The sequence below is a fragment of the Quercus robur genome, chromosome 4, assembly GCF_932294415.1.
Source record: "Quercus robur chromosome 4, dhQueRobu3.1, whole genome shotgun sequence".
Lineage (NCBI taxonomy): Eukaryota > Viridiplantae > Streptophyta > Magnoliopsida > Fagales > Fagaceae > Quercus > Quercus robur.
This window is the reverse complement of record NC_065537.1, coordinates 28104687-28176775: the sequence shown is the minus strand read 5'-3', so window position 1 is coordinate 28176775 and position 72089 is coordinate 28104687. Positions and strand designations below refer to the sequence as shown.

The following is a 72089-nucleotide window of genomic DNA, read 5'->3' as shown; positions in this document are numbered from 1 at the left end:
CGCCTTTCACTGGCACTTTCATCTGGTTAACCAGGTTGATTTGGAGACTGTTCTTCAAGCAGCGGTTTTTGTAAATGACGAGGATGGTCAAGTCAGAGCCGCTCACAAAATCTTAGGATATGATCCAATCCAGAAGTCATTTGCCGACCCGAAGCACGTGATCAGTGCTAACAATCCTCGGCTTCCGAAAATCACCGTAGTCGAACAAGGGTTTTTGATCTCCAAAGGATCTCCTGTCCCCGAAGGCATCCCATTGGTGGACTCCTCCCTGTCCCATCAGGTAGCGGAGGACGAAGGTGATTTGGGTCTGTCCGATGAGGGATTTGGGGCATTTGACCGAGCCGACCCTTCCGAGGATCCTTCTAGTGATCTGGGTGATCCTGACTTGTCCGAAGCGGAACTGTTGTCAGTGGGAACATCCTCCCGAGCCGAGATGGGTCTTAAGAGAAAGCCCCCGACCAGCTTGTTCGACCTCATTGAGGGTCAGCCGGGGAAGGGTGCACAAGGAAAACCGCAATCCAGTGCTCCAACTCCCCCACCTCAGCCCTAGCTCGTCCAGACTAGGTCCTCCTCTACTAAGTCGCAGCCATAATCTCCCCGTCCCAAACTTCCTGCTTCTCCTCAATCAGCTCTGCCTCCTCGGCCGGAGCCCACTGACTTAAAGAGAAAAAGGAGTCCCAAGGGTAAGGAACCCATGGATGGGGGCAAATCCCAATCCTCTCAGGAGAGGGACGAAGCCCCGCGAGCTCATAAACAGTTAAAGATCGGGCACCAAAGCCAGGAGAAAGGGATCGAAGCCCAATCCGCGCTGAGTGCTTGGCTTCCCGCCCCAATGCTCCACGGAGAGCCATTGCTGGAGAACGCGTCCATAAGGAACCTTGGAGACGGCGAAGGCGGTTATGTGGCCGACGCGTTAGGGAGGACCATGCTGCTTCCTACCGATATGAAGGAGTTGAAGAATATGAGAATGCAGGAGGTTTTCCTCAACGCGAGGAGGTACCTGGGTATGGTAAGACTCTTAAAACTTATAACTCCATCGATTCTTGCTCCTAGATTCTCGTTCATAATGTGTTCATTTCAATTGGCAGGCTATCTAGGCTACCTATAGGATGGAGGAAGAAGTTAAGGGGCAGAGTAAGACCGCCGAGGTTGAGCGCACCAAACGCATAGATGCTGCACGGACCCTCAAAGCTTCTGAGATTGACCTCGCGAAGGCCAGGGAGGACTTAAAGGAGGCTGCCCAAGACAGGGATAGTGCCTTGGCAGGTTTAACTGGTGCCCAAAAACAGGCCGAGGAACAGACAAAGCGCCTACTTGCTGCCGAGGAGCAATTGCAGATAGCTAAGGAGCAAATCAGTGATTTGAAGAAGAAACTGATTATGGCAGACAATGCTAAGGGCGTGGCGAAATTTGCCAGGGATGAAGCCGTGAGGGCCAAGCAGGAGGCTGAGTTTGCCAGAACTGAGGCCGAAACCGCTAAGGACAAGGCCGAGGAGGAGGGTTATGAGGCGGGGGTGGCTGAAACCCAGGCCTCCCTTAAAGCTCAAATCCCAAGAGTATGCAGGCTATACTGCTCCCAAGTTTGGGAAGGGGCCCTCAAACGAGCTGGAGTGGAAGCTTCGTCTGACTTATGGAAGGCGGAGAGCATATTTTATCCTCCAGCCATCCGTGAGACCGCCTTCACCAGCTCCGAGGCTATGAGCGCTCCATAGGAGGCTGAGGCTGCTCAGTTAGAAGCTGCTCAGATCATCGTCACTCCTGGCGAATCGACTGAAGGAGGAGAGCCTCATGCTACGACAGAAGCACCTGGAGGTTTGAATCCCAAGATGCCTCAGGAGGTCGCCCCATCTACAGTCAGTGCCCAGATCTCCTGTGCCGAGAAGCCAGCCTTTTTTGTTCAGCCCTTTCAGGTCATTCCCCTTACTGATGTCCCCCAGGGCACCGAGGCTGATCCTGCCAAGCCTTCCCAAGAAGGGGATGTTTCCCAGGGCTCCGAGGCTAGTCCTGCTCAGCCTTCCCAAGATGTGGCCCAAACGAAATCGAAGAAGTAAAAGCCCCGGCCAACTTTTGCATTTGTTTTTAATTTAACTGTTAACTAGTTTCCATTTTGTTTTGAAGACTTTAAAGTTTGCTTGTAGTTGAACTCCTTGACCACACATATATGAAATTATTTTTCTCCTTTTTCCTTTAAATTACATGTTGGTTATCCTTGTCGATATTTACTGTTGTTGCGAATCTCATGGTTTTTGAACTAGTTATTTTAGCATGTATGAATGTCTGTGCATATGATTTATTTGGGATTATATCCCGGAATTCCATCTTACCCATGCCCATGGGACGTCGAACTTGTATCTAGACGCATTTCTGGGGAGCCAAAGGTATCATCCGAGGTGCCGAGTGTGTTGTTAGGCCGAGCCTGGTACTTAGATTTCCTTTAAGTAGTTGGTTTTCCCATAGGTTTGAGTCCGAGGACCATGCAATACTTTGGTTCTGTCCAAAACTTAGAATCTTCTTTAAGTAGTTGGTTTCCCCATAGGTTTGAGTCCGAGGACCATGCAATACCTTGGTTCTATCCAAAACTTAGAATTTTCTGTAAGTAGTTGGTTTCCCCATAGGTTTGAGTCCAAGGACCATGCAATACCTTGGTTCTGTCCAAACTTAGAATTTTCTGTAAGTAGTTGGTTTCCCCATAGGTTTGAGTCCGAGGACCATGCAATACCTTGGTTCTGTCCAAATCTTATCTTTTCTTGGAAGTAGTTGGTTTCCCCATAGGTTTGAGTCTGAAGACCATGCAATACCTTGGTTCTGTCCAAAACTTATCTTTTCTTGGAAGTAGTTGGTTTCCCCATAGGTTTGAGTCCGAGGACCATGCAAGACCTTGGTTCTGTCCAAAACTTATAGGAATTCGGCACATCGGGCTACTGGACCTGAGGAGATTAGCCCCTTGACAAAGGTGTGGGGGACGTAAGTCTGATGTTGGAAGCCCTTAGAACTGCCCGCGCCACTGGCACTTCGAAGTGCAGCCTCGAGTGGGAGATGAGTTAGGACGACAACCCCAGGCTACCGGAAATGATGGGGGACCTTCCACAAACCCTTGTTTGACAGGAGCTCGATCCTACCACGACTAACCGCTGCCTGTGCCAACGCACAAGCCTTTTCCACAGACGGCGCCAATTGTAAAGACTCAATTTGTAACGACCCCAAAATGGTATTGGGTTTGCACGTTAAGCGCCCAAACAATAAAATTTGTAGAGCGTGGGTTTGAAAGGCTAGGCCTTGGTCACCGTACGGTGGGTGATCATGGTACTCATGGTGGACGCATAGAGATGAGCTAAGATTGTCCGTGGATCTTGTCCATGAAGTTTCATGTTCTTATTCCTCCTTTCCCTTTTCTGGGTACCCTGGTTTTAGGGCCCCCTTTTTTTTGGCGCATAGAGTTTACATTATATAGCCCTTCTCGATTGATCCTGACCCTCCATCTGTTAATCAGGCAGGTACTTACTCGAGTACTTATTCCATCAGCTGCCTCCACCCACTTTCTGTTAGTTGCAATAACCGAAGCCACACTGTTCAGGAGTCTTTTCCCATCAATACGGCTTGGACGTTTGTTGGCGCATTCAATGCGGAGGTGACGTCTTTTCCTTGAACCACCCCCACTCCGTATCCCCATGCGAGTCCCATTCTACTCGCCTTTTCTTCTGGGAGTGCTTGGGAGGCTGCCTTCGATGACATGTCATTCTTCCCTTTTAAGCCTCGGGATGCCGAGGACATGGTTATCCTCGGCTGCATCTCTAGGCTATTTGGTCTTTCATTACTTGTCCTCAGCAACTACTCTCCTCGGCACGGGCCCTGGGCCCTACTGGGAAGTGGGCCGGGACCACAAATTCTCTGGCCTCACAATAATAATTGACTCTCTTAATAAAAGATTTTGTAATAAAATATTTGGCTTCAGCATTTCTCTTTTCAAGAATGGTTACATTCACAACATTTTCGCTACACTTTCATAATAAATCATATGTGGTAAGTTGGTTTTAATTTAAACTTATCACTTAAATTACTTTTTTACTCATCCATAGCAACCAATAACAACCTGTTATTTAGATTTTATTATAAAATTGTTGTGAAAATGTTGCTTTATATTTTCTTCCACGTTGCTTTATATCACAGTTGTAAACAAAAAAAAAAAAAAAAAAAAAAAATTGTGAAATAATTTGTGCTCCTGCTGCTTATATTTTCTTCCATGTTGCTTTAATTACCCAAACCCAAACCCAAAACCTTTATTTTTCCTTTTTTTCTCTTTTTTCTCATCCACTTGTTCATTTCTTCCTTGTCTTCTTATTTTCCTTTTCTTTAACTTTCCTCCACATAAAGCCACAAGCAGTCTCATTTTCTTATGGAAAAAATGCACTTTTGGTCCCAATATTTTGGATCAATTTCCATTTTGGTTCCAAAATTGATTTCGTTATTAATGCCATCTCTAAAAAAAGAAAATAGTTTTTAAAATAGTCCCTACCGTCAACCCGTTAATAGAAAAATCATACGTGGCAAATGGAATGCAATGTTGGCATGTTAGATGCTAACGTGTCCATTAAAATAATATTTAAAAAATTATTTGGCATTTTAAAATGCCACATCAGCATTTTAATTTTTTTTAAATCATATCAGAAAATTTAAACAAAAAATTAAAATTAAAATTAAAAAATTAAATTAAATCTAATAATTTAATTAAAAACATTTTTTACTTTTCATTTTTTTTTTTTGGCAAGTAACTTGTTCTTCATTTTCTTCATGAATTTTTGAAGCACTTGTGGCGATTGAAGTGAGAAATCAGAGTTGTGACTCAAACTGAATTAGTTCTAGTTTTCCATTTGGTGGGAAATTTTTAAAGCAACCAAAGGAACTCCCAAAAAAAAATTAAAAATTAAAATTAAAATCCCAGAAACCATACTGTAAACAGAGCCTAAACCCCCCACCCCCCCCCCCCCCCCCAAAAAAAAAAAAAAAACTCTCATTTTCCACTCACCCAAAACCCCGTCACAACAAACAACAATTATCACAAGAAACTTCAACAAATAAGAACACCCAACAACTACCATTGGTAGAAAGAAAATAACCTTAATCTGTACCAAATTTCCAAAACCCACATACATAGTCGAAGCCCACATCCAAGTTGGTTTTGAGATAAACCCAAATCTGAACCATTTTGAAGCCAATCAACCATTATTCCCTTGAAACCCCAAAAATCAAAATCAAAATAATTTGTAGACCAGAGAGCTTCAATCTTCAGCTCTACGCCCTCCACTGCCGCATCATCTTTCTCATCCCTCTGGCTAGTCCTCCACCTCCGTCATGAGGCAGATCGGCCTTTTATTGATTTGGATCTTGACTCTTAACTTGCAGATCGGCCTTGTATTGATTCGGTTGCTGTCACGGCATGGCTGGAGGCGGCCCAACGCGAAACCAATGAAGTTGAAATGGGTTCGAGGTGGCGCTTTGGTTGAAGATTAACCGAATTAGGGTGGTGATTTAAGAAGCGTGGTGGTCGGGTTCTGGGTTTCAATGTGAGTTTGGTGACTGAAGAAGTGTGGCTTGTGGCTTCTGGGATTTGATGATTTTCTGGTTTTGAACTTTCTGGGCTTGTAGCTTTGGGATTTGATGATTTTTCTGGGATTTGAGAAAATGAGGACTTTGAGATTTATGATTTCGTTTTTGAGCTGAATTTTTTGGGTTTTTTGTGTGTTTGTTTCTAAAGAAAATTTATGGGTTCGCTGGTTTGTTTGAGGGGAAGAACATGAAGTTCATGTTCTGGGGAAAGAAGAAATGAATTTTCTTACAGAAAAAAAAAAATAAAAAGTAAAAAGAAAAACTAATTAGATTAATGTTTATTTTTAATTTTTGTTTAAATTTTCTGGGGTCATGGGAGGTCTAGGAGGCGGGAAGCTGAGGTGTCACTCATGTTGTGGCATGTGAGTTTTGGCTGAGTGGGCTGGATACGCAGGATTATTATATTATTATTTTAATAAGTAGGCTTGACACGTGGAGTTTCGTAAGACACATCGGATTTTTCCGTTGGTTGGTTAATGGTAAGAACCATTTTAAAAATGATTTTCTTTTTTTAGAGATGACATTAGTAACGAAATCAATTTTAAAACCAAAATAAAAATTGACCCAAAATATAGTGACCAAAAATACATTTTCGCCTTTTCTTATATATGTTACTTTTCTTTTACTTTCCTCCACGCAAAGCCCCACACAGACAGGTCTCTCCTGCTCCCTCTCTCTACTCCATATTTTCCTTTAATAAAAACTCTACCAAATTCAAAAAGTTTTCTGAGACCAAATATATAGAAGAAAGGACCCAGCAGCAGCACAAAGGAGCAGAAAAAACTAAGAAGAAGGAGCAACACAGAGGAAAGGACCTAGCAGTAGCACAAAGGAGTAGAAAAAACTATTGTAGATTTGTGAGATTTGGTGATTTGGGGCTGCACTGTGTAGTAATCTGCCTTTTAAACAAAAGGGTTAAAATTGGGTTTTTAAGGAAAGCAGTAGACAATTTGAGAAATTAGCTAACCTTCCAACGGTAATATTGCAAACGCACTTGTGGCTTTTTGCAATTGCAACTGACCAGTTGCCACATGATCTTGTGCGTCTCCTTTGTATTTGGAAAAGTGATTTTTCTTCAAAGCGCGTTTGCAATGCCTTACCAAACACGATGTTTGGATTTTCAGAAAGAAAATGCGTGTTTTGGCTCAAGAAAGTGGAACCAAATGCACACTAAAGGTGAGTTTGGTTGGACTTTTTGAAAAAGTGTTTTTTGATAAAAGTGGAGTTTTCAAAAAATGCATAATGAGTTTTTTCAAAAGCTGAGTGTTTGGTAAAAACTGTTAAAAAATGTTTTTTGAAAAAACTGAGTGTTTGGCTAGAACTTATAAAAGTAACGGTTTGAGTTGTAAATTACCAAAAATGACAATGTATATATAAGAGCATCTCCAGCAAGTTAAGCAAATTTTTGTACTGTTTGACATTTACCTTTTGCCTACCCACTTTTTTAATCTTTATTTTTTAATCAAATTATATTTTTTCCTTTTCTATTCATTCTCAAAAATTATATTTTTCAACAAAAAGTATTACATCCACAATATTTTTTGCAATACTTTCACAAGAATCATAACAAAATCTTATATGGAGAGTTTTTACTAGTTCTAATTTGAACCCACCACTGAAATTATATTTTTACCCACCAATATTAGCTAATTACTTAAAATTTATTGTAAAAATATTGTGAAAATATTGTGGTATTATTTTTAAATTGTGATTTCTTATTCTTTGCCTTTTCTTTCGTCCATACGTTTGCTTTTTTTTTTTTTTTTCTCTTGCATTTTGTCCACCACACACGTGTACCCATCATTAGTACATCCTCTTTTTTTTTTTTTTTTTTTTTTTTTTTCTTTACTTCCACTTGATTCTAGAAACTCCCTCACTCTTTCTCTAGCTCTCTCATTTTCTTCTCTCTCTCTCTTTTTTTTTTTTTTTTTCTACTTGATTCCATAAATTCTCTAGCTCTCTCTGTGATACGTCTCACATAATTTTGCTTGCCTTTTGGTGTCATTATCTTCAAACACACACAGACACGTATGGAGAGAAAGGAGAAATCGCCTTTGCTCCACCACACCGCCACCGCTGCTCCTCCCCCTCACTGCAGAGTGCATGCAACCAAGGGTCATATCGGCTTCTACTTTTTTTTCCTTGTTCTTGATTAGTTGTTATTTCTGATTTTAGATTTGTCAGATCGGTTTCTATATTTTTTTCTTGATCATTTATTGTTGTTCTAATTTTTTTTTTCTTCTGTTCTTGATCTGCTGTTGTTGTTGTTTTGATTTTAGATTTGTTGTTTAAATTATATCAATTTTATGAGAGAGATTTTTTTTGCTTTTATTGTTGTGGTTTGATTAAAATGTGAAGGTTAATTTGGTAATTGAAGGAAGAGCCCAACGGATAGTTCAGAACACGCATGGACTTTTTGTTTTATGGACCTCCAGAGCTCCATAATGTTTTGCGCGTTCTCAGCCTTGGTCCAAAACGCAACTTTTTTCAAAAAGCTGCATTTTGGGCTGAACCAAACGCACTTTGGGCTCTAACTTTCTTCAAAACGTGCGTTTCAGCTCCTAAAAGCTGAAACAAACGGACACTAAGAAAGATTGATACGTACACATGTTGACACATGTTTGAATTGTAGCGTATTTAGTGTAAAAAAGTTCACTTAAAAAAGATTAGAAGCACCATAAAAGTTCACAATAATAATATTTTTATAAAAGAAAAAATTATTGGATACTCTAACAACATTTATTAGTGAATAATTTTAAGAAAGTTTTCATGAGAAAATAAAAATGCAATTTATTTTTTTATAGTTTTTTTTATTTCCCATAAAAGGTGGTATAAAATATTTCCTAAAATTGTTTATTAATAAATACCCTAAGGACACTCATTAATTGGATCCCTTTGTAAAGTAGTGATTATCACACATTTGTGCACACAATCAGTGTACATTCCTTTGAAATCATGTTTGAAAATATGATTTTAATTAATTACACGATTTCATAATTTGAGTGATGATTACAATTTGTAAACACTTCTTGAATTTCTTTTCCTTTCAAAAACACGATTTCAATGAATGTGCTGGATTGTATGCACTGATGACTATATAACAAGATTTAATAATTTTTATAACATATTTATTTTAACTTACCGTGAATTTCAGTATATTTTTTTATTATTATTTCATTTTATTCCAATTCGACTTACTGGGAAAATGTTTTAAAATTCTGGTATCACCTACAGGGCCAGCTCTTTTATAGAAGCGAGTGAAACAGTAGCCTAAGGCCTCCAAGTAGAAAAAAGGCCCCCAAACTTTAACCAATAGAGTAATTTTTTTATAATAAAATTATTTATTAAGCCCAAATATTAACTAATAAATAAAATAATATTTTTTTATCAAATGAAAAAAAAAAAAAAAAGAGAAAAATGCTATGTTCACAACATTTTTCACAACAAGGCCTAAGTGGTAAGTTGTTATCAGCTATTATTGACAGGAAAAAAAGTAATTTCAAATGTGAGTTCAAATTAAAACTAGCAATAACTTAATACTTAGGATCTTTTGTGAAAATATTGTGAATGTAGTACATTTCAAAAAAAAAAAAAAAAAAAAATAGCAATACATGAAGAATTTTACAATATTTTTTACAATAGTTGAGTTGACAAACTTTTAGTTTTCATCTAGGTCTACCACTAACGTAACTTTTTTACTTATCACTACCAATCTGCTACATCAACAAATTGGTTGTGACTTGAGATTAATGGATTTGCAGGTTTATTTTTTAATTTTTAATTTTTTTTATTTTTTTTAAAGTCAAAATCTAATGCTAGTCAAAATTTACATTTCGGCCGGAATTTAACAGAATAGTCAGAACTTGTTATATAATTAATGGAAACTTTGAGCTTGTTAAGAGTTGATGGAAGCCTGAAGTCCACTGGAGCTAAAACCTTATTTGTTCCTTTGGTTTCATCCCAAGCTACACAGTAAGGCCCAACTGGACCGACTCAAAAGACTAAATTAGATAATCAGCAGTTTATTTAATAAAAGTTATTAAATAAAATAACTACATAGGCAATTAAAAAGTACGTATGATTAAAAGAAAAGAAAAGAAAAGAAAACAACTTTCTCTATATCATCTCAAGAACAAACTTTTCCAAAAAGAAAGAGAACGTACGTAAAAACTTATTGAAAGACCACACATCTCGAGCATCATGTGAAATTTGGATGAAACTTGAACCATCTAATTCTTTTTTTTTGTAATTCACTACATAAAAGTACGTTTTCTATTCTTTATTAACTCTAGAATTCATGGTTGTGTGTTATTTCTTATGAATGAAGTAGATTATTACGTTGATTCTACTATGTTTTTTGACAATTCAAAACCCGTGCCAATTAATGCCACAAGAAATTAATGATAAAACCACCAACATATTCCCAAAACCCAAATGCATTCTTTTGATTTAACAAGTGCTTATATTTACATAATTCCGAACAAAGTAAAAGATATTGTGATTCAATTGAGTCTTCTTTTACTATATATAAAAATGTTTAAGTGATATCGAAATAGTAATGATATCTTTTTTATGATGTCTCGTTTATGTGGGTTGCACTCGTCTCTTCTGCTCAACTGCTCCACTGCACTATGTATATATACTAGCTTCATTTTCAGTCGCCTTCTTCTTCTTGGTGGTGTTCTTTCTTTTCAAGCTTTGCTTGATTGTCAAGCTAGAACCTATTCTATCTAGAAGAGAAAGGTCTATTTTTTGGCTCTCTGTTTTGGGACGGAAAGGGTCTTTATACAAACAGTTTCATGTACGTTGACACTGCATCTGCGCAATTCTAGGGGATGTTTGTTATTGTTATTTAAACAACAGATTTCAGTATTTAAACAATACTACATGTATTTTTACACATTTTTTCACTCACATGTATTTCCATAAAACAACAATAACGTTACTAGAAATCTCTTACCAAATGAGCCCCAAACGTGTGGACTGTGATTACAATTGATGAAGTGGTTTCTAATATTGTACTGTGACTATTGCGCACAACCTGATTTCTAGAATACTTTTATTGCCAAAAAGAAAATAGATGGCAAAGTTTGGATTTGGACCATGAAATTGCATTTACATTTGCTGTCTCTATTGTTAGTCAGTTTGTTTTTGCCTATGTGGCAGCTGTTTGTTTGATAAACCTTACTCGTTTTCCTAGGTCTTTGTCATCAGTGGCTTGTTGGCTTCCAATACTAACTCAGTCCATGAAATGGCATGACTCATGAATTTGATTTATTGGCAACTTTGCATACTCCAATTTTGGAATCTAACTCTTATCAATATATATATATATATATATATATATATATATATATAAACGCAGAGACCTCATGCGAGAGTATACGAGGTCTTGTCAAGTGGCGCTCGAACTTTGCATTTAGCCTTTTTTTACCTCTTTCATTAAGTTTTTCTATATTAATATATGCTGTGATGGTCCCAAGCATTTTCACTTTTTAGTTTTTTATTAAAAAGTGAGAATACACAATTTGATCGATTCACCAATATTTCATACTTTTTTTTTTCTTTTTTGATGAAGTTTCATACTTTTCTCACAACCCATAATTTTGAGAAAAGTTTGTGTTCTAAAATTTTTCTTAGCACAATCCTTTAGATGGTCCCATTATTTTTTCAAAGAAGACCTTTCTTTTGAAGAAATTGTTTAATGCAATCCTTCTATGTACAACTCTCTCTCCTTCCCTTTCCCTTCCCTTACTTTTTCCTCCCTTCTTTCCTTTTCATCTCCCTTACAACCAAACAGGATATTAGTTTCCAAATTCAGGTAATAAAAAAAAGTGTTTTGAGGATATTAATAAAAAGAATTTGAATTTGGTAAGAATGGGGTGTAAAATTCATGTTTTACACCATCCAATAAGAGATGTTACATCAACTTTTTACTTAAAGCTCAGTACATCATAACATCTTAATAAACTCCCAATTTGGTGGAATTTTCAGATGAGCATTATAATTGATTGAGTGTGGTTGTTCTTATTTTTTAATACATAATAAGATGATGTGACATGTTGAAATTGGAGAGTGTAAAACTTGGGTTTTAAACCACATCTTTATAGAATTTAAACTTTAATAAAAATATGTAAAAAACATGTTTAATTACCATTTTAGTCTTTAACACTTGTACTATGTTTTAAAATGGTTTTTAACATCTTAAACATGTCAATTTTTTTTCTAAACTTTTGGTATTGTGTAAAAATAATCCTTATTATTAAGCGGTACATGAAAATAATTGATGTATCTAACATTAATATCAAAATAATATTTTTATGCCATCTAAGCTATCCTTTGAATTATCATGTGTCCTTAATTAGAAAATAAAATAAAATATTTGAAAATATATTAATTTCATCTCCATAAGTAAATGAGATGTCATTTTATTAGCAAAAATTGAAAATTTCTTTTCTTTTCTTTTCCTTTGCTTTCTTGGCAAACAAATGGGGTCTAAGTCTTGACTTTTTAGTTAAAGTGCTCATGAACATCATCTAAAAAACATACTATTTACCTAATTTAAAAAAAAAAAAAAAAAAAAAAAAAAAAAAAAAACCAAAACAAAACAAAACAAAAACAAAAGCCAAATGTCAATTTTTTACATTATCATTTTTTTAAGAAGTTAAAGTTATTACCAATTATATTATAAAAATCTTGTAAACTAACATGGTAATGAATATAATTAGTGTCATGTCAACAAGGTAAGAAATCAATTTCCTAATTATTTTTCTATTTTGTGTTTAAAAATTGATACTTTCATTTAATAAAAGTAGTGTGTAACCCTGTGCATATGCACATGTATATATATATATATATATATTTTTAAATCACAATTATATATATATATATATATGATTTAGAATCTAATTGGATCTAGACTCTTCGGTTTTTGTACAAAATAATTCACTTGCTACAAAAATTAAAATATTAGATGGGATACATGGCATAAAATTGAACTCCAATTAAAATTCAATTTAGAATCTAATTGAATTTAGACTCTTTGATTTTTGCACCTAATAATTCACTTGACACACAAATTTAAAAATTAGATGAGACACATGGTGCAAAATTAGACTTCAATTTAGAATTTAATTAAATTTTCTCTCAGTTTTGGCTATGTGTGTGTGTGTGTGTGTGGCAACCTACCATCAGTCTATTTAAAATTACATGTCATTCATGAAATCATAGTCCCATATATGGCCCTTTTTTAGGAGCCACTATCTCATAATTTTTTTTCTTTAAAAGTTAGTATATTGCAATGTATTTGGAATGGTGAGTCCATTGGTATTTGGAATCAATTTAAAAAAATAAAATAAAATAAAATAAATAAACCTTAAATTGGACACATAACACAAAATTAGACAACAATTGGAATCTAATTTAGAATCTAATTGGATTTTCTCTCAGTTTTGGCTTTAATTATATATATAGACTGGTTATTGGCTTGTGCGTTGCACGATTTTTTTTGGTATGATCTTTTTTGGTAAATATTATGACTGGAGAACATTTTTTTGGGAAAAAACCTTCTTTTATTTTTATGTAGTGATTTTAAAAAATACAATGAAGGGTTTTATGATAAATTTTGTTAATTTTATGAAATACATTTATATAAAATAAAATTTGTAAAATGCATAAGATATAAGTAAAGGTATAATTCATGACTATGCATGAAAGTTATTTTTTTTTTAAAAAAATTTTTATTATTATTTTTTTTTCTATTAGCTAGATCACATTTCTTAAATAAACTGAACAACCATTTCATCTCCCTGTTATACACGTAATGACTGGAATGTTGTTAGTTAGTACATAATTGCTTGATAAACAATATTGAGTAAAAAATATTTTAATTCTATTTAAGAAATTTTTTGTGAAATTTTCATTTTCATGTCCATTTTTTTAATCTAATAGATTTAATTTTTCATGTTAGTTTAATTGAATAGTATTGTGTTTATACTTTTTTTTCTTAACTACAATTGATAATTCACAAAATGAGTAAACAACTTATTGAGTATTGCAAAAGATACTAATATGAACATCAACATGAGCATGAACATGAAGTGTGATTTCTATTCATTTTCTTGAAGAAAATATTTACTTACAGAAAATTCCAAACTTTATTAGGTAAAGAAGAATCAAAGTTATAGATAGCAAAATCAATAAAACCAAAAAATTTAGGAGCCTAAGAGGAGCCATTAGTCATTTGAAACAATCCAAAATACTCAAGGACTAGCTTCCATTGCAACTGCTTTAGCTCTAGGAAAACAATATATATCTCTATATCCTTTTTTTTTTTTTTTTTTTGAAATAATTACAATATGCTGCTAATCCCGCAACTTGAACCTTTTTTCCCTGACTCCTGCAATTTGAATATTTTCTCCCTTAAACCCCACACACTTTGTGTATGGGGAGGTTCCAATTCAGCATGGCCCTCGACACACACACACAGACACAGACACATATATATATATATATATATATATATATATCTCATTTAATATATATAAAACTTCTTTTAAAAAAAATTAATATGTTTATCATAATTAAGGGAAATCCTAATGGGTACTTCAGTTGAGGATATGTGAAAAAGGCATATACATACCTCGAATGGTAAAGGAGAAAGAAAAACTTGCTAATCCCTTTTAATATGGTTAATTGCTTTGCCTCAATCAGTTGCCCAAACAACGTACCGCTTATTCATACCACAACCACAAATGACAATGCAACATTAGCCATCTGTAATTGCTAATCTGAAAGTACAGATTTCTTTAATAGCTCTACCTTCGTTTCTTTTGGCTAATATGTCTTTACTGAATCAAAATCAAACCACAAAAATCATATAAAAATCACCAAATTGGAGTTTAAAATTATAATTAAATTTTTAAAAGAAATCTAGGCACATTTGCACAAAAATTCCATGTAACTAAGTCACCTAGGAATATTGGACCCTTTTTCCTTTGTATAAATAGGGGGGTCTCAATGGGATAAGGGGGCTAACAATTTTCTCTCCAAAACATTTATTGTATGAACACGAAAGTTTTCCATTGTAGACTTTTCATGATTAAAGAACATGACTTGCCAACTAATCAAACTAGAGCTTTTAGTACCTACAGCAATTTCACAACATTAAGAACAAACCCCAGTGTATAAAATGTCAAATTCCATAGTCTCCTGTTACATCAAATGAGTGTTTAATTTTTCTCGCAAAGTATTGAATAGTAAAGGTTCTGGGCCATAGTCTCAATTACAACTCTCAATCATGTTGGACTTGGATGACACCTATCAACAACATATCATTATGAGATGTAGAAAAAATTTAGAGTGCACACAATGTTTAGTGTGGATGGGAAGAAATTTCATCCTATTCCAATTGGTTAGGTTAGTAAGGGACCTATTCCAATTTAATGATCCTGGAATTTTGTATACAAGTAATAATCAAGGAAACTTCCACCTAAAATAAGTCGGACTTTTGGCAAGAGAGAAAATTGATGTCTAGACAAATCAAGCTAAGGCCGACCAAAATGGACCATATTCTTAATTTCTTATCTCTATTTGTTCCATGTACAAGACTTATAGTTAATGCTTGGCGTATAAAAGTTAAACATCTTATCTAAAGTCCATCCTCTGAAAGCTTGAGAAAAAATTCATTTAAACCAACACAATATATAAATTATAAAGGAATCAAAGAAAAATTGTCAAAAATAATGAAAATTTAATCCATGCTTAAATTCTTATAAGGATGAACACAATAGCAATATCTTTTTTTTTTCTTTTTTTAAATAAAGATAAAAAAAATCTATACTTATTTTGTACGTATGATAAAGTCCTATCACAAAGTTTTTTGAGACTCATGTTGATTAGTGATTAGAAGTTATAAAGGAATAATCATCAATATATGTTAGGTTCTAAGGAATTAGGAACTAATGTATTAGAACTCTATTTTGTAATGTTGGCAAACCATGATCAAAACATTTTAGTATTGTTTAGACTTGCTCAAAGTATATGATTTTTATGTAAAGTTGGAATCGAGTTGCTGCAAGATTTATTGTGTAAATCTGCCTGGCTCGATAGATCGATAATTAGACTCGATCGATCGAAGTCGTGCAGATTGTTTTTTCTGTAGAATTTCCAACTCAGTCCAAGCCCGTTTGACGTGTAGGGTTTTATGTTTTGCCCTAGGTATAAAAGGGAAAACCCTAGCCATGTTTTAGGTTGCTCCTTATGTTGTGTGTGTGAATCTTTTGTGAAATCAAGAGGTGGTTGCCTTCACACATACTTAGGGTTTCCAAGATTCAAGATTATGTCAAGAACTTGGTGATCGATTCAGTTGTTGTTTTAAGAGCTTAAGGATACACAAGCAGGAGTGCTTGTACTTGCTGTGAATCCAAGAAAGAAGTAATCTGTAGACTCGGAGCTGTCACGTGGTCATGGTAGTAAGTTTCCTACTCGAGGTAGCAATAGGATGTTAGTGGTCTAAGTCGCTATTGTGTAAACTTCAATTATTTTATAGTGGATTTAGTTTTACCTTGAGGATAGCTAGGTTAAATCCTCCCCAGATTTTTACTGATTTGGTTTTCCTAGGTTACCATGTTGTGTTCTTTATTTTCCGCATTTTACAATAATATGATATATGTGTGTTAACCTAAATTTGATAATTTGACTAAGTAATCACTTAGCTAATTACCTAGGTTAATCTGGTTGTGGTTTTAAGGGGTCTAAAAACAAACAAGTGGTATCAAAGCGGGTAGCTCTCTAGTTGTAGATTTTTTGATCTAGGAGCTGATCCTTGAACCCTGTTGTCATGGATTCTTGGAAGATCTTATTGCTAACATGCCATCATGTCTACTTGTTGTTTTTGTCTCTTGTTGCTTTTGTTAAATCTTTCCTTGAGCATCTTGGTATAATTACATGTGATGATAATTATGTGTGTTATACTGCTTTAACTACCTGAAAGGCACATGATTCTTGTCTTTGGTATTTGGATAGTGGCTGTTCCAGACATATGACAGGAAATAAAGTTTTGTTCAAGACACTCTTTGAAGGAAATATTGGGACAGTCACATTTGGAGATGAGAGCAAATCTGTGATAAGAGGCATCGAAACTATGGACATTCCAGGGTTGCCGGTATTTGAAGATGTCTGGTATGTAGATGGGTTAAAGGCTAACTTACTCATCATCAGTCAGATTTGTGATAATGGTCTGAATGTTCTCTTCACTAAGTATGAATGTGAGATACTTGATGGAGGAGGTGACTGTATGTGTATTGGTGTAAGGACAGCTGACAATTGTTATGGTATAACACTGAGTATAAGCAACAAGTGTTTTAGTGCAAAGATCAATCAAGTTGACTTATGGCATCAACAGTTGGGCTTGCTAGTCACAAGCAATTAGAGAAGATCTCCAAGTGTGATGCAGTTATTGGTTTGCCTAAGTTTGATAAGATAGAAAAGTGCATATATGGACCATGTCAGATGGGTAAACAAGTGAAGTCCAAGCATCCGTCTGTAACTAAAGTTCAAACTTCCAAACCTCTTGAGTTGTTGCACATTGATCTCATGGGTCCTGCCAGAGTTTAGAGTTTAGGTGGAAAGAAGTATATTCTAGTTGTTGTAGATGATTTTACTAGATATACATGGGTTGTGCTTTTGAGAGATAAAGCTGAGGCTCCTGAGAAGATGATACATTTGTATAAGAAATTGCAAGTTGAGAAAGGTACTATGATAGCTAGAATCAGAAGTGATCATGGAAGAGAATTTGAAAACACAAAGCTGGCTACCTTCTGCAATGATTAAGGCACGCATCAAGAGTTCTCATCACCCAAGACACCATAACAGAATGGGATAGTGGAAAGGGAGAATAGGGTTGTTCAAGAGATGGCACGAGTCATGCTACACAATAAAAAGATGCCCAAATCCTTCTGGGGAGAAGCAATTAACACTGCTTGCCATACACTTAACCGAGTGTATTTCAGACCTGATTCCAAGCAAACTCCCTATGAACTCTGGAGAGGAAAGAAGCCTGTGGTCAAATATTTCAGGATATTTGGCAGTGACTGTTACATTCTACGTGATAGAGAGAACCTAGAAAAGTTTGATGCAAAGAGTGACAAGGGATACTTTCTAGGATACTCTTCCACTAGTAGAGCATATAGAGTGTACAATTTGAGAACCAAAACAGTCATGGAATCTTCCAATGTTGTGATCAATGATGAATTAAGTTCTGAAAGTCATTCAGAAAACAGTTCTCCAGTTCAAGAAAAGATTATGGAAGTTGATGATTCACTTCCTGCTGATTATGTGGGGAAGCATAGTGAGGAAGAGCTGTTATTATTGAATGATACAATTTCAGTACCATCAAGTTCAGAACCATCCACACCGGTTCATGAAACCCAACAAGAACAAAGCGAGCTTAGTCCTCCATCAGAACAGAAAGGTACCTCCACATCTATAGTTAAAGGTCCATCTTCTAGAGTTAAGTTGAATCACCCTGCCACTAATATATTGGGTAGTCTAAATGATAACATGAGATTGAGATCAAAAGCCTTGAATGTGATTACTCACTCATGCTATCTATCCCAATTTGAATCGAAAAAGGTGGATGAAGCACTTCAAGATGCTAATTGGGTTAATTCCATGCATGAAGAACTTCACCAATTTTTTCGGAATGATGTGTGGGAATTAGTTCCTAGACTAAAGGGAGTAAATGTGATTGGAACTAAGTGGATCTTTAAGAACAAGTCAGATGAACATGGTACAGTTATTAGAAATAAATCAAGACTTGTTGCTCAAGGGTACACATAAGTGGAAGGGATTGATTTTGATGAGACCTTTGCACCGGTAGCAAGATTGGAATCCATTAGGATACTTTTGGCCATAGCAAGTCATCTGAATTTCAAGTTGTATCAAATGAATGTCAAGAGTGCTTTCTTGAATGGGATGCTGCAAGAAGAGGTATATGTTGAACAACTAAAGAGTTTTGTTAATCCTTACAGACCGAATGATGTCTACAAGTTAAAGAGAGCCCTCTATGGTTTGAAACAAGCTCCTAGGGCTTGGTATGATAGATTGACTACATATCTCACTGAGCATGGATTCAAAAGGGGAATTGCAGATACTACTCTCTTCATAAGAAATGATAAGAATTATTTTGTTGTAACTCAAATTTATGTTGATGATATTGTTTTTAGTGCTACTAATGATTCTCTTGCTCAATCTTTTGCATATGAAATGAAGGCAATGTTTGAAATGAGTATGGTCGGTGAACTAACTTATTTCTTGGGATTGCAGGTGAAGCAAATGGACTTAGGAATCTATATCAACTAAGCAAAGTATGCAAGAAATCTAGTCAAGAGATTTGGACTTGACAAGGCTGCCCATGCTAGGACACCAATGGCTGCAAATGCAAAATTAACCAATGATTCATCAGGTGAGTTTGTTGATGTTACATTATATAGAATGATGATTAGATGTCTTTTGTATTTGACTGCAAGTCGGCTTGATATTGCTTTTAATGTTGGTGTTTGTTTTAGATTTCAATCTAATCCTAAGGTTTCACATTTGAATGCTGTTAAAAGAAATATAAAATATGCTAGTGGAACTTGTGATTATGGATTGTTTTATAGCAAAGAATCTAATCTGTCTCTTGCTATATATTTTCTGATTTTGATTAGGCCTATAATGCCGATGATAGAAAAAGCACCACTGGTGGGTGCTTTTATGAAGGACCCAATCTTGTTGCTTGGGTGAGTAAAAAGCAAAATTCTGTGTCTTTGTCTACTGCAGAGGCAAAATATATTGCTACTGGAAGTTGTTGCTCACAACTTCTTTGGATGAAAAAGCTTTTGAGTGATTATGGGATATTACAAGATACCATGGTTGTTTATTATGATAATTGTAGTGCTATCGATATCTCTAAGAACCCTATTCAACACTCTAAGACTAAACATATAGAAATTAGATATCACTTCATTAGGGATCATGTTGAAAGAAAGATTGTGTCTCTTGAGTATATCCCTACTGAACGTCAGAATGCTGACATCTTCATCAAACCTCTTGATAGAAGTAAGTTTGAGATAATTCGTCAAGTAATTAGTGTGATTTTGTGTCCCTGATTATCTTTGGCTTTCATTGTCCTTGTGCTTCATCGCTCTAATCTTTGTGACCTTTGTTTTTGTTGGTTTTTGTTTTTGTTTTTGTTTCTAGGACTTGCATTGCATAACATTCATGCATTTCATTCTAGGATTGTTTTTGTTACTTTTCAAAAAAAAGGAAAAAGGAAGCAAAATGTGTTTTGCATTATTTTCTTGGATTTGAAATCAAGGTTGGCCAATTTATTTTTACATAACATGTTTATGTACTTTGTTTAGCTTGGATGAGCTTATTTATTGCACTTTACTAGTTGAAGCCTTGTAGTGCATGTTGTGTGAGAAGATGTTTATAGTCTTTGATCACATGATCTTGATCTTGAAGTCACATGCCTTTGATTGTCGGACTTGAACTTATTGAGAAAGACATAAATAACCATCTCACCACTGTTTACTAGCCAATCATGAACACCTTAATGCATATCATATGATTTTGTGCTCGAGAAAGTGTAGCACATGCACAAAAAGAATATAAAGTGTAGCCTCGGTTTAAATGCTAAAATTGGTGTGTACATTATCCTGGCTATTTTAATAAGTTTCTAATCAAATAAAATTGGTGTGTATATTATGAGGCAAATCAAGAAACTTACATGATTCCAAGCTTGTTTTCTAGGAGATGTGGGAGTTATATGATGTAACTCTTTAGGTGATAGTCTCTTTCAAATTTATGTGATGAATTTTGTAGAAATTGTGCTTGATTTCTATTTACATATCACCTTATATGTATCTCAAACTTTTGCTAGTTGCACACACTACACAAGTTACTCTTTGCTAAACTTTGTACATGTTATTGTGTGTGATTTTGGTTTGGCCAACCAAGTTTGAAAATTCCTTGATTTTTATGCAAAATGTGTTTGAAGTTTGAGAATTTAAGAAGAATTGATTGAAATCTTATTTTTGGGAAAACTCGGTTCAAAATAAGTGTTTTTGAAAATCACTTCATCTCATACTCATGCATTTTATTCATTAAATACTATGCTTTGAGGAGTTTCTGCATAAAATTGCTTTGTTTTTTCAAAAAATTGTTTTTTTTTTTTTTAATTTTGATCAATCGAACCTGTTTTTCGACCGATCGAAATTGCGATTAAAAATTCGGTTTGGTTCTGTGTGTTTCGATCGGTTCTCAATTGCTGTTGGATCAATTGAAGGCATTTTTGATCGATTGAACCTAATTTTCGATCAATCAAAAATCACATAGAGAGTTTTTTAACAACTTTGAGTTTCACGTGTTCATCACTTTTTCAAAACTTTTCAAACACTATTCTCTCTCTCTTCGATCAGTCTAAGGGTCAAAGCAAATTTTTGTCGTTTTCCACCGAATCTTTTGCAAGGTTTTTGTCCTCTAAGGCTAGTAAGACCTTTATACCCTTCCTTTTTCATTTATTTTCAAGTTTCATGCATTTTTGCATGCATTTTAGGGATAATTTCGAACCTATGAACATTTGGGGATTTTGATGATTTAAGAATTTTCTTTCACATTTGATCAATGGGGTTTTGTTATGGGATGATATACAACTGTTCTATGTGAATTAATTTGATCAATTTGTTGAATTGGGAAAATTTGGAATTTCTAAGGCTTGAAACTACCCGAATTGGGGATTTTGTTCAATAGGGTTTAATTTGATGAAATTGGCTTATTGGATTGATTCATATGATCATTATAATGAGTTATCTATCTTGTGTAATGATCAATTGGTCAATTTCTTGAAAATTGTACAAGTGGTTTTTCAAAATTTTGGGGTTTTTGATATAAACTCTATGCTCAAGCCAATTTTGTGATTTTAAAGTTAAATTGAACTTATTCTCACTACATTAGAGCATGCATCATTTGATTATATTGTTCATGCATCATATAGATTGTTATTTTCTATATTTTTGGTGCTAACTTGCAGTTTCCCTTGGTTTTTCTTGTTTCCTTTTTGTTTCTTTTCTGTTTGTCTTGTCCTTTCCTTAGCATCATGTCTAGGAAGACTAGAGCCAATAGGAAATCCTCTTCTTCTTCTTCCCCCACCTTTGATAGTGAGAGGTTCCTGAGTGAGAAAAACCAGGAAGCGTATGAGAAGCTTAACCTTAAGAGGAACATTTGGGCTGAGAGAAAGGTTCTGTTAGATGAGCTAGATGGTGAGATTAGGAGAAACTTTAAGCATAGGGGCTGGTTACCTTTGTTGGATGTTGATCATCCTCCTCCGGCTACCTTGATTAGAGAGTTCTATTCGAACCTCTTTGTCCAGTCCTATGATTCCAACACTCTTGTGAGAAGTTGGATATGGGGTGATGAGTACACCATTACTCCTTCAGTAGTGGCTGCTGCTCTTCGGGTACCAATGGTTCAGCATCCTATCTACCCGTATGATGAGTCTTTGCCCCTTGATGACATAATGTCATTTATTACTGGTACTTCTATCTAGTGGGGTTCCGATCCTCGGATCACCTCTCACGAGTTGACCAAGACTCATTATCTTTTCTTTCGGATTTCTTGCCATTCCATCTGGCCTATCTCTCATCTACACACCATTCCTTTGGAGAGATGTGCGTTTTTGTATGCTTTTATTTCTGATGCTCCTATGAGCTTTCCTCGTCTTTTTATTCGTTCTTTGATTGAGGTTCATAGGAGTAGTTCTACTGCTCATGCTCTTTTCTTTCCTGTTTTTATTCACCGGATTTTGTTACATCTAGGTTTAAATGAGTTTCCGGCTTTTGAGCCTATCCATATTATCGCTCCTATAGGTGCCACCTTTCTTAGGTAGAGGGCTGCTCAGATGAGAGCTAGCTCTAAATGTCCTAGGGTTGAGTCTTCTGGTGTAGCACCTTCTCCTTCCTCTTCTATAGGTGATACTACGGTTGAGGAGTTTGTTGATCCTGCTGCTACTGCTGCTGCTACTACTGCTGTTCCTCCACCTTCTACTTTGGATGATTCAGACATTCGACGTATGTTGGAAATTGTCATGACCGTTCAGGCGGCTCATGGTCAGCTTTTGGTGGACATGCTTGATGAGCTTCGTGCTTTGTGAGAGGATCTAGAGCATATTAGACGATCGCCTCCGCCACCTCCTTTTGATGATGAGTGATTACCCTTTGGCAATTCGTCACAAAAAGGGAGAGTACATATGTAGAGGAGATTTTGTCGTTAGGGGGAGATTTTTTGTATTTGTGGAGCTTTAGATTGTATCTAGGTGCTTCATCATGTATTTACATTTTTGGCTCATGATGTATTCTTTGTTTTGATTGGGTTATTCATGATAGGGGGAGATACATTGATTGTATATGTTTTTTGTTTCACATTGCTTATTGACTGAGTAATATATTATTAATAAGTTATTAAGCAATTAAAAATTATAAGAAAATATTATGATAAGAAAAGTATGCTGAATGTATTATAAGTTTGATGGAATGTTTATGATAAAATGATGTATTATTATGTGAAAGGAAAAATGATGTATTTTTGTATGAAAGTTCATAAGTTATTTTAAGAATAGTATGAAGACTATTGAAGACTATTTATCAAAGCTGGCATAACCATAACATATATGATTTACATGCATTCTTATTAAATGCTCATGGAACTTAAAACCATACTGGGCTTTGTAGCTCACCTTATTATTTTTCAATGCATAGGTTCTTTCTTGGAAGTAGCAAGAGTATTCAAGGTGGCAAGGGATCTATGGTTCACGTTTGTTAGAATGTATGGTTCTTTTGTTGTATAGAAGATGTAGTTTTTTGTTGTATAAGAATCAAGATGTACTTGATCCTTTTGAGCAGAGACGTATTTTTGGAACCTTAGTTTGTTATGTTTGTTTGGAACCCTAGTTGTATGTCTTAGGGGTTAGATTTGTAAATAAGAGTTTTTGCTAAACGTTTAGTTATGTAATATTTACACGAATACCTCAAGTTTTAGCCAAGTTGTTAATCTTGCAAAGTTTGAAAGTAATGAAGTTTTAAATTTTTATGAATTTTGTATATTATGGCTTTTAAGCAAGGAACGAAAAAAAAAAAAAAAAAAGACAAGAAATGAATTTTGATAAGCACCTTCTGCTTTAGTTGGTTCGTGTTAGTATTGAGTTAACCTTGATATTAATATGCCGGTCATGCTTTAAGAATCTGAAGTACAGGTTTGCATCGTGACACATACTATATTGTACAATTCATGTGCACTTCCATGCACTCTTATTATATAGAACTTTTTACACATGATACAACATGATAGAATACGTATCGTATGACACTAATAACAATGTTTGAAACAACATCTATGGATGGGTCTAGGATTTACAAGTAGGCTTGGTTAAATTAAAATGTGTTAAATTGTGGGGGGTATGGTGGTTGGCGGAATTGTGCCACCTAAGCTGTTCGGGTGACCATTTTATGCTAATTAAATATTTTCGTATTATCATTGAGTGACAAATAAATGACTCATTAGACAAATTAGCATTTTCCTTGAGTTAGACGATGAAAATGATCACATTAAAATGAGTTAAAAAAAAAAAAAGAATAAATTGACACAATTAAATTTCCAAGAAGCAAAATGAAATTTACCGTAAAATTTGAGGACCAAAAAAGTGCCTTTTTTTGGTCTTCTATAAAGTTGTTCTATGGTTATCAATTTTTTAGGCTTAAAATACTACTAATAAAAACTACCAAAATTTTCTAAAAGCTTTTAAAATAATTCCTGTTTATTTCAAATTATTTTAATAATATATATTATAATATTTTTTTTCTTGGAGAAAAACTCTGTCTTACATAGTATTTACCACAAAACCTATAATAAATCCTGTTCTATTATATTATTAAAATACTTTCTCTAATTTATATATTGTTGTCAGCTCATGCATTGGTATGGACATTGTACTAATGTACATTAGTAAAATCTCTACGCAAATCCTCTTGGGCAAATCCTCTTGTCGCGTAGTTCAAATCAATAGTAAAAACACAAAAAACAAAAAAAAGAATATATTATGGTTCAAATCAGATGTATCCTTTTTTTGGCTCCAAACTTTATTTGAAAAAAGGGATAATACCATTGGACAAAACTTATGTACAATACATTGGGTGCTGTTCTTTAAATTCCTCATTTAAGATTGAACCATGTGACTACTTAACTAAAAAATACACTTCAATCTCATGAGAAAATATTCACATGGTAGAATCTTAAGAGGGAAATCTAAGGAACAACACCTAAGTATTGTACTTAAATCTTCTCCAATAGAATTAATACAAGCTCGTTCAGTACGTATTAAATCATAGATCTCATTAATTTGCTGGGCAATCAGAAGGAAATAAATTAATATTACTATCTGAACTTGTAATAATGTTAAATCATAGATCTCATTAATAGATCTCATTAATTTGTAATAATGTTATAATAGGGTGGAGAAAAGAAATAAAACAGGAAAAATTAAAAGAGTTGTTGCACTAATTATTAATTTGTGACTGAGTAAGTAAAGAAATCCTGGATCTCCCCTGGTTTTTTATCTCCCATCTTCTCCTTTCTTCTTGTAAAAGAATACTCCTTTGTTTTTTTATGGGAAATATTGTAACTTTTATTTTATAAAGAAGAGAAATACAATGCATCTTGAATCAATACCGATTTAATAATTGGTAGACTTTCCTCTATTCAAGTTACAAAATTATCAATTTCTTTGGTGTTTTTTGCCAAAAAAATGAGTTGGTTTATTTCCTTGCCGCTTCACGTGTTGTAGATGAGTCCGTTTGAAGTCCTGGAGTCTATGTTGAGTATCAGCAATGAGGTTGGCAATAGCAATCGGTGGGGTGGTGGAGCCATTAAGCACATCAGAGATAGTGCTGGAATCTGTTTCGAAGACAACATCCCTGATGCCGATATACCAAGTAAAAGAGACAGCTTGGTCAATTGGCCTTTACTTCAGCCTCTAGGGGTCCCAAGGGTAGCTAGAGATGCTTAATCAAAGTTGCAACCATTGCCCCCTCATGATTTCGAATCACTACACCGAGGCCCACCAATTGGTTAAAGATGGTAGCATCAATGTTGGTCTTGTAGTACAGGGGGGTTGGGGGGACCTAGTGCTTGTCTTGGGCTTGTCTGTGCTAAGGTTTTCGAAGATGGGCCGGCTGAAATTCTTCATTGACAAGGCTGGCTTTGAGGAGAATCTCATAGCTAGGTTGTCTCGAGCTGCCACGCCGTGTCTTGCTTTGGTCATACCACATGCACCATGCAATAGTAACGACAAGTTCAAGCGACTCTTTCCCCACATGCTGGAAGAAGATTAGGTGCCAAAGTAAGTCCATGAAGTCTTTGTAGCAGATTCCTTTATCGTCAAAAGGGATACTCGAAAGTGCCCAAGTCTCACGGGCTCTGGTACAGTCCCAGAAAAGGTGGCCACTAGTCTCCTCAGCCAAACTACGAGCTTCACACTTCACATCCTCAAGAACCTAGCGATGGCAAAGGTTGACCTTTATGGAAGCATATCTTAGTAAGCTTTCCACATGAATGTTTTGATCTTTTTTGGGATATTGAGGCCCCATACGGTATGCCAGAAGGAGCTTTTTTTTTTGGCTGTTAGATGTGCTTCCTGAGGTTGTAGCCAAGGTGAGGGATAAGGCTAGTTTATAGGCACTGTTGACAGAGAAAGTGCCCTTAGGAGTGTATGCCCAAACCAAACGGTCCACGGGTCGCCGTCTACTACTCGTTGGATACTGAGGATGGTGTTAGTGACATTTGGGAGGAAAACACGGTGGATAAACTTAGTCTTCCATTCCCCGATTTCCGTATTGATGAGTGCATTGACTGTGGCATCTTCAAGTAAGGTGTTTTGTGGGGATGTGACCCGAAAAGTGGAAAGTTTCGGCAACCACTTATCATGCCAGATGCTCACCTTGGCCAGCTTGAACAACACCTTGGGCAACCATGATACTCCGCCATGCAAAGGATGTTTTGTTCCTAGATCGGCATGAAGGAAGCCACTATGATGGAAATAGCGTGCTTTGAGGGCCCGATAGACAAGTGATTGTGTGTTACATTGCAATCGCCAACCATGCTTAGCCAAGAGAGCCAGATTAAAGGATTTCAAATCATGGAAGCCCAACCCCTCTTCCTTCTTTGGTACATAGACCTTGTCCCAACTTAGCCAAGTGATTTTGTTTTTACCATTTGTTTATCCCCACTAAAACCTACAAACCATGCTAGTCATTTCATCACAAATGGTATTCGAAAATTTGAAACAGTCATGGTGTAGGTGGGTATGGCTTGGGCAATCGATTTGATGAGAATCTTATTGCTTTCTTGTGAGAGAATATTTTCCTTCAAGCCAAAAAGTTTGTTGTTGAATCGTTATTTTAGAGCACGAAAGGTATTCTGCTTTGATTGACCCACTTGGGAAGGCAAGCCGAGATATGTTTCATGTTGTCGTATCACTTCCGCTCTAAAATAGTACGTTATATCATCTTGAAGGTATTGTGGTGTGTTGTGGCTGAAGAAGAGGGATGTTTTTTCCCTATTAAGCTGTTGGCCTGAGGCTTGTTCATTGATAACGCCTTAAAATGTTTACTTGTTATATATTTATGTGGGTGTTATCTCCTTATTACTATGATTAATTTTTATAATTAAGCCATGATTTGCATTAGTCCCTATTATTTATCTTTACATAATTTCTTGAATAAGATGCCATTTATTATGTGTAATTTTCTATTTTCAGGAAATCATGTAAGAAATATGAGTTTGTTGGAATTTCTGAGAGAATGGAGGCCAAACTAGAATTAAAGTGGAGCTAAAGGACCATGCTTAAATGTCTAAGGAGGTGTAGCTGGAGTGCTTGGATCGTCTACCATAATTGGAAGCTTCAAATAAGGAAAGAAATCAAAGAGGCAAAATTTGAAAAGAAAAAATCTGATTTGAGCACTGATCAGTATTTTGGGCGAATCACTCTCCTCAAAAATCCAATTGACACAAGGCCTGATGGGTTGGAATGGTGACTTAAATATATACAACTTTACAGTTTTGAGTTTGTTGAAATTCTCAATATTTGAAGGCCGAAATTAACTGACAAGTTACTGCTGTAAACCTGGACGGAAATTAAAATAGTAAAAGTTTCATTTTTTTTGGACACTTTTATGTTAGGGTTTTGAATGGGGGCTTTTGAGAACGAATTTGAGAGAAAACCTTGTATTTTCATTTCTCGAATGGCAGCCTAAACTCTTTGCTAGGGCTAGGGGTTATGTTTCTTCTATACGGTATGGATATTCAATGTGATTCTTTCTAAGATTTTATCAACAACATATTTGATTGTTCAATTATATTTCTTTTGATGTATTAGTTCTTCTATGCTTTCAATAAGTTCAATCATGTTTTTCTTATTGTTTAGATGAATTTCTAAGAGTTTCAAATAGAAATCAGGTTTTAAAGTGAATGAGTTTTTTTGAAAACTTTTCTAACCACATTATTAATCTAGGTTATCATGCGTTCTTGAATTGTCTTAGTTTAATCGAATCATAAGTATTTAATTTTATAAGAACAATCAATTATGAAATATATAATTTCTTAGATCACAAAGAATTTCATATCGATATAGGGAAACATCCTGATGCCCTAGTATTTACATTATTGACTTAAATCAGTTATCAATGTTATTCATGTTTACGATTACCAGGAAAAAATTATTCTTCATCTTCACTAATAGTTTTTTTTTTTTTTTTTTTTAATTACATTGTCATTAAGTCTACCTCGCTCCTTGTGGTTCGACCTCAGTACTCCGAGAATTATATTGTTACGATCTCCTACACTTGGGAGTAAGCAAGTAGTCATAAGTGTCCAAGATTTGTGCTAGCTGGTTGCATTCCTCTCTAGTCACCTGACAGAAAATGATATTGTCATCGGCAAAGAAGAGGTGTAAGATCTATGGGCCATGTGGGCAAGTGGCCACCCCTTAAAGTATTCTAGTTGATGTGGCTTGGCAAAGAAGAGCTGACAGTCCTTATGCACAAAACAAAAACAAGAAGGGGGATACGGGGTGGCCTTGCCGAACGCCCCTTTTAGGGTTGATATGGTTCTGGGGCTTCTCGTTATGTCTAATGGAAAAAGTAACAGAGTTGACAATTTGCATCATAAGGTTTACCCATTTTCTGCATAATGACTTGTAAATAACCCCACTCAACCTAGTTAAAAGCCTTGCTCATGTCAAGCTTTAATGCCATCTCCCCTATCTTGCCCTTCTTCTTTTGGATCAAGTAGTGCATGGTTTCAAAGGCCATAAGAACATTATCAGTAATGGGACGGTTAGACATGGAGGCACTTTGGGTCTCACTAATAATGTTAGGAAAGAAGCGTTTCAACCTATTTGCCAAGACCTTGGGTGCAAGCCTAGAAATGACATTACTAAGGCTAATGGGTCGATACTGTGTAATCTTGGTGGGGTTCTTTATTTTTAGGATGAGGATAATATGAGTTTCATTGAATTTAGGGGGAGTAATGCCCAAGTTTAGATAATTTAGTACTGCCTTAGTGACACACTCACCAGATAAAGACCAGAAATGGGGGCATACCGTCGAGGTCGAGAGATGTTTTTGGGTGCATTTGCTTGAGTGCTCGGTGGACCTCATCAGCTTGAAAAAATTCTGTTAAGCATGCATTCATGGCCTCAGTAACCACTGGTTGAACAACAGCAATAAGGGTTGAAGTGAATCAAGAACAATCCCCTCCATAATGTGGTCGTCTTCTTGCGAGACTCCGTTTGCACATCAAGCTAGCAATTTATGTCTCTATAGGTCTTAAGGACTTCGGTTTCATGAAGCTAAAGGTCCCTTTCCAAACGTTGAAGTTTCCTTTCTAAGGTGCAAGTGGCTTTCCAACATGGCCAAATTCGACTTTGTTCTATGCCTTTAGTCTATCTCTACAACTGTCAGGGCAGTTTGTAATATGTGCACCATTGGGCTTATAGAGTCCCTCAAGCCATGCATCTTGGAAAAAATTTTCACAGCGTGGGTTCCAGGACCACATGGCTTCAAAGTGAAAAGGTGGCGGGTATGTGGTCTGTAAGGCTGAGAGGTGGAGAAGTGGATGGCTAGCAAAGTGGTCGGATGTGGACATGGCAATGTGGTGAACCTTGGTTCTAGGGAATTTTGATCTCTATGTGGTAGTAGCAAGTGCATGGTCCAAACAAATGTGAGTACAACCCTTGGTAGGATGGTTACGAGATCATGTAAAAGGATACCTGACATAACCAAGGTCAATTAGGCCACAACTGTGAATAATTGCAAGGAAACAGTCCATTTGTCAAGTTGGTCTTAAGCTCCCTCTAGCTTTCTCATGTTGGCGAATGATATCATTGTAGTCTCCAATACAAAGCCATGGGAGAGTGTTTGTCCAAATGAGGGATTCGAGCAAGGTCCATGTCTCCTCTCGTCTGCTAGCGTCAGGGTGTTTGTAGAACCCGGTGAGTCACCATTTTTTACTTGTGTTAGCACAAACCACATGGGCATCAATAAACCGATGTAAAAAAATTATGACATGTACCTTGGTTGTAGGTCCAATGTTGCTTTCAATTATTCAATTGCTTGATGGTGAGCTTTGTCTCCATTAAAGAGACACAAATAGGAGCTTTTTTATTCCATACTCTCTTGAGAGCGTTAACTGTGCGATGGTTCCCAAGCCCCTAACAGTTCCAGCTTAGGATACTCATTGTGACCAGCGGCATTGCTAAGCAATTGCCGCCAATCCTAAGTTTTCGCCATAAGTTTGCTTAAAAACTTCATGTCTGCATCTAGTCATAACTTTTATCGAGACTAGCTTTGTCTTCTGTCATAGTAGTCAAGTTCTTTATTTATTTATTTATTTATTATTTTTTTTTTTTTTATGCCTGTGGATTTGTCACTAGCTTCACTAGTGTTCATTGCATGTTAGGTCAATTCAAGCCTTTTCCATGTATGTAGCTTTGGGCCTAAGGGTTTTTCTGAGATGATGTCTATGGAATGTTTGATGAGAATCTATGCCCCCGAAATGATAGTAGAAGAATGCACTACCTAGGGTTGTCAGAGGTTTCCCATAGCGGTCCGCAGCCAGGCTTTGTACTGTTGCTCATCCTTTGATAGTGTGCCACCTTTATCGATCCAGAGTTTGCAATCCTTCTCATCGTGGTTTAATATGCCGCACCAGTAACAAAAAATTGGCATGCATTCATACTGATAAGATATCCATTGTGACTTGGATTCACCCAAGTTTACGAACCTATCCCGATAGAGAGGTTGGTTGATGTCAATGTTAAATCAGACCCATATATAATGACCACGACATTCACCATTCGGAGACTCATCAACTTGCTCCACCATGCTCAATATTTTTCCTATAATCTCGACATTGTTCTTGGTCAAACATCGAAGAGGGAGACTATGGATTTGTATCCAAAAGGATGTCTAAAGAAACATTGCATTATTAGCGAATTCATTGTCCTTTGGTTTGAACAAACCTATCAAATACTTATCAAAAGACCAGGATCCTTGTGTGAGGATTTTCATGGTGCAATGTCATCGTCAAAAATTATCAAGACTATGTTAGAGCTAAGGTTGCGAACCTCAAAATTCTAAACAGAGCACCACTCCTTTGTTAGAAGAAAACACAAGGAGGATAAAGTAAATCAACATAAAAAAGAAAAAAAAAAAGTTAAAAGACCAAATAACCCCCCCTCCCCCCCCCCCCCCCCCCCTCCCTATTTAGTCCATATATAACTTTTTAAGGATAACAATGTAAATCTGCTCATATCCGTTTCTTTACAATCATGTTGTTTGTCGTTTAACTCTTTTGGTATCGTTTCTTGCACCACACACTTTTTCAATGGTATTAAGTTAACCGAGCAACAAAACTAAAAGACTCCACAAAACTGCCATCCAAATGCAATACAAAACCGTTCAAACTCTCACTTTTTATATATAGATTAAGATTAAGATTAAGATTAAGATATAAGATAAGGGCTCAGCCTAAAAAAAAATAAAAAAGAAATGATTTAGAAACATAAAGCACAATTAATGAAAGTAAAATAAAAAAACACAATAAGTTCATGGCATACTATCTGTAATAACATCATCAATTATTCGACCCAATGAAAAGTGGGAAGATCCACCATCCATCAAGGCCTTCCTACCTTTTTCAGTCATCTCCTTCACATTTTTCCTAATCTTGCTGTCATTCTCCATTAGTTGCTTTATTCCCCTTTCAATCTCCTCAGAAGTCACAATAATTTGGTTATCAGTATATTCTGTTAGATAATCCAACACGATCTCCGCAGCTAATTCCATCTCCTTGACCATCTCAAAGGCATTAAACTGTTGTTCAGCATAGAGTGGCCATGTAGCAATTGGCACACCAAACCAAAGGCTTTCCAATATTGAATTCCACCCGCAATGCGATACAAAGCCTCCAATTGCAGGATGTGATAAGATTGCCACTTGTGGAGCCCATCCAATGATCTTTCCAATCCTAGCCGTCCGATCCAAAAATCCTTCTGGCAAGACTTCCTCCAAATTCTCATGCTCAGTGGGAAATGCAAAGACCTCTCCCTTTGGAGGGGGTCGGCGTAAGGACCACAAAAATAGAAACCCACCTCGTTCTAATGCTTTTGCAATCTCCTTCACTTGATTGTCACCAAAACCTCCCCTACTCCCAAAGCACAAGAACACCACAGATGATTGAGGCTGATCATCAAGCCATTTCATGATATCAGACCTTTGATCACCCGACCCCACATGACTATCTTCACCCTTCAAGTTCAAGATGGGTCCCACAGGGTAAACAGGTGGAGTATTTGTAGCATCAGAAAATGAGTGAATTGCATAGGATTCGAGTTCCAAAAACGTGTTCACAATGATACCTTTAGTTTCTCTCCACCTTCTAGCATAATCAAGGATCAGAGTGCCCCCTTCTCTGTCGAGCACCACACCAGGCAAGACCCTAGCTGGGATTGGGTTCACAAAACTTGACAAGACCAACTTAGCATCTGAGTCTTTGAACTCAGTTATATCCTGCTTTTGCTCATCACGAAGGGTTTGGAGATGAAGCATGAGTCTGAGAAAGCTTGCACTCGATGGGAAAAACAAATAAGTAGGTACCCCAAAGTCATTAGCCACGTCTACCATAGATGAACAGAACATCTCGACCACAAATCCGGCAAGTCGAGGAGAGTTAGAACCTGACCTTGTCTCTTTGAGCTTAGTAACAGCTTCTTTAACATGGGGTTTCTGACTTTCAATGAATGAAGAAACGAAAACCATGGGGTTGGTTTCTTGTTTGAAAGAAGTTTGAGGGAGATCAATAAACTGTATACATTCAGTATACGAGGAATCATTGAGAGATTCGATGTAGGCGGCCAGCTTGGAATCTATTGAAAGCCTCATGATGAGGACTGTGATACAGAGCCTGTCATCTCGAGCAACGAGAAGCTTTGCAATCTCCAGTATTGAAACGAGGTGACCCATACCCGGTGAAGGAACGAAAACTAGCTCTGCTTTCTTCATTGGACACACTGGAGAGTGACAATATCAGAGACGTGTAGAATGCTCACCCACTTCTTCCCTTTTATTTATTTTTGGATAAGCACCCACTTCTTCCCATTGGCTGTATATAATAAATCTCTTAGATTCTTTATATATAGCCAAGGATGACATCATGGCTTTGCTGGGATTTGTATAAATAAACCTTATATAAAGGATACATGAGTCAAAATTCTTTTGAATGAGCTTTTATCTCATGCGCATGAGACCTGCCTCTCAAAGGCAGGTAGGTCTCATGGTATCTTATGTGCCTGGCACATGAGAGATTTTTCCCTTTCGTATACAAGATAATTGGTGAGATATATATATGATGTCTCTTGTATATCTATCAAAATGTGGAAACTTCATGTCCACGTATACATAATTAAAAAATGCAAAGAATTTTCTCGCATTAACAGCAATAGTGTTAAAACATTTCGCTTTTAGCATTTAAGAAATGTATTTTTATCTATTTTACTACTTTACTTTACAATGCATAGGGAAAGTGATTATACCTTCATGCAAGATCCATATGGTGGAGGAGGAGACTCTTGGTAGAGGTCCTAAGGGTGGAGGAAAAGAAGAGTTAGGAGAGGAAGAGTAAGTTTCACTCAATACCTTGAGTCTCAGGAAGATCAAGATATGACAAGACTACTCAACTTCACTAGAGCTCAAGAGAGAGGAAGAGAGGGGGTTTTTTTTTGTGTGCTTTGAAATGAAGGAGATGAGGGGTTTATATAGTAGTGTTGAAGGAAATATGAATGGAAGACCATTTAATGAGGGTTAACAAAGAATCATGAACCTAGACCTCATTTTAGCCTTTGGGGAAATTTGGTGCATTAAATGTGGAGATTGATGAGAGTGAGGAGCAAGCAAAGTTCGGTTTTCCCGTTGCTGCTGTAATAGCCTGTAGAGCCAACTTCGAAAAATCATATCTGACTCAATTCTGATCGGAATTGTCTCATTCTTGTGCTCAAATTGAAGCCTCGGATGTCTAGTTTCTGGGAAAATTAACCTCATTCACAGATGCAATATATTCTGAGAGATATTGATGAAATAGTGAGCAGAAATCATTTGTTAGAAAATGGTTTCAGCATAATTAACATTAATAGCTCCCAAATTAGCTCCCAATTAACATTAAATGGCTCCAATCACTCCCATTTCAGACTTAATTGGTTCCAAATTTATCCTAATTAAAAGATAATTGCACAAATTACTCATTGAATAATTAATGTTTAACTATCTAGTTAATTAGGTGTGTGCAACTCTACCATAAAATGTAGTCCTAACCAATCAAATTATGACACATCATCATTCTCAAATTGATTATACTTATAAACAATTGAAATAAATTGTTCATAATCACATATAGTCGGACTCAATTTGTGATAATGTATCTCGGTCATTAAAATTTGATTTGATGATAACTTTCAATCTGATGGTCCGATTATGGCTTATGACCAGTCGATTTGATCGTTACAACATCAAGATCATTTTGGTGAAATGAGATTAAGGATCTAATGATCATAATCAAGATGAATATGTCCAAAGTGAAATTACCCTTTTACCCTCCATGTAAGGTTAAATACGGGTTGCAAATGGGGTGTCAACAGGTGATTAAGAAGCTACTCTATCTCAATCTTGAACCGTGGCGACCAAGGGGCTTCTCTACCTTGATTTGAATGGGAGGTAACCAAGAGGCTTGTCTATCTTGGAACCTGGGGCGATTAAGAGGCTTCTCTATCTCAATCTACATCTGGAGGCGACCAAGGGGCTTCTCTACCTTGATAGACTTCTCTATCTTGGAACCTGGGGCGATTGAGAGGCTTCTCTACCTCAATCTGAATTTCGAGGTGAGCAAGGGGCTTCTCTACCTTGATCTAAATGGGAGGTAACCAAGAGGCTTCTCTATCTTGGAAACTGGGGTGATTGAGAGGCTTCTCTATCTCAATCTTGAACTATGGCAACCAAGGGGCTTCTCTACCTTGATCTGAATAGGAGGTAACCAAGAGGCTTTTCTATCTTGGAACCTGGGGTTTTGCCTGCAAAAGACCAAAATTTGGGATTAGATTTTAAATGATGGTTGCGCAGTTGTTCCACTATTTTGAGATGTGTGATTTTCCTCTTTCTCTTTTTCTTTGACTTGAATTTTCCTCTTTAGAAGGAAAACCTTGATTGATTTTTGTAGTCCTTTGAAAAAGTTTTTTTTCTCTCTCTTCTGTTTCTTTGAAATTTGAAATTTGAAATTTGAAATTTTCTTTGAAAAATGATACCCTTTGTTCTTAACCATCCTTGAAAATTTATTTACCTTCCTTCAAAATTGAAATTTTCTTGAAATTGATACCGTCACTCTTCAAAAATCTTTGAATTTTTTTTTTTTAATTTTATTTCATCTTTCTTCTTCCTTTTCTTTTTTTCTTTTTAAAAAAAAAAAAAAAATAGGGGGGGGGGGGGAATTTTTGGCCCCCTTTTTCCTTGTCTTCATCTTTTTTTTTTTTTTTTTTTTCACACTTCATTCTTCCTCCATTGTCACTATTCACAAGCTTCTTTCACTTGCATTTTCTTCATCCTCCCACCATTTCTTCCTTAGAAAATCACTTCCCTAAGCTTCTAAACTTGCCCTCATTCATTTCCCTCAATATCTTTTCAGATCTTTGTAGACCACCTTTGCAACAAAACCATTTTTTGAAACCCATCTTCAAAGCTTCATTTTTTGCATTGTCAATGGCATCTTCTAAGGGACCATCTTTTCTTACTTTCAATGGGAAGAAATGCCACCCATCCCTTGAATGGAATGAGGAAGAGGGGCTCCTTCGAGGCCCTAAGATCCATGCTCCACACTTCAAAAAGGACTCCAAGGTGAGCTCATTTTTTTTTTGGTTTCTTTGTTGGCAACTTTGTTGATTTTATATTTTGTTGAGAGCTTGATGTTGAGACATTTTCATTTTGTTGTTGTTTGTTCTTGTTGGAATTTTGAACATTCTATGATTTGGTTGGAAACCTTTGTGTGATCATGTTGTGCTCTTGGCTTTGGGGCATATTTGAATTGTTGAGTTATTTGGCATGATGAAATTTGGACAATGTTGATGACTCATGAAGCATGGCAATGTATGTAACTTGTGGTATTGTTGAATGAATTTTGACTTGAATTTTATGGGTATTGAAATCATGAGAACTTGATGTGTAGGCTTGATTGAACAAACTCATTTTTGATGAGTGTGGAAATTTTGTTGGAATGTGTAAGTCTTATTTCATGTGCATGGAAACTTTTATGGGTATAGGTATGGGTATGGAAAATTTTTGTTATGGTATGGATTTTTGTGTTGGACGTGGGATTTTTTTTTGCATGGGATTTTTTTGGTCATGGATTTTTTTTTGTTGGACTTGGAAAAATTTTTGTTGGGTTTAGACAAAGGATTCTTGGCATAGGATTTTTGTTGGTCATGAATGGACATCTCAACGATTGGCTAAACTGTGTTTTGCAGAACCTCAAGAGTAGAGGTAGCCTCCAGACGTTGAAAGGCATGTGGGAGATATTGTCCCCGGAAATTAAGAACATCATTAATGACGCTGGCTTCCAAACCTTTTTCCAAGCTCTATTGGATCATGATACCAATGAGTACAAGGATCTCCAATTACTCATTGCTTTCTCAGAGCGATTCTGGGACACTACTTGCACTTTCCATTTTCCAAGCATGGGTGAGGTGATGTTGACACCCTATGACTTCTCAGCCATTACTGGCTTGAAACTGGGTGGAGAAAGAATTAAAGTTAATGATTTCATCACCTCAGTAGAGATTAAAAGTCTTTTGGGTGTGATGCCTTCAAAAATTAGGAGCAAAAATGTATCCTTGATGTGGCTGTACACCAATATTAAGAACTGTAAAACTATAGCAATCGGCACCCGCATGTTCATGCTTCTCTTCATTGGAACTCTCTTATGTCCAGACTTGGGCAGTACTGTTGTTGACGCCCGGCCTCAATTGGAAAAAACCGTCGGGCCTTTGTTCGACCACCCGCCGTGGCGACGCCCCCGCGCGTGCGGGCCCGTTGGAGACCCCTCTCGATAATGGTGTGGTTCGCGTGGAGCTTCGGGTGCTCTCTCTCTCGGGGGAGGAAGGTAGGTCTACCTTTGGAGGTGTGGCAGGAATCTTGGCCAAATTCTAGGTGATTAACAAAGGTAAGTGAAAGTCGCCACCAATCATTGGGTTTTTCTAAGGTGTGATTGGTCACCTGTTTCTAGTTGATTTTATTACCAATCCTAGGCTAAGAAAAAGGGCATTTTTCCTAATATAATGTGAATGAAAAAAAATATTGATTCCTGAGTCTGGAAGTTTGGTTACATGTGGGGAAGGTGTTAGGCACCCCACAACGCCTATCTAAGGACAGTCATTTGTTTTGATAAAACCTTAATTTTCGGAGATTGGCAGGAAAAAATCTGATTTTGGTATTGGCTTTCGGGGCTTTGCATGCCTGGGGGGCTTTGAGGTTTGGATTTTGAATGGTTGTTGTCCCAATCTATACTTTCCTAAGGCATTCAGGCAAAGTACCAGATTTCTCTGAGGAAAATTCGACGACATGTCACCTTTCTTTCGCGGTGGAAATTAGGCATCGCTTTGCCTTAGGTGACATGGACTGTGACAATCACATCGGAAGGGCGAGCAGGTATATATATACATACATCATGCACAATGCAAGCACACAAAGCAGGAAAGTAAATGCCTACATCCCTAGAGCGTGGCCCAAAATATAGGTGCAGGAAAGAAAACAGGGGTCGCCATACTCTAGAGATGAGGACGAATGGTACATGGCATGATATACCTAATACAACCCATCTAAGAGAGAAATAAGGGAGGAAGGAAGGGGGTTTAAAAGAGTACATAACCAAATGGGAGAGGCTAGACCCCTAAATCTACTGAACATAGCCGCTTGGCTTATATCCACATGCTCGCATCCTCACCCTTTTTGCTTGTGCCTGGGAGACCGTGCCCTAGCTCCATGCGTCCTCACTCCATGTGTGTACATGCAAAGGCATAGACAAGAAACAAGCAAACAAGCAATGGAAGGAAAAGATGCAAAGAGCATATGAAAGAGGCATAAAGTAAATAAGCATGATAGACATGGCAAGCAAAGAAACAAGAAAGCAAGAAAACAATCGAGAAGGCAAACAAGCAAGAAAGCAAACAAAAGGTGGTGTCCGCGAGGGACAAATGTAGGTTTGGATCGAATGTCCATAACTTCATTGTGTTGAAACATGGATGACACACTAGCAAGCAAGACTCATTCATGGACATGTGAGCAAGCGTGTAAAGATGCATAGAAAGCCAACGGGTGCGAACAAACATGGTAAGCATAGCATCGCATGGAGCGAAAAGGGAAGGGTATGTATGAGGCAACCTGGCATCCGGAAATGCTTCCCAAATGGTCACATCCAAACAAAGCCTCATGGGCATCAGATGTAACCAAACAAGATCAAGCCCGCAGAGGGCGTCAAGCATGGAAAAGCCTAGAACAAGCATAAAGTATAGAAGCAAGCAAGCATAGAAATGCAAATAGGATGATCCAGACCCTTTGATGTGGGCCTTGGCGTATGGACGATGACAAAGACCATGGGGTCTAGATCGGGTCTTAACCATTAGGCCAAAACACAAGAAAATGTGATAAAAGGAACAAAAGGGCTACAATAGCACATGTCATGACAAACAAGGTCTAGGCCTAAACACATAAACATGGCATGAAGCATGCAAGCACATAGATGATGGCATAAAGCATGTAGAGAACATTGATCTAAGCATGTAAACACACCGATCTACACATATATGCATGGAAATACGCATGTAAGCATGTGGATATACATCTATGCAAGTAGATAAAAACATAAAGGCATGGGAGAACGCAAACCCAAGCATACAAACATGTGAGTGACATGGACATAGGCATAGGAGCATAGAACATGCATACAAACATGTAGATCTAAGCAAGGCATAGTCGGAGACATAATATCAAGCATGTGAGCATGTAGACCCAAACATCAGTACATGGGAAAGAAAAGATCTAAGCATCTAAAGTATGGCATAAAGCATAAAACATGTAGAAGAGGCAACTAACACATGAAAAAACATGGAAGCAAATGGAAATAAGCTAAAAAGCATGCTAAAAGCAAGATAAAGCAAGAATCATGCTAGAGAAAGCAATAAATCATGTTATTAAGGCAAAAAGAGCAAGATAAATGCTAGAAAAAGATTTAGAAAGTTAGGGGCATGGATAGTAGCTAAAAAGCTACATCCATCCCCTTAAACCCCAAGTCCAAGGTGTAGAACCCAGGAAAAGAAGATTGGGTATAAAGACAATACCTTGTATTTTTGGTGAAGAGAAGAATCAAGAGGCTTTGATTTGTTTTGTGAGTGTTTTTGTGTGTAAAAACATGTTTCGAAGAGAGGGGAAATGTGTAGAAAACGTTCGGGAAGAGAGCAGGACCTAGGAAGTTTTTTTTTTTTTTTTTTTTTTTTTTGTCTGGAGGTGCCTGGGGCCTTTTATAGCCCTGACACACTTTACGAGGCGGTGGCCCTTCAAGTACCGCCACCTTTAAATGGTCTTGGATCGGGTTGATCTTGAAACCCTAGAAAGATCTTGACTTCTTATTTCTAAAAAGGTATGGAACTTGAAAATCCAACGGTCGGATCAAAAGTTATGGCTCCAGGAAGTTAGTGGTGCATCGATCGGTGTGTTAACCAGTTTTCGTGATATCTCGGCCGTTTTGACTCCGATTTTGACCCATGAGTAGTCGTTGGAATGAGAATTTGATAATATTCGCAATGGAATTAGTTTCAATCCATTCTAACGGTTGGATCAAAATTAGGGTTTTGGGGGCCCCCTAAGAGTAAACTCTGAGTCAAACTTGGTGAAAATTGCCAAAAATCTTCGAGAAGCTTGGGTTTGATGTAAAACTATGAAAAGTACCATTTTAAGGGGATTTTGACCTTGTTTGACTTTTGTCCAACCCAAGGTTGACCAGGGGCGTTTTGGTCATTTTGACTTTAAGAGGCACTTTGAGTGCTCCGATGTCTAAACGGGTTACGCCACGTCATTCTAGATGTTTTTGCAGCCTCATGGAGAGAAAATAATATTTTTGGATTTTTTGGGGTCCAACACGCAAATCGAGGCGAACAAAATACGATATCAACAGTTGCCCTTTCTTTATTAGATATCTCGAGTGCAAGGAGAGGTGTTAGATAAATAACATGATTTCAAATTTTGTTGCCCGCAAATTGCTTGCGGAGGCTACTCATGGATCAAGACCAGTTTTTACCTAGTTGGATCGACCTACTACAACTGCTTCTAAAATATTTTCTAGACTTGTCTCTGAGCTCTGGTGAGGAAAAGCCCACCCCCCCCCCCCCCTTTTTTTTTTTTAACCAGGTCAACAGTCAAATGTTGACTTGGTCAATGCTGATTGGCGGCCCTTTAGGGTGCGCCGGGCTAACCTGGCGGCCCAAAAAGGTGCGTTGGGCAGCTCAAGTTCTATAAAAGCCCCTTTTTGGTTCATTGTGATCTTATTTCACTCTTTCCTTTTACTTCTCACTTCTGAAAAATTCTCTTGAGCAACTTGCGAACTTAGTAGGTCTAGCTTTTTGACTTCAGTCTGCTGCTTTAGCCTTTTTCTGCACTTGAGGTCAGTGTCTAGTTTTCCTCTTCTCTTCCTTTTTTCCACAAAATGTTAGTAGCAATACCACTAGGGATGCATGCGAGTTTTTATTTTATTTTTGGTATTTTCATAAGTATATATATTTTTGCCATGATTTATGCCATGCTATCTTAGGAAAATGCATATATTTTTTGCTTTTTGTCTGTGTTATATGGGTGTGTAAATATGTAGGAATTTAAATGCTGAAAATAAAATGTGGGACATAGGTAAGGGGACTTACCTGGTAGTCGGGAATTGTGGAAATGGTGAGACATACGGCACGGGTGCTAGTTAGCCTCAGAATAGGATCGGACAAAGAGAATTGTGTGATGGTGAGCGTATGGCATGGCTGCTAGTTAACCCACGGTAGATTAGGAACTTGGAAACTTCTCAGTGACTTGATAACTGTGATGGCGAGGCATACGGTACAGCCGCTAGTTAACCTCAAGATAGGATGTGAGCATACGACACAGCCACTAGTTAGTCCACTGTAGATCAGGAACTTGAAAACGTTTTAGTGACTTGATAACTGTGATGGCAAGGCGTACGACATAGCCACTAGTTAACCTCAAGATAGGATGTGAGCATACGACACGGCCGCTAGTTAACCCACTTTAGAGATGTATGGCACTGCCGCTAGATAGCCTCCAAATAAGATGGGAGCATATGGCATGGCCGCTAGTTAACCCGTTGTAGGATGTAAGCATACGGCACGGCCGCTAGTTAACCTACTGTAGAGACATACGACATGGCCGCTAGATAGCCTCCAAATAAGATGCGAGCGTATGACATGACCTCTAGTTAACTCGCTGTAGGATGTGAGCATACAGCATGGCTGTTAGTTAACCCATTGTAGAAACTCTTGTTAGAATCTGTTTTCTTGTGAGAACATATGCTTGACTTAAACCTGCACTTAGGAAACTGTGTTAGTTTATAGGCATTGCTGTTTGTTTCATGGGCTTACCACTTGTGTCTGAATTTCTAGTTGTTTCGCAGATTATGCCTCAGAGGGTGAGTTCCAAAGGAGACTGGGGGAAGGCCTCTGTTTATGCTACGTCCCATGAGGACTCTTCTTCTGATGATGAGACTATTTCTACTGGTGAGCAGGTGGCTTGAGTTCTGCATAGCCATTTTGACTGTGGGGGTGACGACTTCAGGCCCACCGTCGGGATTCCCATGGAGACTTGATCCAGGAGACAGCGTTCAGCTGAGACAGTTAGTGCTTCCTATGAGTCTCGCACTATTTCTACTGGGACTTCCTTATGGTGCATGCCGGTTATGGAGAAGGGGGGCTTGAGTGGAGCGACAATGGCCGAGGATCTCATATTTGACCTAGAGGCCAATTTGTTAGGCAATGAGGAGATCGATCCAAATCTGGGCACCCAAAGGTGCAGTTTGAGGCCGAGATTCCCACCACGTTAGGCTGGGGCTGATGCTTACAGTAGAGCGGTTGATGACAGTATCAGGGACATTCACCTCCAGCGGGGGCTGAAGGGGTATCCTTCCATTCAGGCGCGGAAGGGACAAGTATGCTGTCTTCATTTTTCGTCATCTAGATCCCTGTTGAATGCATGTGCTAATGGGTAGCTTTTGGTTCTGAATGCAGGGGCCCGACAAGATCCTTGGTTGGGGTGCTTGGTCTACTTTCCTTCGGCAGCTGTCTAACCCTAAGACCAATAGGCATTATGCAAATTTCTTGAGAGAGCAGGGGTTCGAGGATTTTCTAAGGATCCCTCCATATACCATGAGGCACGGGATTGGGGAGGCTTTGGTACGGCGGTTTCATGCCAAGACAGGCACGTTTCATTTGAGTTGCGGAGTATGCTATTCTCTCTCTAGACTGGATGGCCATCTTGGGCATTAGATTCGATGGATACCCGATTCCGACTGATGCCATGAGCTTTGAGATGGCTTGTGAGCTCTTGGGGATTCCTCTCCAACTGATGGAGGTCACGAGAGCGTATTTTAGGCCTATTGTGTCACCACAGATTCGTACTGAGTGGCTGTAGGGTAGCATCCCCTAGAGTGTAGCGCCGTCTGACATCCACCTTCATTGGTTCTTCATGTATTTCCTCGGTAGTTGCTTTTTTGGCAACAACCAATTAGTATTGACCTGTTAACTGCTTTGGGCTTTAAGAGCAGTTTCAGACGTTGGGAGTTATGACTGGGGGTCTGTCACTTATGGCTTATTCAAAGCTTTCTTTAGGCGAGCTTCACAACAGGATTTCAGGAGCCTGGAGGGGTATTGGCAGATCTTAACATGGTGGGCCTACAAGTATATTCCAGCCTTGTGACCATGGTTCATGGGTTTATTTGTGACTGTTTATCCTCAAGCTTATGCTTGGTCTCTCTACACTATTACCAAAGTTATCCTAGTGCAGCCGGTTACTATCATTGTGGCCTTGGATTGCATCACCTGGGGTAAGATAGTGGTTCATCCTTATGATGGCTCAATGCTGGGGAGATCTGAGCTTATTGTTGCCCTGTTGAGTTGGGAGTTCTTCTTGGCTGAGAGGACCTTCAATTAGGCCATGCCGGTTTTTGGAGTACCTAGGGATCCACCTCCTCTCGGTTTGTCATTTGAGTCCATCGCTGTGGACAATCCGAATTACGCGACGGGCTCCTTCGATGCATATGTGGATACTAGCATAGACTATGCCACTTGGTTTGCAGCGTCCTCTACAGGACCTATTATGGGAGACGTCCTTATGAGTGGGGGCAGAGTGCCAGGAGGCATCGCTCGTGCCCAGGTAGCTTTTGAAGCTAAATGGAGATCACAGGTTGAGACTTTGCAATCTAGGGTGACAGAGCTTGAGACTGCTTCTATTGCTAGGGAGGTGCATATGCAGGAGGAGATTGGTTGAGCCATAGCTCGAGAGAGGGAGCTTTGGCAGAGGGATAGAGAGGTCTGTGCTATTGCCGTAGACAGAGAGAGGACCCAGCTTTAGGGTGAGCTGGCCATACTTCACGGCTATACCATGGTTTTGATAGGAGAGTTGCGGGTGGCTCGTGGCCATATTCCGCCTCACCTCACATTCTAGGTCGGGGGCCTATTATTCCTCCATACGAGCCTAGGTATATGCTAGTTCCTCCGGGCCTGGCAGGCAGTTGGGGTCCCTATGCTCAGACTCAAGGGCCTTCTCAGGATCCAAGATACACTCCAGGTGCTTTAGGTGGAGCCGGTCCTTCTACCGGCCCTTTTACTGGCGACCATGACGATGATGATGATGATGATGCCGACCAGTTTATCAATGACTCCTTTAGAGATGATGACTCCCAGTAGGATTAGCTTTTTGTTGTAGCACGTTGCAGCCCCTGCGTGGGTATGTATGTATTCTTTATGTACTTTGTAGATGTTAGGACATATGTGTTTCACTTGTTAAGAACATATGTCATGATTTTATGTAATTGGCTTATCTTTTGACAAAACACACTTTACTTGTATTTGGGTAGATTTAGGATGATTTAAATACTTCAAGAAACCTTGTTTCAAGATCAAGTATTGAAGCTTTCAAGTCTGTTCAAGAAAACAAGTTCAGAGTGCAAAATCATTAAAGCTCGACAGCTGCATCTATCGAGCTTAAGGAAGCTGTTCTTCATTCGGTGTTCTCGACACCTGCTCGATAGCTGCTCGACTCCTGCTATCTGTCGAGGTTTAAGATTTTCAGAATTCCAATCTAATTTTCTTGGGATCCGTGAATGTGTTTTTGGGCCTTCTTTTCTCCTAAACCTAGACATATAAAAGGATCAGTTTAAGGGCCGTCAAAGTGTTCACAAGTTGCACAAGCTTTGAACAAACTCTGTTCAAGCAAATTGTGACCGGAGACGAAGTTCTTGCCCTAGTTCATCTCTTTCTCTTGAAGAAGTTGCTGTGTATGTGCACCGTAGAGTTTTGTGACCAAGCATCTTCTTGATCTTCATCGTTTCGATGAACTGAAGAACTTTGCAACCAACAACCTTCTTAGTTGGTGATTGAAGTCGCGTACTGGGATCCGCGCAATTGGTTAGTCACATACTAGGAGTCGTGCATCAGAAAGGGGAACTGTCACTATAGCACAAGTCCAATTGGGTATTGGGGTAAGGGTTCAACTGTAGGTTGGTAAGGTACTGGGATTCCTTTACTTGTAACCGCTTGCTGTGATAATAGTGGAGTTTCGGGAGTGGTGACCTGAAAATCATCCAGTGGGGTTTTTGCCGTTAGGTTTTCCCCATTCGTAAACAAATCACCGTGTTATTTATTTTCCGCTGCATTATTAGTTTATTGGTGATTTGTTTGTGCTACCACGCGTTTGCATGATAAATTGATTAATTAATAACTTGGCTAATTAATTAATTAATTTCTATCACAAGGGGTCATTCAGTTTGTGGCCTATCAAGTGGTATCAGAGCAGGCACACTCTATTAGGGTTTAATCTTTGCTGTGTTGATCCATTGACCCCTGTCGTCATGACTGTAACCAGCGTGAAGAGATCTATGTTTTCTAATCTCTTTTTGATTGAGTGTTTCAGAAAATACAAGTCTAAAAGTTATTTGAATTCTTCTATGATGACTATGGAAAAAGATCTCAGTTTGGCTAAGAACAAACTAGACTGTCTCAGAATGAAAATGTGCAAAGGAGTTCGTCTGAGAAGAGTAAACATTAAAGCCTTAGCTCGAAAAAGGCAGATGAGAGAAAGCACTATTCCCACTGATCTGTCATCTAAACATGAAGTGTGTTTTATGATGAAATCTGCATTTAAAGTTATGGACACATGCTTGTGGTACCTCGACAGCGGTTGCTCAAGACATATGACTGGAGACAGATCTCTCTTCAAGACCTTCGAGTCTAAAAAGGGTGGCAATGTCACTTTCGGTGATGGGAGCAAATCTCAAATTAAAGGAAAGGGAATTATTTCTCTACCTGGACTGCCAGACATTGCAAATGTCCTCTATGTAGAAGGTCTAAGGGTGAACCTGTTAAGCATAAGTCAGACATGTGATCAAGACTTCATGGTGCTTTTTTCAAAGGGAAAATGTCTTGTCATGGATGAGTATGGAAAGAACCTCATAAGTGGTGTTCGCACTTTAGACAACTGTTATGGATTGGTTCCTGATGCTGATATTGTGTGCAACAGCATTCGTTTGCCAAATGAAGATTTATGGCATCAACGGATGGGACATGCTAGTTACAAACATCTTTCCATTGTATCTAAGCATGAATCAGTCTTGGGAATACCGAAGCTTAGTAGAATGAACAATGTGGTGTGTGGACCATGTTAACTTGGGAAACAGACAAAAGCTAAGCATCCAAGCACTCAGACATCAGCTACATCTAGGCCATTGGAGCTCCTACATTTGGATCTTATGGGTCCAACTAGAACCGAGTCTCTTGGTGGTAAGAGATACATCATGGTTGTGGTAGACGACTTCACCAGATACACTTGGGTCATTCTCTTAAGATCCAAGTCTGATGCTCCTGAGCACATTGAAGCCTTATGCACAAGATTGCAGAATAAGAAGAACCTGAAGATTGATCGAATTCGAAGTGACCATGGTAAAGAATTTGAAAACTCATATATGGAGTCTTTTTGCTAAAGATCAAGCATATCTCAAGAATTCTCTACTCCTATTACTCCTCAGCAGAATGGTGTGGTAGAAAGAAAGAACAGAGTTATTCAAGAGATGGCCAGAGCCATGTTATATAACAAGGATTTGGCTAGAAACTTTTGGGGAGAAGCTGTTAACACTGCTTGTCATACAGTTAATAGGATGTACTTCAGACCCGGTACCAAGAAGACTCCATATGAGTTATGGAAAGGAAGGAAGCCGAATGTGAAGTACTTCAGGATCTTTGGAAGCACCTATTTCATCCTCAAGGATAGAGAGAATGTGGGAAAGTTTGACTCTAGGAGTGATGAAGGTATATTTTTGGGCTACTCCTCCATAAGCAAGGCTTATCGAGTATACAACAAGAGAACTATGAAGATAATAGAGACAGTGAATGTTGTTATTGATGAGTCTTCAGATTCTAGTTCTCAGAAAAGCATTGAGGAGTTACCTAAAGAAATTCTTCCTCTTGAGCCTAATGAAGTTCAAGAACTTATTGAACAAGAACATGTAGTTCCAAGTACTCCCAGTACTCCCAGTGTTTTGGAAGATTCTGTAGACATATCCACTTCACCAGACTCGGAGTCTTATGAAGAGAAAAGACCTTCATCTAGGGTTAAATTAAATCATCCTTCAGAAGATATTGTGGGAAATATAAATGAACTCACATTAAGGAAATGAACTGTTGATAAATGTGTTGCTAACTTTGTGTCTTATTCTTGTTATTTATCACAGGTTGAACCCACAAAAGTTGAGGAAGCACTTCAGGACGAAAGTTGGGTTGAAGCAATGCATGATGAACTTCTTCAGTTTCAGAGGAATGATGTTTGGACCTTGGTACCTAGACCGGAGGGTGAACACATCATTGGTACAAAGTGAATATTCCGCAACAAGACTGATGAGGAGGGCAATGTGGTCCGAAACAAGGCTCGGCTTGTAGCTCAAGGATACTCTCAAATGGAAGGAGTAGACTATGATGAAACATTTGCTCCGGTTGCCCGTATGGAGTCCATCAGAATTCTCCTTGCACTAGCCTGTCAATTAAAGTTCAAGCTTTATCAGATGGATGTGAAGACTGCTTTCTTAAATGGATTTCTCAAAGAAGACATTTATGTGGAGCAACCAAAAGGGTTTATTGATCCACACTTCCCAGATCATGTACTGTACATCAAGAAGGCACTCTATGGGTTAAAGCAAGCCCCCAGAGCTTGGTATGATCGACTTACACAATACTTGGTGTCACATGGGTTCACAAGAGGAAAGGCTGATCAGACTCTCTTCATCAAAAGAGAAGATAGCGAGCTAATAGTTGCCCAAGTCTATGTTGATGACATCATCTTTGGATCGACTAAGGATGAACTTGCTCATGGTTTCTCAAAACTCATGCAGGCAGAGTTCGAGATGAGCATGATTGGAGAGCTGACTCACTTCCTTGGGTTGCAGATTCGTTAACAAGATTCAGGTATATTTCTATCTCAATCTAAATATGCTAAGAATCTTGTGAAAAAATTTGGTTTGGAATCTGCTAGTTCTGTCAGAACCCCTATGAACCCAAATGTTAAACTCACTGTTGACTTGTTAGGTAGAAGTGTTGATCCTTCTCTATATAGAAGCATGATAGGTAGTCTTCTTTACCTTACTGCTAGTAGACCTGACATTAGTTACAGTTTTGGAGTTTGTGCTAGATATCAGGCTAATCCCAAAGAGTCTCATATGACTGCTTTAAAGAGAATCATAAAGTATGTCAAAACCACTGCTGAGTTTGGCGTGTGGTACAGCAAGGACACAAGTGATGTCCTAGCTGGGTACTCTGATGCTGATTAGGCTGGGAATGCTGATGATAAAAAGAGTACTTCAGGGGGTTGTTTCTATGTGGGTAATAATCTTGTCTCTTGGATGAGTAAAAAGCAGAACTCCATCTCATTATCCACTACAGAAGCTGAGTACATTGCTGCTGGTAGCTGTTGCACTCAACTCTTATGGATGCAAAAACTCCTCCATGATTATGGTATTTGTCAAGAACATCTCACTATCTATTGTGACAATACCAGTGCCATTAATATCTCTAAGAATCCGGTTCAACATTCCAGAACCAAACACATAGAGATTCGACATCATTTCATTAGGGAACTTGTCGAAGATGGTACTCTCACTCTTGAGTTTATTCACACCGATGATCAGAAGGCTAACCTGTTTACCAAACCTCTTGACAGTAAACGCTTTGAATTCCTTCGTCAAAAAATTGGTGTTATCTCCATGGGATGATCTTCCTCTCTTTTTCCTTCTTCCTCATGCATCTGCATCTAGTTTTTATGCTTTGTTTGTTTAACATGTTTTTGTTTGGTTATTTTTCAGTTTTTGCTTTGTTTTGTTTCTCTTTATAAAAATAAAAAAAAAAATTGAAAAATTAGAAAAATACAAAAATAGTGTGTGTTTTGTGTACTTTGGTACTTGTGTACCTTGGATGGCCATTAAAACAAAGTCTTATAAACTTTGTATCATTTGTAGCTTAGATGAGCATCTCTATGCACAACTAAGCAAGTGAGCTTTATGGCTCGTGTTTGTGATGAGTACGATTAAGTTGTCTATTAAACTTAACGCGCATATCACTCTTTTTGATGGGAATGACTAAAAAATCCTGAGAGAAAGGCATAATAACCATCTCACCACTGTTACTCGCCAATCATAATTTGACACCTGTATGCTTCGACATAACAAAAGTGCAGTGTCAATGACATTTGTGTGCTTAGGCATAGCAAAATTGGAATGTCAAATATCATTGGGTATTTCTTTTCTCTCTTTAATAAGCCTATGCATGATATGCTTAAAAGAAAAATATTCAAAGAAAAATCAAAAGCAAAAAGATAAAAAAGGCTTTAAATATGATTGCAAGCGTGTATTCTAGGAGATGTGGGAGTTATAGGATGTACCTCAAAGGTGATAGTCCCCATCAAGCAGTTATGATTGTGTGTGAGTTAAAGTGATTTTCTCATATCTCAAATCGTCATAACATGCATACACTTATGCAATCTTGTGATGTTTTTCACACACAACACGCAATATTCTTTGCTAGTCTTGATACATGTGCAGGTACAATGTGATTTGGTCATCACAAGGTTTTACATGTATTAATGTATGCTCACTAAACTGTCTAGACTTGTTTTTGAAATATAAAATTGGTTAGACTTGTTTAGTGTGTGTGTGTGTGTGTGTGTGTGTGTGTGTGTGTTTGGAGATCCATGTGCTTAAATTTTCATTTGAGAGATGATTTTGAGAGCTTAATATGTTGATTGGATCGTTGGTTGAGTTGCATGTTGGATTGCATTCATGATTGTGTTTTTCCCATCTCGAAAAACTGTTTTTAAAAGCTGGCTCGACACCTCCTCAATAGCTGGCTATCTGTCGATGATGATGCCTTTAAGACATTTTCGGAGAACTTTTCTAGACGAGGCATTCATTCGGAACGCCAAGTCATCTTGACGGATTTTGCAGACACCGACCTTCCCTCTGTCATTCACATTAGGGGATGGGAGTCACTATGTGACGTCCCGGTCACTTGTCCTCTCGTGCTTATTCAGGAGTTCTACTCCAACATGCATGGGATTGATCGGTCTGTACCTCTTTTCTTCACTCGCGTTCGAGGTACGCGCATTCCTATCACATCGCAGTTGGATGCGGATGTGCTTCGGGTTCCTAGGATAGAGTTTCCTGACTATCCTGGTTGTGAGCGTCTGAGGACTGTGTCTAGGGATGAGCTCATGTCTACTTTCTGTGAGCGCCCTACTGCTTGGGGTGAGCGTCTTTTTACACCATGTCGACCTTTTGCTAAAGGTCCTAGATTCATGAACATGGTGATGACTTTTGTTTTGCATCCCCTCTCTCACTACAACTCTATCACAGAGCCTCGTGCTCAGTTTTTGTTGTCTTTTCTTGAGCATCTTACCAAAGACTTCCCTTCTCATTTCATTCTGTCTATTATAGATGTTCATCTAGATTCGGCGACCCGTGATAAGCTCATCTTTCCTTCCGCTATCACGAGGATTCTACGCCATTTTTCTGTTCCTTTTCCCTCTTCCGACCACTTTACCGTCATGTGTGCCATAGATTACGCTACCGTTAAATGTAGTGAGGCCCAGCTTCGGTCGCGGCAGTCGGATTCAGCAGCTCCTTCCTCCCATTCCGCTCCATCCCGTTCAGCTCCATCCACATCGGCTCCTCCTTCTTCTTCGGGCGATGTGTCTCTAGGAGATATCATGGCGCAGCTGCAGCGCTTGGATGCTCGCCTTGATACACTCTCTACGGAGTTGTATCAGGTGAACGTTCGTGTTGGTTGTATTGCACTACGATAGGCGTCTATGGGTGGCTTTGCTCCTGAGGCTACTCCTTCACCACCTTCTCCCGTGGCTTCTGCTTCTGAGGATGAGGATGATAATGATGGTGATGACGATGATGCTTCCGATGATGATGATGGAGATGCTAGCTCTGCCGATGTGATGTCTACTTGACACTCTTACCCTTTGTCATTCGTGACAAAAAGGGGGAGTAGTTTTAGTATGAAAGTAGACCATCTTAGGGGGAGAGTTAGTATAGGATCATTTTGTTAGGGGGAGTGCTGATACATTTTTAGGGATGCAGTGAGGATAGTATGTATCTTTTCTTTTCTTTCTTTTTAGATACATTACTCTTGTACATGAGGTCTTGTGACCATTTCTAGACATACATTATACTTATCTTTTTTTATTTATATTGATGTATGTTTTCTTTCACCTACCCCTTCATGTGTTGTTTCTTTTCTCTCTTTATACACATGTTTCTTATACTTGTATGCAATCTATTATTTCTGTTTCACACAAAGATGCCTTGATGAGTTTTGTTTAAAGTGTTTCAGAAATACAGGTTATCAAAGTCTACTTGCCATAAACTCTCTTCTTGCAAAGTTTTTCAAGAGTTTGTGTTAAGATAGATTTTATTGTATTCAACAAGTGAATATGAGTTGAGTGATTTATGACTTCTCTCATATATTCATTTGTTTGTTGTGGTTTTGTCACGGATTGCCAAAGGGGGAGATTGATAGGCCATAAACTGAATGACCCCTTGTGATAGAAATTAATTAATTAATTAGCCAAGTTATTAATTAATCAATTTATCATGCAAACGCGTGGTAGCACAAACAAATCACCAATAAACTAATAATGCAGTGAAAAATAAATAACACGGTGATTTGTTTACGAATGGGGAAAACCTAACGGCAAAAACCCCACCGAGTGATTTTCAGGTCACCACTCCTGAAACTCCACTATTATCACAACAAGCGGTTACAAGTAAAGGAATCTCAGTACCTTACCAACCTACAGTTGAACCTTTACCCCAATACCCAATTGGACTTGTTTTGTAGTGACAGTTCCCTTTTCTGATGCACGACTCCCAGTACGTGACTAACCAATTGTGCGGATCCTAGTACGCGACTTCAATCACCAACTAAGAAGGTTGTTGGTTGCAAAGTTCTTCAGTTCATCTAAACGATGAAGATCAAGAAGATGCTTGGTCACAAAACCCTACGGTGCACATACACAGCAACTTCTTCAAGAGAAAGAGATGAACTAGGGCAAGAACTTCGTCTCCGGTCACAATTTGCTTGAACAGAGTTTGCTCAAAGCTTGTGCAACTTGTAAACACTTTGACGGCCTTTAAAATGATCCTTTTATATGTCTAGGTTTAGGAGAAAAGAAGGCCCAAAGACACATTCACGGATCCCAAGAAAATCAGATTGAAATTCTGAAAATCTTAAACCTCGACAGATAGCAGGTGTCGAGCAGGTGTCGAGAACACCAAATGAAGAACAGCTTCCTTAAGCTCGATAGATGCAGCTGTCGAGTTTTAATGATTTTGCACTCTGAACTTGTTTTCTTGAACAAACTTGAAAGCTTCAATACTTGATCTTGAAACAAGGTTTCTTGAAGTATTTAAACAATCCTAAATCTACCCAAATACAAGTAAAGTGCGTTTTGTCAAAGGATAAGCCAATTACATAAAATCATGACATATGTTCTTAACAAGTGAAACACATATGTCTTAACAGTAGACATTGCCCCATGGCGGGCCTGCTATGTATGTATATTATGTATCGCCCCTTGATGGGCCTAGACATGTGTGTATTATGCTGCCCCACAGTGGGCCTGGATGTATGATATTCTCTTTTAGCCTCATGATGTATGTATAAAATAATGCCTCTTGTTAGGACTTATATGTATGATTCTGGAAATTACCTTTGAGAGGGTTGCTGGTGTAGGGGAAACAATGCCTCTGATTAGGACTTATATGTACAACCATAGAAAAATCGCCTTTGAGGGGGCTACTGAAGTGTGTGAAAAACAATGCCTCTGAGTAGGACTTACATGCATAACTCTTGAAAACTGCCTTTGAAAGGGCTGCTGATGTACGTTTTATCCCTAAATCTTGACAATGATCACCCCACCGGGGGGGAGGGGGGGGGGGGAGGGGAGTGAGAATGGAGGGATCGCATGAAATAAACTGCCCCAGTTTAGGGTTTTATGTGACTCTCAACATAAGGGAAATATCCTCGGTGGGACGAACCCGTTCTTGCATAATGGACAAGATAGAGAGAACTGCACAAAGTAAACTGCCCCAGTTTTGGGTTTTGCGAGGTTTGAAACCCGCAGAATAGCTAAAAATGGCCTTGACTTCATAGGCCATACCGAATGCTAGTAATGAATACGGACATTCTAAACGAGATCTCCTTGAACGCACTCTGAGGCAGTATGCATTGATTGCTCCTGTTATTGCCCGGGCCAGCTAATAGTTCAAAGACAAGCTTCTTAGGGCAACATCATGAGAAACGACTCCCTCTGTCCTCCAAATAAGCTAAAAAAAACTACCAAATGGCAGAGAACGGTTTCTAGCATCCTTCTGTTGTGAGCTCTGATTACCGGGGCTGAATCGACCCTTGAACCGGGTGAACTGGGCTTAGAAAAATGGGGTTTAAGATGTCTGGGAGTGCTGAACAAGACGCACAAAGATAAACTGCCCCAGTGTAGGATTTTAGCAGTCTCGGTTGCATGAGAGAGAATTTTTGACAATTCGGTTCACTGCCGGGCCGACTACGCACTATGGTGGGTGCTAAAACGAGGGAATCTTTGCTCTAAGGCAGTAAAAAATGACCCAAACAGAGGGGTAGTGGTCATAGCATAGTCGGGTTTGTGCTTGGGGGGTTGAAAAGCCCTAGCACGTGTCTCGAGGGCCGACGACCCTTGTAGGTGTACTGACGGCCCTACAAGGTGCGCTGCCTCGGTTTTCATGCATAAAAGGCTGGGTTCAGCCCAGTTTCAGCTCATTCTGGTCTACGATTTTTTGGGCCTTCTTCTACACTTTTCTTCACCCAAAACGTGTAGAAAACATTGTTTTTCATCATTTTTCACGTAGATTCTCATCAGATCATCAGATTTAGTAGGATCCATTCATGGATGCTCTTGGTGCTCACTCCTACGACACTTTAGTTGGGCTTGAGAGGGAGTCTTACTATGAGAAGAAGCTTAGGAGGTGGTTGAGCTCCTTTTCTTGCGATGACCAGGCATTCATCCGACAACTTCTTGGAGATGCTACTGCTCTTCTTCACACCTCATTGGACTGGCATTTGTTGGAGGTCATTACCTCTTGTTGGGACCCCATCTTGAGATGTGTCACCATTGGAGATGTTGATCTGGTGCCCACCTTGGAGAAGTATGATCATTTTCTTTCTCTTTCTACCCCTCTGAGCACTATTTTTGTTCCACTAGTGCGGCCACGCTACTGCAAGAGACTCACTGATTTGTTGAGCTTGAAAAGGCCCGTTGTGGAGGCGCTGACTTGGTATGGCAGCGAGATAGGAGGGAACATGTCCTTCAATTTTCTGTATGATCGGTTCCACTCATTGGAGTGTCCTGTTGGCTATCGAGATGACTTTGTGGACTTAGAGAAGCGGTGAATATTCTATCGGTGTTAGTCCTTCCTGGTGGCCTTCTTTGGTGCGATGCTATTTCTTTCATCATTAAGAGTTGTCAACTTTGCCGTTCTCCCTCTGATGAGTGCCCTACCTCATTGTACCTCTTTCATTCCTACTTTACTTTCTGAGATGATTAGGTCCTTGTCTTTGTGTCGGAGGACTAGTAGGGGTAGGCTAGGTTGTTGTGTTCATCTGCTACAGCTGTGGTTTTGTAGCCACCTGAGTGTTATTGCCAGGGATCAGCCTAAGGGCTTTGCCATTAGAAGTAGAGTTCAGGCTACTGTAGTTCTTGATCTTCCTTTTTCAGGGGATATTGAGGGTTGGCTGAGATACTTGTGCAACTTGAGTCCCGTTGACTGGACCTGGAGAGTTAAGTGGGGTATCACTAGATGGTAGGGGTAGACCCATTGCATTGGTTTACTTGGCATTCCTCTGGTAGGTATCTAGGGGTGCATGGGCTACTTTCTAAGCATGGCCATGCGGCAGTTCGAGGGTATCCAGCATATCCCTTGACTTAGTGATCTCTCCGTTGTCACTTACGAGTACGGGCTCGTGGATATTGATGTGGTAGTGATAAGGCGTGCCTCTGAGTTCTGGGAGGTACGCAAGTCGAGCATTGACTTCCCCCTTTTTTTTAGGGATGACCAAAAGTGGTTTTCTACTGAGTTTAGAGTATGGAGAGATACCAAAGATCCAAGCTTTGTGTTTGACTTATCATCACCAGTCTCAGCCGAGTTGCCACTTCTAGCTGATGTTTTGAGAGATTATACTCTAGAATTTGAGATCAGGGCTAAAAGGGCTCTTATGGATCTAAGGGAGTGCCTGAGGGAGGCTGTTAAGGATAGAGACTGCTGTAGGGAGTTGGCTGATACCCTTATGGAGGAGATGAGCAGTGCACATGAGAGTGAGCTCGCTACTCTTAGGGCAGAGCTTGATAGGAGAGGGTTGGCCCCTCTCGGTACAGAGGAATAGTGTGTTCAGCTGAGATCCCAGGTTGCGAGTTTGGAGGATGAGCTTGCGGATCTTACTTAGAGGCCAGCAGGGCCGATGGCTTAGCATTGAAGCTAGTACAGGTGAAGGCCTACATTCATTCCACTTTGAGCACGGAGTACAGGCGATGAGCCTAGTGAGCCTCTATTGGCCTTGTATTGCCTTCAGACTGAGCTGGCTGAGAGGAAGGAGGCTTTGAGAGTTTCTACTGTAGAGGTGGGCACCTTGCAGGCTTTACTAGGGATCGAGAGACAGGGGCCTACTTCTGATTCCATGATGGAGAGGGAGCTTGTCCATTTTTGACATTCACATGACAGACTTAGAGGGGTTGCCAGAGATCTGGGCTTTGATGCAGTCGGGTTACTTTGCACTCATTCTCATGATGACCCGATTCTCCATACTGGTTTTGGGAGATTGTGCCAGGCCGTGTCTGATCGCTTGGGCCATGTTTGACTTGTTGGTGTTCTTTTCTGCTTATTTTGTTTCTACACATGAGTTATGTAGTTAGTATCCCACCATGTATGGAAAGGTCTTTCATAAATTGCTAGGCAATTGTGTAAGGCCTTCCTCTTTTTGTTTGTGTTCTTAAAGCATAGTCTAGTTTGTTAGGCATGCTTAGAAACTGAGAGATGGTGGAGAGAGATGTTTATGATGATATTCAAGATATATTTATGAGATGAGATTTCATGTTTTGATACCCAAAATGCACGAAAGAAACTGAATGGCACAATACAGGCATGTTAATGAATATGTAGGCAAATGCTTTGAAAATACAAGATCATACAAATAAGTGATAGATGTAAAATTCATGCATATCAATATCTTATTTTTCCAAGGATACATCTTGTTCTAGACGGATCTTTTCCTTTTCCTATTGAGGCACATTTCCCATTGGTATGAGCCAGAACATCTTGAGCAGACCACTGGGTCATGGCAGTATTATAGACAGAGAGCGATCTCGGAGGTGTCTTCATATCTTGTCTTGGACGCTGGATCCATCTAATTTTCTGATCTTGACCAGGAATTCAAACAGGCACAACTAATTTATTTTTCTTTTAAGACGTGACCGAATTGAGATGGTTGCCTACATACCTCCATTAGGAAGGATCAGGTCATCATGTAGTTCAACTGACTTTTGATTGCCTTAATTTTTACCTAGACCGCCCTTTCGAGTTTTCAATCTAACAAGCTCTCTCACACTCCTTCGTTTGCTCTCCTTTTGCGTAGACCACCCTTTCGGGTTTTCGATCTACCTTTTTACATATATATATATATATATATATATATATATATTTTGTTCTTTTTTGTTGTTTTTGTTTTTTTTTTTTTTTTTGATGACAAAAAAATATAGAAATGAGGTGCACTGAGAGGCTCCTTCATGCAAGGTACCGTATGTTGGCGTCAGAATTGGTGGGCATATTGAAGTCATGCCTGTCCATGTCGACTAGAATCAAGGCTCCTCCGAAAAAAGCCCTCTTTACCACATATGGGCCCTCGTAAGTTGGGGCAAACTTTCCTCTATGATCAGGCATGGCCTGGTTGCGCTTCTTTAAGACTAGATTGCCTTCTTCGAAGACCCTTGGTCTAACTTTCTTGTTGAATACTCGCTCGACGCAGCTTTGGTACAACCGTCTATGGCACATTGCAGGCATGCTCTTTTCATCAATCGTGTTCAGTTGTTCATATCGGGAAAGGGCCCATTCAGCTTCTGATATCTTTGCTTAAGATAAAATCCTAAGAGACGAGATCTCTACCTCTACGGGGAGGACGACCTCCATGCTGTATACTAATGAATATGGGGTCGCACCCGTGGAAGTACGAAGAGAAGTGCGATATGCACATAAGGCAAACGTCAAGTACTCGTGCCAATCTTTATATGTGTCTGTCATCTTCACCAAGATTTTCTTTATTTTCTTGTTAATGGCTTCCACTGCACCATTCATTTGAGGGCGATAAGGAACCGAATTTCTGTGCTCGATCTTGAACTGTTGGCAGAGTTGCTGGATCATTTTCCCATTTAGGTTCGCCCCATTATCTGTAATGAGCTCTCCTGGCACGCTGTAGCGACAAATAATGTCATATTTCAATAACCCGGCTACCAATGCTTTTGAGTGACGCTTTTGTACGAAGTGGCTTCCGCCTACTTTGTAAAATAATCAATGACCACTAAGATGTACTCATGACCATTTGAAGCTTTCGGAATCATGGGTCTGATGACATCCATACCCCAAGTTGAGAAGGGCCATGGTGCTACTAAAGAGTGCAAAGGCTAAGGAGGAGCGTTCTTCTTGTCTTGATAGGCCTGGCAACGATGGCATGTCCTCACATGTTTAATGCAATCACTTTCCATGGCGAGCCATTAGTAACTGGTTTTTATAATCTTGCGGGCCAACAGGGGTCCATTAGCATGAGCTTCGAGTAAGCCTTCATGCATCTCTTCCATCTGATGATTAGCCTTAGAGGCATATACGCATCGAAGCAGGGTAGAATCATGATTCCTTTTGTAAAAGACTTCTCCACTCAAGAAAAATTGGCAGGCCATGCGCCGAATAAACTTCTTTTCATTGTCTATTGCACCGGATGGGTATTCACTGTTCTTGATATAAGCCTTGATATCTTGGTACCATGGCTTTCCGCCGACTTCAACTTCGACAATCATGCATTCTTCGATGCTCATGCAATAGGCTGGAACACCACAGACTTCTATGCGCAATTGCCGCATATCATCTCCTTCTGATAACTTAACCATGCTAGCCAGGGTAGCCAAGGCGTCTGCAAACTGGTTGTGTGCTCAGGCAAAAAGGCAAATGTGATGTCTCAGAATTTCGGAATCAAGCGGTTGATACATTTCTAATACGGAATCAACTTGGTGTCTCGAGCTTGCCATTTTCCTTTGATTTGGGAGATGATTAATAGGGAATCTCCAAAGACGCTCAAGTCATAGGCGCCGAACTCTAGGGTCACTTGCAAGCCGACTATGCACACTTTATATTCTGTGACGTTGTTGGTGCAATCAAAATTTAGCTTGACTGAAATAGGGATTTGCTGGCCCTTGAGGGAAACTAAGACTGCTCCCACTTCATTTCCGGTAAAATTGGCGACTCCATCAAAATAAAGCTTCCAACGCCACGGTTCCACATTGTTTGGTTCTGGCTCTAGTGCCATGACATCCTCATCAAGGAAGAGGGATTCTGAAAGTTCTGGATCATTCAGCAGCCGGTCCGCTAGGTAGTCGACTACAGCCTGGCCCTTGATGGCATTTCTCGTGACAAACACAAAGTTGAATATGGAGAGCAACATTTGCCAACGGGAGATCTTCCTTGTAAGAGCTAGCTTTTCAAAGATGTACTTAATGGGATCTATATGGGAAATGAGCCACACGGTGTAGTAGAGCATGTACTGCCGCAATTTGTGTGAGGCCCACACTAAGGCGCAACACGCCTTTTCAATGGCGATGTAGTTGATCTCACAACTGGTGAACTTCTTGCTTAAATAGTAAATCACCCTTTCTTTCTAATCGGGCTCAGTTATCTGGCCTAACATGCAACCCATGGAGGTTTCTTGTACCGCTAGGTAAAGGATTAATGGATATCCCGGTGTCGGGGGAACCAGAACAGGAGGGTTCAACAAATACTGCTTGATCTTGTCAAAGGCCGTTTGGTACTTATCTGTCCATTCTATCTTTATGTCCTTCTTCAAGAGCTTGAACAGTGGATGATATGTGGCGATCAACTATGCTATGAAACGAGCTATGTAATTGACTTTGCCTAAGAAGCTGCAAATCTGTTTCTTGGTTTACGGTGTTGGCATGTCCCAAATAGCTTGGACTTTTGCTGGGTCCACTTCAATTCCTCTTTGGCTGACTATAAATCTGAGCAATTTCCCTGAACTAGCTCCGAAAATGCACTTTTCTAATTCACATCATCAATATCCTCGTTATGGTAACATGACAATGTACCCGCTTGGGAAGAATTAGAATAGATTATGATGTTGAAGGAAATGACATGCAAAACGAACTAGATATGTTATTCCAACTATTTCAGTCAATTGGAGGACCCAACCACATGATGATGGAACACTCCTTACTTAGCCAGTGCAACCACAAAGCAAGGCTCGATGGTCCAATGGCCTACTGTCTCGCCTGGCATAGGGCCTAATAGCAGAAGTCAGATCATCCCCAGGGCATATGATGGCATTCACTGAGCATTCTTCAGGACACAAGTGGATGAGACAAGCTAGATCTGATTCCTCCTCGCATGATTCCTATGCCATTTATGATCTGATGACCTCGGCCGGTGCACTTCCTTTTCTTTCCTCTGGAAGCTTGGAAAAGTTCTTCATCAGAGGGGTTGTAGCCTAGACCGAATCTTCATTTGTTGTCTTGGAGTTCAATCAGAGAAGCATTCCCATGTCCTACGGTACCTAGGCCTTGGCCTAACTGATAGCCAAATTTGAGCATCTCCTTGGCAACCATTAAAGTAGCGGAGGGTTATGCTGACTTGAGTTTTAAAGCTCTGGAAATCATGGAGACTAGCTCAAAACTATGCAAAGTTGCCTCTGGAAAGGCATTAGCACCAATGTAGGGGATAGAAGTCTCATTGAAGATGGTTAGGGTCTCTTCAGCCATAATAGTTATCAACTAATCCTCGGAAGGGAACTTGAGCCTCCGGTGAAGGGTAAAAGCAACTGCGCCCGCAGTGTGTAGCCAAGGCCTCCCTAGGAGCATATTATATGGGGAATCCACCTTGATGACTTCGAAGTTGACCATGAAAGACCTGGGGCCAATTCCAATTGCTAATTCAATCTCACCTTGCATTTCTCGAAGAGTGCCATCAAAGGCTTTAATGATCATGGTGGTAGGGCGAATAAGAGAAGTATCCACATTCAGGCTCTTTATTGTAGACACCGGGCACACATTCAGGGCTGCTCCATTGTCAATTAATACTCTGGAGACGATCATGTCTTCACACTTCACCATAATGTGCATGGGCAAAGTATGCTTTCTACCCTCTGGTGGTAGGTCATCATCTGTAAAGGAAATCTGATTGGTGGCCAACACCATTGAGACCATACCCTTAAAGGAAGATTCTGTGACACCTATAGGAACACATGTTTCTTTCAAGACTTTCAAGAGAGCCTCACAGTGGACATCGGAGGATAGCAACAGTGCTAAGATAGAAATCTGAGCTGGCGACCTGTTTAGCTACTGAATCACACTGTATTCTGAGTTTCTGATAATTTTCAAGAATTCCTTGGCTTCTTCGATTGCAACCCTATTCCTAACGGGCTCAGCAATACTCTTGCCAATCTCTTTCCTTCTCTTTTCTAGCTCATCGGGAGAATAGCAGTGGCCACTCCTAGTAAGCCCATATAGACCTGAAAAGATATTGGAGCAGACCTCCTCTTTTAAGGTTCGAGTGGAGATTAAGGACACATCATATTTCCATAGGACACGATGGCTATCTTCATAAGGGAACGACTTCGGCATGCAAATGATAATGCCCTCCTGAGTTTGTAAATTGGGTGCTATAGAGAACATTTTCAGATTAATGACCACCGGACTTGGCAAAATGGCTTCGAGGGCCTTTGAACTAGATACCCCAGATATTCCAGAGGTAAGCCTCGGTAGAATAAGAGGATCGAAACCTCAGATAGCGGGAACAATAGCGGTTCCCTCTTGAATTGATGATGAAGTTGGCCCCGCGATCGTAGGCAATGCAAAAACCAGAGGAGTGAATCCCTCAATGGTTAGCGGGGTTTTTCCTTTTTCTAAATCTAATGACTCCAAATCCACAGATGATTCTATGATCTCCTCAATGACTACTGAAGAGGGAGATACTAAAGTAACTTTACCAAGGCGTTTCTGTAGATATTCGTCCTAATCTTTCCTTGATCCAACAGATAGAGCATTGCAGCTAGTTCCTGATTGGGTAGCTAGAGGACATAGGCTGGCTGCCATGCAATCATCTCTTCGCACAATTTCCCTTTCAATCTAGATAATAACACGATCGACTAGACTCTGAACCTATGCTCAGAGCACTCTACAATGAAACAGGGTATGCTTGTAGCAAAATGAGCAATTCCCCAATCAAATCCTGGGGTTCCCATACCCTTAAGATCAAGGTGGCTCTCTTGGACCAAGGCTCGGAGCATGGCCTCCCATGGGAATGACAGTGAGGAGAAATCTGGGACCCGTTCTTCCACTGTGATAATGACGTTTACATTCCCTTCCTAATGGGGAGGCAAAGGGTTGGTGATGATGTTTGGAGCAGCTGCATTATCAAACTGTATCAACTTGTTGTCGATAAGATCCTTGACACAGTCTCTCAACTGGTAGCATTCTTCCACAGTATGCCCTTCAGCCCCAAAATGGTGTTCACACTTCTTAGACGGATCAAAGCCAGGTGATGGAGGGCCTTCTCTGGGCCTGGCAAACATCGGGGTCACTAGCTTCTTTTCTAGCAGGTAAGCATAAAGATCTGCCATGGGCATGGTGTTGGGATTATTGCCCTTAAATCCTATCGTATGATGCTATGTATGATATTATTTATGGCATTATGTATGACATGATGTATGACTTAATATTGAGATTAATAAAGTTGTTTTATTATCATCTAAAATAATGGTAACATGAATATTCGAACATTATCATATAGTCCATGAGATGCATAGTATGTGATTTATGTGATTTATTTACAGAAGATATAAATCACAAGTTCTTTGTAAACTCAGAATTTGGTTCGTAGTCGATGATGAAATTGGGCATTTCATCTGCGAAGACTATAACATATCAACTAAGATGATTTGTCTTGATCATGGAAGTGGTGACTTCTAGTTGATAAGGTCTAGCAGCTGGGGTTGCATAAGCAGCAGTAATACACCTAGGCCTTTCTAATGCATTGTCGATCATGTGCACATCGGCTTCTTTAGTCTTGCGGCCGGTCAATTTCTTGACTTGTTGTTTAACCATGGAACTCAAGGATTCGGGATCCATGATCTTCTTGCTCTTAATACCTTGGTCCATATGCTCCCTAATAGGGATGAGGCTAGCAAAATGAGTGACTTGGGTGCTGATCATCTTCTCATAGTAAGGAGGCTTGAGGTTGTCAATGAACCATTTGATCATCTCATTTTCCATCATGGGGGGTTACACTTGTGCGGCTAGCTCTCGCCACCTTTGGGCATATTCTCAGAAAGATTCCCCACTCTTCTTCTTTGTTCTCATAAGGACCATGCGGTCGAGAGCTATCTCGGTATTGAATCGGTACTATTCCAGGAAAGAGTTGGCCATTTACCTCCAGCTAGAGGTCTTTTCCAATCTCACATACCATGTGGCCACGGGGCTAGTCAAACTATCAGGGAAAATCTGGCAAAGTAGAAGGTGATTATCCCCATAGGGAGCCATCTTCCTATAGAACATGCATAAGTGCGTGCAAGGATCTTCTGTACCATCATACTTAACAAACTCTAGTGCCTTGAATTTGGGAGGCATAACGACCTAAGGGAAGTTGGTCAGACTGTCTAGATCAATGCTTCCATGGGCACTGGAGCCCTCCATGATTCGAAGCTTTTCTGCCAGAGTTTCCATTTGGCTTTTGACTTGGCCAATCCCAAATTCGGGGTTCTTTTCCTTAGAAGGATTTGTTTCTTGGTCATTGCCCTGGGGTGGTATATTGTGGCTCTGATCCTATTTTGGTAGGGGCTGATTTTCATTCTCGGTTTGGGGACCTCCTTAACTATGACCGGAAGAGTTTTGTCCTCCTCCTACAACTAGCTATTGCACCATGCGCATCAATTCTGACATTTGCTCTTTCATCTGAGTGAACTTGGCAGGACTCACTTCGGGAGTCGAAGGCCCATTGGTAGACATCTCTCTTGCACGAGACCTAGTGATGATGGGATCATGATGTGGTGGTAGCTTAGACTATTTCCATTTAGCAATTTTTAGCAACCTTTTGATCTTGAGAATGAATAGGACGTGACAAAAATGGGGTGCATTTGACAATGTGGAAACCCAACACCAAAATCAAGTTAGTTTACATCCTTGTTATTTAACATGCACCTACCATTTTCAGAAAAAATTGGCTTTGCACCCTTGATCAGGTATTTATCATGGTGAGTTTCTACTATGATGCAAGATTAATGCACAAGATTGGCAAGTAACTGAAACTTTCATGACATGCTGGACAATGTGGGACGGGCCCTACTTTTGATTACATGGAAATAGAATGCTTGTACAAGGTTTTCTTTTACAATGTTGAGTTCAATGGCTCCAACAATGGGCCTTTTACAATACAAGTAAATACGATTAAAAGGAAAAACTTGGCTCTTGACGATGTGGACTTCTTGGGGAAGCTCTTGGACACTTGGATCTCTTGGTAACTTTGACATCATGGATCTTTTGGACCTTTGGATCTCTTGGGGGAGCCCTTGGATTCTTGACATCTAGGACCTTTTGGCAACTTGGACCTTTTGGCAATCTTTTTGGATTTTTTCTAGGAAAGCTCATGAACTCTTGATGCTTTGGAATTCTTGACAGCTTTTTGGCAGCGTTTCCTCCTGAACGGAGTTTCGGTTACTTGCCACAAATTTTATTTGTGCATAATTAGGTGACAAGACCCTTTGGTGTATGCATGAATGCCCTTGTAGGGTTGTAAACCCTTAGGGATGAGGTATGATTTAGCATGTACAAGCAACGTGGTTGCTTTCCCTAGGGGTTTAATCATGGATGATATGCAAGCAAGATAGAAAGAACTTGGAGTAGAGGACAATTTCTTTGGCGCAAGCAAAAAGGGTGCACCTGCTACAAAACACTTTCCCTTGACCTTTAGTCCTATAAGGGTATCCTTTCCTAGGCTTGGATGTTCTCTCTTTGGGCTTCACCTAGTCCTCATGGGCTCTGGGCTTAATTTAGTCCTCACGGGTTTGACATAACTAGGCCAACTGTATGCAAAGGCTTAACTGGTAGGTTGTTCCTATCCTAGGGGGACTCAATCGCCATACCCCTCCCTTCATGGAAGTTATGAGGCAGGAAGGATCGAGGGGGCCTTTTCAGCTACTCCTGTCCACCCCTGGATCCAGAAGTGCCTGCAAAGTAAGCCCCAAAATCTAACTATGGGTAACACTGTCGATGTTTGTGTTTGGGCATCTGCAGATAGTGTGATGAAATCCCCAAAGAGATGTGACTACGTCAACAGTGCGGAGCTCGGGTTCGACTCAAAAAGGGTGTATATGTCGTGCAATCCTTAATGAAGGGGAAAGACTTTTTCCAAACACAGCAGATATATATATATATATATATATATATATGAAAGCAAATAAGGTGTAGCGAAAATTAAATTTTGCTACCCTATGTTTGCATGTGAAGAAAAGTTGTAAAGCATGTGAGGAAAGCAGTAAAGCCCCATGAAAATACCTCACAGCCTCCCTTTCGAAAAAGGATTTTTTGGAAAAAGATTTTTTTGCTCTTTTGAAAATAGTCAACTAGGATATAGTAAAAGCCTTTTTCAAAAGAAAAGCCCTAGAGGGCAATGTTGATTTCTGTGTTTTTGAAAGCCAATGTCCAAAGATTATGGTTTTGTCAAAAGCTTTAAAGGCTAAACTTTCATCGATCACCAGTGGTGTCGCTAGTTTGTCAACACCCGGCCTCGATTGGAAAAAACTGTCGGGGCTTCATTCGACCACCCGCTGTGACGAGGCTCCCATGCGTGCAGGGCCCGTTGAAGGCCCCTCTTGATAATGGTGTGGTTCACGCAGAGCTTCGAGTGCTTTCTCTCTCTCGGGGGAGGAAGGTAGGTCTACCTTTAAAGGTGTGGCAAGAATCTTTCCCAAATTCTAGATGATTACCAAAGGTAAGTGAAGTCGCCAAAAATCATTGGGTTTTTCTAAGGTGTGATTAGTCACCTGCTCCTAGTTGATTTTATTACCAATCCTAGGCTAAGAAAAAGGGCATTTTTCCTAATCTAATGTGGATGGCAAAAAATATTGATTCTTAAGTCCGAAAGTTTTGTTACGTGTGGGGAAGGTGTTAGGCACCCCACAACGCCTGTCCAAGGACAGTCCTTTGTTTTGATAAAACCTTAATTTTCGGAGATTGGCAGTAAAAAACATGATTTTGGCATTGGTTTTTGGGGCTTTGCATGCATGGAGGGCTTTGAGGTTTGGCTTTTGAATGGGTGTGGACCCAATCTATGCTTTCCTAAGACATTTGGGCAAAGTACCAGATTTCCACAGTGAAAATATGGTGACATGTCACCTTACTTTCGCAGCAGAAATTAGGCATTACTTTGCCTTAGGTGACATGGACTGTGACAATCATATCGGAAGGGGCAAGTAGGTATATATATACATACATCATGCACAATGCAAGCACACAAAGCAAGAAAATAAATGTCAACATCCCTAGAGCATGACCCAAAATATAGGTGCAAGAAAGTAAACAGGGATCGCCATACTCTAAAGATGAGGACGAATGGTACATGGCATGATATACCTAATACAACCTATCTAAAAAAGGAGGGAAGATAGAAGGGGGTTTAAAAGAGTACATAACCAAATGGAAGAGGCTAGACCCCTAATTCTACTGAACATAGCTGCTTGGCTTATATCCACATGCTCACATCCTCGCCCTTTTTTCTTGCGCCTGGGAGACCGTGCCCTAGCTTCTTGCGTTCTCGCTCCATGTGTATACATGCAAAGGTAAAGACAAGAAACCAGTAGACAAGCAATGGAAGGAAAAGATGCAAAGAGCATATGAAAGAGGCATAAAGTAGATAAGCATGATAGACATGGCAAGCAAAGAAACAAGAAAGCAAGCAAACGAGCGAAAAGGTAAACAAGCAAGAAAGCAAAAAAAAGGTGGTGTCTGCGAGGGACAAATATAGATTTGGATTGAATGCCCATAAATTCATTGTGTTGAAGCATGGACGACACACTAGTAAGCAAGACTCATGCATGGACATGTGAGCAAGCGTGTAAAGATGCATAGAAAGCTAACGGGTGACGCGAACAAACATGGTAAGCATAGCATCGCATGGAGCAGAAAGGGAAGGGTTTGTACGAAGCAACCTAGCATCTGGAGATGCTTCCCAAATGTTCACATCCAAACAAGGCCTCTTGGGCATCGGATGTAACCAAACAAGATCAAGCCTGCGGAGGGTGTCAAGCATGGCAAAGCCTAGAACAAGAGAGGCTAGCACAAGCATAAAGCATAGAAGCAAGCAAGCATAGACATGCAAATAGGATGATCCAAACCCTTTGATTGGGGCCTTGGTGTATGGACGATGACAAAGACCATGGGGTCTAGATCGGGTTCTAACCATTAGGCCAAAACACAAGAAAATGCGATAAAAGGAACAAAAGGGCTACAATAGCACATGGCATGACAAACAAGGTCTAGGCCTAAGCACATAAACATGGCATGAAGCACACAAGCACATAGATGATGGCATAAAACACGTAAAGAACATCGATCTAAGCATGTAAACACACCGATCTACACATATAAGCATGGAAATGCGCATGTAAGCATGTGGATATACATCTATGCATGTAGATAAAAACATAAAGGCATGGGAGAATGCAAACCCAAGCATACAAGCATGTGACTGACATGGACATAGGCATAGGAGCATAGAACATGCATACAAACATGTAGATCTAAGCAAGGCATAGTCGGAGACATAATATCAAGCATGTGAGCATGTAGACCCAAACATCAGTACATGGGAAAGAAACATGGAAGAGGCAACTAACACATGAACAAAGATGGAAGCATATGGAAATAAGCTAAAAAGCATGCCAAAAGCAAGAATCATGCTAGATAAAGCAATAAATCATGTTATTAAGGCAAAAAGAGCAAGATAAATGCTAGAAAAAGATTTAGAAAGTTAGGAGTGTGGATAGTAGCTAAAAAGCTACATCCACACCCCTAAACCCCAAATCCAAGGTGTAGAACCAAGGAAAAGAAGATTGGGTATAAGGATAGTACTTTGTATTTTTGGTGAAGAGAAGGATCAAGAGGCTTTGATTTGTTTTGTGAGTGTTTTTGTGTGTAAAAATGTGTTTGGAAGAGAGCGGAAATGTGTAGAAAACGTCCAGGAAGAGTGCAGGACCTAGGAAGTTTTTTTTTTTTTTTTTTGGTCTAGAGGACCTGCCTGGGGCCTTTTATAACCCTGGCACACTTTACGAGGCGACGGCCCTTCAAGGGCCACCACCTTAAAACAGTTTCAGATCGGGTTGATCTTGACACTCTTGTAAATATCTTGAATTCCTGTTTCTGAAAAGGTATGGAACTTGAAAATCCAACGGTCGGATCAAAAGTTATGGCTCCAGGAATTTAGTGATGCATTGATCTGTGCATTAACCGGTTTTTGAGATATCTCGGCCGTTTTAACTCTGATTTTGACCCATGAGTAGTCATTGGAATAATAATTTTATAATATTCACAATGGTGTTAATTTCAACCCATTCTAACGGTCGGATCAAAATTAGGGTTTTTGGGGCCCACCGAGAGTCAACTCCCGGTCAAACTTGGTCAAAGTTGCCAAAAATCTTTGAGAAGCTCGGGTTTGATCTAAAACTATGAAAAGTGCTGTTTTTAGGGGCGTTTTGGTCATTTTGGCTGAAAGAGGCACTTTGAGTGCTCCGGTGTCCGAATGAGTTGTGCCACGTCCTTCTAGATGTTCTTGCAGCCCCATGGAGAGAAAATAATATTTTTGGATTTTTCGGGGTTCGACATGCAAATCGAGTGCAGACAAAATATGGTATCAACAACTGTGAGCTTGCGCTAGTTGTGGAATCTGAGGGATATTGGCCATATCAAAAATTATGATTAGGGTGGCATGGCTTACGCAACCCTTTTGCACTTCATGACTCAACTTTCTCGGCATAGCCTCTTAAGCTTAGGAGATGCACCATTTGTTTGGCAAGTAAGGTTTTGAATTCTTGGCTATGTGTGTTTTGGAAGGTCATTTTGGTTGTTGTGCCATTAATGATGTGTTGCTTTCCTCTTAGGTCTTGATAGGCCAAGAATGTATTGATCCCTTGTGATTAATTAATTGATTAATTAGCAAAGTTTATTAATTAATCAAATTAACATGCAAATGCGTGGCAACACAAACAAATCACCAAATAACTAAGTATGCAGCAGAAAATAAATTGACACGGTGATTTGTTTACGAATGGGAAAAACCAACATAGCAAAAAGCCCACCAGGTGATTTTAAGGTCACCACTCCCGAGAATCAACTATTATCAAAACAAGCGGTTATAAGTAAAGGAATCCCAGTACCTTATATCAACCTACAGTTGAACCCTTATCCCAATACCCAATTGGACTTGTTCTGTAGTGACAATCTCTCCTTGTAATGCACGGCTCCCAGTACATGACTAACCAATTGCACGGATCCCAGTATGTGACTTCAATCACCTACTAAAGAAGGTTGTTGGCTGCAAAGTTCTTCAGTTCATCACATGATGAAGATCGAGAGGATGCTTGGTCACAAAACCCTATGGTGCACAAACACAGCAACTTCTTCACAAGAAAGATAAACTAGGGCAAATTCTATCTTCGGTCACAATTTGCTTGAACATACTTTGCTCAACACTTGTGCAACTTGTGTCCACTTTGACGGCCCTTAAAATAATCCTTTTATATGTCTAGGGTTATGAGAAAAGAAAGCCCAAACATACAATCACGGATTGGAGTCAAAACAGAACTAAAATTCTGTTTTTCATAAACCTCAATAGATGGCTATCTGTTGAGCTACTGTTGAGCCACGGGAATGGAACAGCTCTTCAAGCTCGGTAGATGGCTAGCTGTCGAGGTAGCGGTTGAGCTTTAATGACAGACACTTTTCATACTTGAATCTTGGACAGACTTGCATGGCTTTAACACTTGATCTTGAAACAAAGTTTCTTGAAGTATTAAACACCTCTTAGATCTACCCAAATACAAGTAAAGTGCGTTTTGTCAAAGGATTAGCCAATTACATAAAATAGTGACATATGTTTCTAAAAATGAATTCACATATGTCCTAACAATCTTCCCCTTTGGCAATCCATGACAAAACCACAACAAACAAATGAGATATGAGAGAAGTCGTAAATCACTTAACTCATATTCACTTGTTGAATACAATAAAATCTATCCTAACACAAACTCTTGAAAAACTTTGCAAGAAGAGAATCTATGGCAAGAAAGACTTTGATAACCTGTATTTCTGAAACACTTTAAACAAAACTCATCAAGGCATCTTTGTGTGAAACAGAAATAATAGATTGCATACAAGTTATAACAAAAATGTGTATAAAGAAAGAAAAGAAACAACACATGTAAAGATAGGCGAAAGAAAAACATACATCAATATATATAAAGAATATAAGTACAATTTATGTCAAAATGGTCACAAGACCCATGTACAAGATATAAATGTATCTAAAGTAGAGAAAAGAAAAAGATACAAGTAATCCTCACTACATCCCTCAGTGTGCACTCTCCCTCTAACAAAAATCTCCTATACTAACCCTCCCCCTAAGTATGACTACTCTCATAACCTGTGGAAGGCATGGTGCAACCACCCATCTCAGCCTGGCGTCGAGCAATGCAGCTAACACGGGTGTTCACTTGACACAACTTATCACTAAGAGTGTCGAGGCGAGCATCCATGCGTTGAAGCTACGCCATGATGTCCTTGAGTCTCACTTCGCTTGTAGAAGAGGAGGGAGCGGATGTGGATAGAGCTAAAGGAGTGGAAGGAGCTGGCAGACCGGACCGCCTCGATTGAAACTGCGCCTTGCTCCGTTTAACGGTAGCGTAGTCAATGGCACACATAACGGGGAAGTGGTCGGAAAAGGGAAAAGGAATAGAAAAATGGCATAAAATTCTTGTGAAAGCCGAAGGGAAAATGAGCTTATCACGGGTAGCTGTATCCCTATACACATCTATAATAGAAAGAATAAAATGTGAAGGAAAATCTATAGTGAGGTGCTCTAACAAAGAAAGTAAAAATTGAGCATGAGGCTCTATGATAGAGTTATAGTGAGAAAGTGGGTGCAAAACAAAAGTCATCACCATGTTCATGAATCTAGGACCTTTAGTAAAGGTTGAACATGGTGTAAACTGATGATCACCCCAATCAGAAGGGCACTTGCAGAAAGTAGAAATCATCTCGTCTTTGGACATAGTCCTCAGATGCTCACATCCGGGGTAGTCAGGATGCTCTACCCAAGGGACACGGAGCACATCGGATACCAACTCTGGTCTGACAACAATGTGCGTACCTCGAACGCGAGTATGAAAGAGAGGTACTGAAGAATCAAGTCCATGCATGTTGGAGTAAAACTCCTGGATCAACACAGAAGGACATGTGATCGGGACATCACACAGTGACTCCCAACCCCGACTGTGAATGATAGTGGGTAGGTCAGTTTCAGAGAAATCTGACAAAATGACTCAGTGTTTCGAATGAACACCTCGTCGAGAAAAGTTCTCCGAGAAGTCCTTTTGGGCATCCTCATCATGGAACCAAATAGAAGATGGGGTAGGATCAGAAGAAGACGATGCCCCGGAACGAAGAGGGTTCTGGGACAGAGCAGACTTATGTTTCGATGCCACTAACGCACTAAGGTAAACTAGAGAGAGAGGGGGGGAAGAAAGAAACACTCAGAAAAGCCCCAAACAGTTCAAATATACAAAAATATATTGAATGTAAGGTACGTATGCATGAAAATGCATGAGCATGTGACGTGCAAAGTAAAAAGCATCATGGGCTCAGCCCAATCCAAACCTACCAGCACACAAACAGTTCAACATGTATAACACACAACTAAATGCATGAAAATACAATTATAATGCACATGGAATGCAATGCATGAAGTTTTTTTAAGATCAAATCTTCAAAACCCATCCCAAAAATTTCACAAAACCTCTTTGATTTTGAAAAACCCCAAATTTGGCAAAAATCCCAAAAACTTAGGTTTCAAAGAATGAAATGCATGAAAATGAGGGATTAGAGACTTACCAAGTGAGGAAAAACTTGATTAAGCTCGAAAATTGCTTAAGGAAGTTGTTTAAGGGAGAGAGGAGAGTGTTTGGGAGATGAACAGCCACGGACAAATCGAGAGAGGTCGAGGAAATGAAGTCCGGATCACACAAGAATCTATTTATAGAACCTTAGTAAATCTCGACAGATCGAGGTGTTGAGAGGTATTGAGCCAGGTGTCAAGCTTTAAAAGCTTCGACAGATGTAGCTATCGAGATGTGTCTAGAGGTGTCCACAACAAAGCAAGCTCGATGGATTGAGGAGCTATCGAAGAGACAGGAGATTTCTCGATCGATCCACCTAGCTATCGAAAGGTGTCGAGATTGTGATAAAAATTAACTAAAAAGCTCGATAGATAGGCTAGGTATCGAGAGGTGTCGAGGAGGTGTCGAGATTGTTTAAAAATAGTTTTTCAAGAAGGGAAAAACACTGAGATGTATTAACACATGTAAACCTTGTGATGGCCAAATCACATTGTACCTGTACATGTATCAAGAGTAGCAAAGAATATTACGT

The 72089-nt window shown here is 39.3% G+C and overlaps 2 protein-coding genes across 2 annotated transcripts; both read right to left on the bottom strand.

The window, feature by feature from the left end:
• Positions 1–31650: 31650 nt before the first annotated feature.
• On the bottom strand, positions 31651–33374 carry LOC126721066 (UDP-glucose flavonoid 3-O-glucosyltransferase 6-like). Its single transcript, XM_050424064.1, has one exon. It carries the CDS (start codon positions 33255–33257, stop codon positions 31803–31805), a length of 1455 nt encoding a protein of 484 aa, XP_050280021.1. The 5' UTR covers positions 33258–33374; the 3' UTR covers positions 31651–31802.
• A 25007-nt stretch (positions 33375–58381) lies between these two features.
• On the bottom strand, positions 58382–58927 carry LOC126721685 (uncharacterized). Its single transcript, XM_050424739.1, has one exon. It carries the CDS (start codon positions 58925–58927, stop codon positions 58382–58384), a length of 546 nt encoding a protein of 181 aa, XP_050280696.1.
• Positions 58928–72089: the final 13162 nt, after the last annotated feature.

Excerpts from the sequence above, each read along its gene's own strand:
- LOC126721066 (XM_050424064.1), bottom strand. The coding sequence starts at position 33,257 with ATGAAGAAAGCAGAGCTAGTTTTCGTTCCTTCACCGGGTATGGGTCAC.
- LOC126721685 (XM_050424739.1), bottom strand. The coding sequence starts at position 58,927 with ATGCTCTACTACACCGTGTGGCTCATTTCCCATATAGATCCCATTAAG.